This window comes from Coffea eugenioides, chromosome 1 (assembly GCF_003713205.1).
Source record: "Coffea eugenioides isolate CCC68of chromosome 1, Ceug_1.0, whole genome shotgun sequence".
Taxonomy (NCBI): Eukaryota; Viridiplantae; Streptophyta; class Magnoliopsida; order Gentianales; family Rubiaceae; genus Coffea; species Coffea eugenioides.
Genome location: NC_040035.1, coordinates 33,780,326 through 33,848,915, shown reverse-complemented (window position 1 = coordinate 33,848,915; position 68,590 = coordinate 33,780,326). Strand labels below are relative to the sequence as shown.

Sequence of the window (68,590 nt, the reverse complement as noted above, 5' to 3'; positions counted from 1 at the left end):
ACTGCTATTTTTCATATGCTCTTTGGTTGGCTACCACCGTCGCTAACCCTTTTATTGTGTCTGCATATGGCAGCACCCAAAAACAACCGATCGATGAGAAAGGATAGAAGGAAAGTGTGAACTAAAGATGAAAATATTGAAGTGAGAAAATTTATTCAATTGTAACCAAGAGAAAGTGTGGACCAAAGTGGAAACCTTTGCCTGGGAATTCAATCGTATCATTGGAACTGAGAACTAAGTTAGAAGAAGGCAGATGACTTTAAAGAGATGATACCCGAAAGTGTTTCAGGAACCCAAAACCGTTTTCAGAAACTGGTAACTTTTTTACTTAAATATGAACATTTTTTACATTTAGTATTAGTAAGTTTAATTTAAACATAAGTAAATTTTGTCAAATAATAAGTAAATTAAATTACTCAAAGTGTAAATTTCTATTTCTGACTAAAACTTATCTTTTAGGCATATACTTACTAGTTTTAATTAAAAACTTACTAAAGTTAATATTAATTACTTTAATATAATATTTAAAAAGGTCGCTAAAAAATTTGATCTGTCATTAAAGGTAATAGAAACCTATAATAGCAGGTTTCCCTAATATCGTTACCATAACTATAGGCACTGTAGCATTGTCAAGATCAAATGCTAAACTTCACAAAATGATGAATGGAAACTGATTTATTAGGATTAAATGACAAAATTAGCTAAAATATTAATCAAATGAAAATCAAAACTATAAATTATTCAAAATTATTAAACCTTCCCTATTTCATCCTAAAATTCACGAAAAATCTGTCCAAAAAACATATTAAAGCATGCCAACAACAATTCAGATTTTGAAGGGACAAAATTGATTGTATTTTCCTAATTGTTATGGGCCTTAGTAACATTAAGCCAAAATTCGAGGGTTAAACATGCAATTTCTGAAATTTGTTGCATGCATGTTACGAAGCTTTCTTATGCTTCTGCAATTTCTTATCCGCAAGGTTCTGCAACTTTCCATACCGCAACTTTCTTTCCATTTCAGCATGCAGACATGTTCACCAACTACCAGGATCTTAACTCTCAATTATCAACTAAATCAAAAGCTACATTTTGCTGCAGGATTAAAGCAAAAATCTGAGCTGACTGTCAAGGACAAAGGGAACGAATCAGCAAAAGAAAAAAAATGCAGCAGGAACTTTCTCTGCAAAATCACATTTACAAGCTTTCCGTAGCTCTCGGCTATTCATCACCTAAATCTATCGCACAACAATGAAAGAAAAGGGAACTACAACATGCCATTTTGATAAGAAAAACAATTCCATCCCTCTAGCATCAAGAACATGAACTAAACTACCCAACCTGATAAACAAAGTTTCTGAAACAAGAACATGCAGGAGCAAAGAATCTGGCTTGACTGAGATAGAAAGAGGGAGGCCTCAACAACTCGAGCGGATAAAACACAAAAGAAAGACCAAGGCAACATCAAAACCTTAGGTTTCCTTTTAAAATTCTGGTTTAAGACTTTTTGCGAGAAAATTATTTCAATCAGTACCAACCTACCCCATTACCGATCACTGGATTGAGAGCAAGAGGAAAGGAAAGAGGATATACAAACGGATACTTATGCATATTTTAATAGAAAATAAGTACAGAATTCATTCATCAAAAATGTTAACGGATACTTATGCATATTTTAATAGAAAATAATTGCGGTAATTTTTATACATATCGAAAATTAATAGAAATAAGAAACAATCAAAGTCTGCTTTATGACTTCTAATTTTTAAAATTTAAGCACCAGCCAACCAGAGACAATATGATGACTAACAATTAATGTGTTTCATTTTTCAAGTGGGAATAAAAAATGAAAGATAAAAAAATATCCAGAGAAAAAGGACAAAACCGTTTTCCAGGAAATGGGTAGTCATTGTGTGCAAGTCATGTCTACTGATTTTCATTTCTTAGTATTGAATTGCACCGGCCAAACCCACCCTTGAGGGGGCCTTAACTTCCACGTTTTGCAAAACAGCCACAACAATAAAGGACAAAAAAAATAAAAACAAAGAAAACATCAAGGACCTCTGTTTTGTCGGTTGGAGGAAGAATCAGGACGCAGCAAAATCACAACCTTAGATTCAAGAACTTAAAGCTTTAAAAATATATATATATATTGGAACACCAGAAATTAAAAAGGCCAAAAAGGCAGAATCAAGCAAAAAAGAAAGATAGGAAAACATTCCTTTATGCAAAATTGAAGGAGGTATATTAATATCTTATCCTTTTCTGCAAAATTTCAAGTTATATTATAAGAAACTGATGAAGCTGCTCTCATCCCATCACCACAAACAAGACTGGAAAGAGAGTATTAGTGCTTCTCATCTAAATATGTACATCTGATTAACCCCAACAACAAAAAAAAAAAAAAGAAAAGCTAGAAAAGCCCATAAGACAAAAGGGGGGGGGAAACAGAAGAAGAAGAAGAGGAAGAAAGCAGGTACAAGGAAGATGAAATCACTGTCTCTAATATGATTATTTAGTTTCCAACAGAAATAGGTCTATTTTCAGCCAATCCCAAGGGTGATCTTGAGTGCTGTTGTCGACTGACGAGGGTGATTTCTTTAAGAGCCGGTCTCATCTCTGGCTGCTGAAGAGCACAGAGTAGCAATCATAACACACAGATTTCTCTTTGACATTTCACCAAACATCTTATATGCATTCACAAATTAATCACATTTAACTTAAACGCCTAGTCTCAAGTCCTTTCCCAGATGTTTCATATGGCTATTAAGCATATTTTACCCGCAGATAATCAAAACTACAACCATTTCCTAGATGTTTCAGTGGACATTTTCAGCCCCAAAATTGCAATAAAATCTTCAAATTCTCAGCCTTGGTTTCGCAAGAAAATCTTGACAAACAAAACAAATGAACTATAAATAAATTACAGCAATATAATCAAACGATTTCAAGAGAACATGGTGGTCTAACCTCGTCACTGCTATTTTTCATACGCTCTTTGGTTGGCTACCACCGTCGCTAACCCTTTTATTGTGTCTGCTTATGGCAGCACCCAAAAACAACCGATCGATGAGAAAGGATAGAGGGAAAGTGGGAACTGAAGATGAAAATTTGAAGTGAGAAAATTTATTCAATTGTAACCAAGAGAAAGTGTGGACCAAAGTGGAAACCTTTGCCTGGGAATTCAATCGTATGTTGGAACTGAGAACTAAGTAATAAGAAGGCAGATGACTTTAAAGAGATGATATCCGAAAGTGTTTCAGGAACCCAAAACTGTTTTCAGAAACGAGTAACTTTTTTACTTAAATATGAACATTTTTTACTTGTAGTATTAGTAAGTTTAATTCAAAAAAAAGTAATTTTCGTCAAATAATAAGTAAATTAAATTACTCAAAGTGTAAATTTTTATTTCTGACTAAAACTTATCTTTCAGGCATAAACTTACTAGTTTTAATTAAAAACTTACTAAATTTAATATTAATTATTTTAATATAATATTTAAAAAGTCGCTAAAAAATTGGATCTGTCACTAAAGGTAATAGAAATCTATAATAGCAGGTTTCCCTAATATCGTTACCATAACTATAGGCACTGTAGCATTGTCCTCTTCGTATGCATGCTTTGCATGAAGAAATAACTTCCAAAAATTGCACTCCAACCCCTTGGCTTCTATCTAATGCTTCCATGGCCCAATTAATTGGAAAACTTAATTAATTTTGTCCTCCTAACATGCCATTTTCTCTTTAATACATCTTGATTTGTTTTGGGTAGATACTTAAGGAGTTGTAGAATGAATTTGAAGGGTCTAATCACTTTTTTTTCCTAGATTTGTAGTCAATTTGATTTTTCTTGGATTCTTTGGCATTTTGTTGCTTAGATACTAGCAAATTGTTCCTCATTTACCTTTTGTGAATTTTCTCGTTTGATTTGGTATGTTTCACCTTCGAATCTTAATTTTATTTTATGTTTTTTTAGACCCTTAGTGTTTATAATAATAATAAATTGGCCCTTTAAACCTCTTTAATTTTTTCAATTGGGTCTTTGCTTGTCTTAATTGGTTAAGTACGAGTAGTTTACTTTCCTTGGAATGCTTCGAGTGATTCAATTTGGCGTTTATTCCTATTTTCTCTGATTTATTTGATAATTTAAGTGGTACCTTGACCTTTTTATTATTTTGGAGGGTAAATTAGTAATTTCACTACGTTAGGGCGTCGATTCAAGGGAGGTACACTCTATCCCTTATATTTGCACTTCATTTGACCCTACGTGCTCCTACGTGTTATGTGAATATGCATGTCTATTTCGCTTTCCTTGCCTTTCCTTAATTCCTTGCATTTATTTTATTTACTTTTACTTTTATTTAAGTTATTCATTATGGGGTATGTGTACACCTCTTGGCTTGTAATAGATAGGGCTTGGCGAGCAATTTGGTCCATTTTCCCCTTCCCCTTTTGTTTTAGTTAGCAAATGTAATAGATTCATTAGCTTGGTTGCATGCCTATGTGTTATGTGTTAAGTGCTTTATTAGGCTCTTGTATCTAGTTGAGCATGCTAAGTGTTACGTGTTACGTGTTTATGAGTGTTTGGCATGTCTATTTGCTTTTCATAGCCATGGACGAATATGATGGATGAATGCATGTCACCACACTAGTCCAACGCTAGTAGTGGCCCCTTTTCCCGTCACCACACTAGTCCAACGCTAGTTGTGGTTCTTTGTTCCGTTTCCACTAGTCCAATGCTAGTAGGAATTCATAGAAAGGGCTAGTCCAACGCTAGACCCAATAGGCCGTCCCTTTTCGTTCGTGCATACTTGCATGTTCACTACATTTCATGCATTTTTCTTAGTTTTTATCATTTGGCATGCCCCTCTAATCCCTTCCCTCTCACTTTAGGTTTTTGCATTTCACGCTAGTTATAGGGTACATTTGCTTGAAGGGTCCCCTTAAATATGAGATATAGACGAGTGTGGCTTTTTCTAAGCCTTAGCAAGCTTGTATTCCCTCTATCAAAGGAAAAATTGAGTCACGATTTAGGTCTCCCCGTGCCCAATATACATGCATTCCCTAGGATCATGCACTTTAAATCCATCCTATCATTTTATATCCTCATTACACTTTCATTTTTTCCTCCCATTTGCACACGTGCACCTTTATATCCCTTCACTTGCACACGAACACTTTTATCTTCATTTGCACACCGACACTTTCACATTTTTCTCTAATTGCATATATCCATTTTGCCCACTTGCACTTGGAGTATATTTTTACGTTCAAAGACATTTTTTGCACACCCCTCATATTTTCTCTCCTTGTTTGAGCATTCCACTTGCATTATTCGTGACTTCTTCGAAGAGTTTTATTGGGTGTCACATTTAATGTGATTAGTACCAAATAAGCTCCGAAGATACATTTCAACCCCCCAATACCCCTAGGTCTAGGGTTTGCATTCATGTAGTACATCCTAAATGTAATAAATTCTTTGGTTAAAACAAGAAAAATTTTTGATTAAATCACGCAACTAGCCTTGACTAGGTCGAAGGAGTGCCTCGGATTTTTATCCTTGCCTTCCCTTTCGTCAAATGTGACTCCCGAACCTTTTTCTTTGATTTACGTAGACTAGGAGTCGTTTAAAAAGGGTTTTCTACCTTTTCCTTTGAAAAATTCATTTTTTTAGGTGACTTGGTACACCTTAACTCTATACCAAGTGGCGACTCCGATTTTGTTTTAAAAACCCTTTTTAAACTATTATTTTGGGTCAAATCGTCGCATTTCAAGTTCCATTTAGACCCGTGCTCTTTATTCATTTTTCGAATCAAAAATTCACTTTTTAAACCAATTTATTTTTCTTGTAAAAAATGGGGCGCGACAACAGTAGCAGAACTGATGTGTAAAATTGCATGAACATATTGTGAACTTTCTAGCTATTGTTTGTTAGTTAACTCATATTTGTATAATCACAGGATAAAGAGAAGAAGAAGTCGATTGTTTGGAACTTGATAGGTAGGGCAGCAGACGACAAGTTGAACAAGGTACGAAAAATGATTTACATTGTTTGGAACTTGATAGGTAGGGCAGCAGACGACAAGTTGAACAAGGTACGAAAAATGATTTACATTGTGTTCAGTTTGACATACTGTGTGTGGAAAAAGGGTTACAAGTTTTGCTCTGCTAGTGTGATTGGACATGAAGTTGGATAAGTGTAACACGCAGTGACTTAGCAATTACAATATAATAACTGCTCTGTAAAATGCTATATTACATAATTGTTCAATTGGTACCTCACAATTGATACATAACTCATATGTGTACAGTAGGACAAGAAATAGAAGAAGAAGTCAATTGCGTAAAAAATGATAAATGAGTGAGAGTAGATTGTAAGTGGAAGATGCCCGGCAAAATAATTAACTCACTGTTAATTTTGGCAAACATAGTGTGGAACAAAAGTTACAAGTTTTTGAAAGTATTGTTACTGAGATTTGAAAGTGATGTATTATAGATGTTATTACTTTGTAATGCATTCAGAATAACTTGGGAAAGCATAATAGAACTGAAGTGCAGTTGTATAACTCTTAGTTCAGATGGCAGGAAAAAGATCGAGAACTTCAAGTGGCCAAGGTGGTAGAGATGAACCAGCAGGAAAGTTTGGTGGCAAAGAACCCGAGGTTTCATCTAAATCACTTAATATGTAAGTGGCTAGCGTTTGTGTCTCGCAATTTGTATAGCACTCACAAAGTGAGGTTGGTGATAATTATGCGGCATATTACAGTGGGAAGAAGGCAGGGAAAAGAAGGAACAAAATGACCGCAAACACAGTTGAAGATAAGCAAATGGAGGCAGTAGGAACAAATGAGGTTGCGAAACCACTTCCACCGTTGAATCCATGGATGAAGTTCAGGTCAGATTGTAGGTAATAGAAAATAGCAATAATTGTTTAACAGCACTATTAAATTTGTTTCACTGGACTTTGTGGGCAGGAAAGAGTATCAATGTACGGTTTCAACGAAAAGAGTGAAGGTGACAGAGGTATGCATATCCATCATAATAAAGAAAGCAATCAATCTACTATTTAGAAAGAAGTACATGAAATATAAGTGAGGACACAAGAAGTAGATGAGTTTAACGTGGCTGATATTACAATGCAGTATAATAATATTGCCCGAGCAGCATACAATGAGTTGAGTAAGGAAGACATGACGAAGCGAAAAGAGGAGTACCTAAAAGAGAAAGAAACATATGAGAAAGAAATGGCACGTCTTGGAAAGTTGACAGTGCAAAAAACACGGGCTACGGCTAAGGTAAACAGAATTTGTAAACTGTGAAGCACTTGATAAAAAGCACCACCTGGCTAATGCATATATGTACAACTTGCTTATAGAATCAGAAGTACACCATACGCTGCTCGCCAAATCAAATGGTCACATTTGTTTCAAGGATCGATGAAACAAAGATCAGCAGATTAGAGAGATCGGGTTCGGAGGGCTACTAGACATACAGTGCCATTGCATTCCAAGTGGTATAGCAACTTGGCTAGTGGATAACTTTAATCCGACACTAAGCAGCTTGCATCTACATGGAGACGGTGTGCTACCTTTAACAGGAAGAGATATAGATTTAGTGTTAGGCATTCCAAATGAAGGGCCAGTACCAATTGAAGATGCTGATGCTAGCGAGGTGGGGGGATCTGGACCAAGACATAGGACGTACAAATGGAAAGAGCTACCAAATGAGTTGGTGTCCATGAGTCCTGGGGAAGAGTTCAAACGGCTGTTTGTTGCATTTGCTTGTGGATGCCTCTTTGCTACAAGCACTAGGGCTGAGCACAAAATAAAACTTTGAAATTGCACGCAAGAAGTTGATAAGCTAGCCACTTTGAATTGGGCAGAGTATGTTACGAACGTACTATGCAATAAGGTGTTGGAGGTGCAGAAGAAAAGTAAAAAGCAGCACCAATACGTTGGGGGATGCATTTTTGTGCTATTGGTAAGAATATTTATCCTTTGCAAGCTGCATTGAAAACGACTGTAATGAATATGGCATGTATGAATACCACACACCACTTTGTGAGGGCAGTGTGTGCATAATAATTATATGACATATGAATACGATAATTGGGGTATCGTGTGTCAAAATGAAACAATTAACAATAAGGCAGACAATAATTTAGTCGACCAAAATGACATTAAAATTTTTCGATGTATATATATTGCAGATTCATTATCTTGATCGAATGTCAATACTAAAACATAAAGTGTCGAGAACTATTCCAATAGCAAAGGCATGGACAGATGGTCTAATCTCGAAGAGAGATGCATTGGAGATTGACAATCTTGGCAGCTATGGAAAAAGAAAGTTGGTGAGACTGGTATTATTAACAATATGTTTCAAATAAACTTGTAATAATTTGTATTCCAATTCATATACATTTTGAGGGTTGCTAATATATTTTGTAGTAGGTTGGACCATATGAATTGGTGGAGATTGAAGTTGGCTCATCGATGACTGAACTTCTCCCTGATCTGGTATGCGTAATTGACCTCAATATTTGGTAATGATAAATGTATGCAAACGTATTGTATACCAGTAGAGATCTAATTTGACAAAGCATGCATACATCCTATAAATATGGAATATACATGCATCCATACCATTAATATGATATGGAAAGCAGAATGCATGTTGGTTGTGAAATGTTACTCGTGTCATAACTCGTTGTAACATGCTGGATTGTGTAAAAGAGGTCTGTAGAATTCGTTTTTGAAATGTTGCAGGCTGAGCTCTCAGAACTGTATAAAATTGTTGTTACGAGCCAACGGAGGATACTGAAGTTTGCAAAAATCATTTCTTCGCATCAGCGGGGAAAAGCAGCATGCGATCTGGTCGAATCATTGCACAGGGGGAAAAAATAAGGACCAGGAGGTGGCTGGCAATGCACCGGGATACCGATTGTGAAGAAGGATCTGAATATGAATCTGCAGAAGAAGGACATGATGGTGAAAAGAACGAGGAAGATGATGATGAAGATGCGGGTGCCAAAGATGATGATGAAAACCTTCAGGCTAGCAATGATGAAGGAGCTGGTAGAGCAAGAGATGCTGCTATGAATGTGAGTGGACAGCAAGAGGGAGAGGACCATAGAAATGGCAAAGGTACAGTGACAAATAATAATGGGCAAACGGATGAAGGTCCTTGCCCATCTTCAGGCATTGTTATACCAATGATAACAGTCACAAGTGTTGAAAATAGACGACCAGCTAAAGTAAACAATGATTTCTTGGAGATGAGCAAGGAGCTGCATGCGAACATGGAAGATCAACAACAGCAGGAGCTGCATAATAGTAACAGGCGTGAATGTGGTGTAGATGATTGTCTCGAGGAACAACCGTTACATCTCAGTCAGCATGAAAATCCTGCATTTGATGCACACACTTCGAGAAGGCTGCGTTCATATGGTCGAAATCGACAAGGTTTGTTCAATATGTTTGTCTATATTTTCATGGTTAATAAATGAATGTACAATACAGAATAGTTTTAGAGAGCATTTTGAGAACTTACGTACATTCAGGCTATCTTTGATATATACTCTAATTAAAAGTTACAAAGTGTTCATTGATGATTACAAATACGTTGATCTCAAATTACATGCACAACACCCTTTTTTACAGTCTCCAGTTATAACATAATCTCTGATACCCTTAATCCTTGTCTTCAATTGTCTCAGGGAAGGAGGTTGATCAAAGGCCTACTCGGACAACGAAGAAGAGCACGATGTTAAGGTCGGCCGAGTATATCCTGCCGGCACATGTGACAGTTAACTTGTATGAGAAAGGGGTTATTGCCTACGCATGGGACCCAAACAAGAATCCCAAGTAAGTTTCTCGCCAAGGCTTTAGTCCGATATCAGCATTTTCCATCAATTTTTTAAGCTGTACAGAGTTGCTTATTGTACAAACTAATTATTGTAAGATCTTGTGTAATGCAATGGTAGGGACATACTGGTTCAAATGTTTCAGTTCTCCCTAACACGTGTTGATTTGAAGACACTTGGCAATGGCATGCATGTCTCGAATCGGGTTAGGAAATTTAATGTTCATCGCCATGATTAGCTTACTTTTCCAAGCTGCCTTGTGACTAATGATACAGTACCTCTATATTATTTATTTGCTAACATTTAATTGAAATAAATCGATGAAGCATCAGGTCATGGACATGTTTGCTCGCCTGCTAAATTGGGGAGGAAAAGGTGTCGTAAAGAATAAGGTGAAACGTTACATCGTTGAACCCATAGCAGTTGTGAGTTTTTAAATTACACTTACCATGTATCGGCCAATTTATTTTTTAACCCAAGATTTGTAGTTTGTTAAGACCTGAACATAAATGGATCAGTAATGGAACTGAAATCCCCAAACCTCTGTGTCACGTTGACGCTCGCAGGAAGGCATTATGAAAATGCCAAATTTTGAATCACTTTCAAATATCAGCCTATCTGCCAAATTGACGAAGTTATTCAAGATACGGAGTCGTGAAGCGGGAGCAGATCCAGCCAACTGTCATTTGGTATGTAGTTACTATTTGTAGAGATGCTTTTTACTTAAATTTACAAAATAAGTCCTAAATTAATAATATACTTTTGTATGGCTGGGTAATAAATTGCACTTGTGTTTAAGATACTGGCCCCTGTTTGCAATGGGGAGCATTGATTTGTTTACTCTTTTGATGTCTCGCATGGAGTAGTTCACCTTCTAGACCCCAATACTAATCAACCAAAAAGCAAAGATATGGATGTTCTAAATCATCTGGTACGTTGAATAAAGTTTAATAATTATTGTAAGCCTTTTTTAATCCGATATATGAGTTTGTGCTTTGTTTTATTAACTTGTGTGCTTTGCAGAAGCGTGGTTTGGGGTTGGTTATTGCGACCAAATTTGGCAAGGAAATTGACTTTGCAAGTTTTTCCTTAGAAGTTGTTGATGTGCCGCATCAATTGCGAGATAGAGTGTAAATTAATTTATGTTCTCTTATCAAGCATATTCATCACCTTGTTTCACTTTTTTTACTTCATTTTGCACTGATGACTACCTTGTATCATGTTGTCCTTAGTTACGACAGCGGTATCTTCACAATGGTATTCCTGGGCCATTGGACTGGACAGTTTCCTGTGCGCATCGATAAGGTATTGCTAACTTTCTGGCATGATTGAATTGTATTATGAACAAAATATTGTTAGACTTCACACGTTATCGTCTAACATAATTTTCTGGTTTGACTGTTCTAGACTAATATTGGCAAGTATCGAGTACTATACACGGCTCGATTGTGCACGTCAGAGCAGAATTCAAAATTGGCGGATATCATAGCGACCTCGCAAATTCCAAAAAAAAAGATAGTCGAAGTATTGGCCGGGGTCCTGAAGTTGAGACTATTCTGTAAACAGTTATCAAGAAGTGCAGATATTTTGCTTGGAAACATAGAATTTTTTTTTGTTAAAGCCTAGAACCCTGATGAAGGACATCTTTAATGTCGGATCACTTAAACAACTTTTTTTGGAAGGCTTAATGCAAGCCAAATTGGAATGTGTAAATGCCGGTTATGACATAATTAGTTATTTATGTTGTATATCAATTGTCTCGGTTGTGCTTTATCGTAAATTTTCAATTATCGTCTGCTATGACTTAACCGTTGTGTGACAACCGCTCATCAGGGTTGAATTGCAAGTTTAATTGGTTCATCTAAATGGATTTTGATAACAAACGGCGATTGCATAAAAAATAAATTATGGCTGTTAGAAAAAATTTTAGTTACTTTTTTCGCCAGACTACTCTTTTAATGCGAACGAGTAATTATATTATATTTGTTTCTAAATTGACCTTTTTATCATGACCAGTTTACCCCAAACGTTGGCGACAATTACATAATGTTGACGGATTGTTACATATTGATGGTAACTCCGCTCAAGATTTGCCTTTAAATTTTCATTGCATGCTCTTTTAATAGGGAAAATATAAGTCTTTACATAAAATTTGCGTTAGATATTACTTTTGGTTCCAATTCATACTCTCTTTTTATTGACATTGGACCAAACCTCAAACTCTAATGGATATAAATAATTAGCAGTTTAAATACTAAAGCAGATCAATCACCCAAATTTATTTTAAAAAAGCTACAGTAACCCCAAACCAGTAGGGGTGGTAAAAAATTATTGTTAAGTTCCTTTGATAATAACAGCAGCAATTTTTCGTAACTGGTTAGTAATTCCACGTAACACTGTTCGAATATCTGGTACTACCTCTTTAACGCTTTGTACGTAAACACTGCTACAACTTTCACTCCATGGTTGCTAATTTATATCTGAGAGCAGCCACATATTAACTGCCACCTGTGTGAACCATTCCGATCAATACAACCATTATTTCATCCTCTCACCCCATATTCTCTAATCATATGTCCCAAAGGAGTTTTACATGGTTGCTAAATGTTTTCATCTAGCAATATTGGTGGTGGATCTAGTGAGTTGAGGTACCAATATCGGTACTGTAACTGTGGGAAAAGAGCTAACCTGAAGATCGTGGAGTTTGAGAAACCAACGAAGGGCTTGTTGTACTTCGTCTGTGAGGCAAAAACATGTTCTTTTTTCGCCTGGGCTCATCCAATACGGAGGGATGATGAGCTTGTTCAAACTAACTATTACCCCACCTCACGTAATCGACAAGAAATAAGTAGTGAAAGCTCATTCGACAGTCCCGCAACAGTGCTCCATCAATCAAACACCTTCTCGCAGCCTGTGCAACGCATCCAGAGTGACATTCATCAAATGAAAACCTTTTTGACGATTTCGATTTTAATCGCCCTGCTGCTGCTAATAATAGCCGTTTTTCGCTGACCCCACGTTAGCACGACTGGAAGACATATGAAGCGGACTTCGCTGGTTGAGTGTCGTAGATGTAAGTTCATTCGCACTGTCTGTGACTTTTGAGTGTACTGTTCAATGAAAACACACATATTTTTTTTTATCCAAGTTAAATGGAAACTAGCAAGTGTGAAAACCTTACATCTGAATTTACTTGCGCTACTCAATTATTCTGTGTTAATGACATCAGCAAGCCTGCCACTATTAAGTTTATTGAGCTAAACGAGATTATATGGTTACCTTAATACACGAACTTGATATTTCATAGTGGAACTACAACAACTCATTATATTTTGATCAACACCAAAGTGCATATCTAGTCACAAATCGTGCGTTCTTACTTACAATTTTTGTTCGTTCTTATTTACAACAATGAAAAGTAATTAAGTGTCAGGAACAACCCTTACTGCAAATTAGTTGACAATTATTGGATGAAAAGGACGTTCCTAAGGCCGAACAGAGCATTGAAAGGTTGGATCATAAATTGACCAAGGGAATAGAGTGTAACCAAGGGCAAAATGTTGATGTACGGTCCTTTCAGGATAAAAGCTGCAAAAAACTGTGCTAAAGCCTGTAACTAATTAGCAACAGCACGTAACACGTAGCAAGACTCTCGATACTACAAATTTGACGCTTTGTTCGTAAGGAATCTTATCTGACATGGTTCAAGCACTGCATGTGAGTCTACAGTCTCTTCTCCCGTGATGTACTAGTTGGCCTCATATGCGTTCGGGAAGATCTCACTATTTTAATGAGATGTTCGAGAAGGAATCGCTACGCAATATTTTTGGGGTTCGAAACGATCATCGTAACTATTCTCAAAAGATACTTAATAAAGTGTCTAAGAAATTTAATATATCAGTGGGAGGAATTATCGTTTCTGCCAAGGGCAATAGCACAAACAAGAGAAGAGGTAAGGTTCGTCAAATATTAACTAGTTGTATTATCACTAGTTGTAACATCGGGGAATATCTAGTTGAAATATTATTCAATTTTAAATAGAGCAGACGAAAAGCTACTGACTGCAAATTCATTAGTTATAATGAATTGTAACATACACCTAACTGGTTGTAACGCAATCCGTACATAGTGAAACGTACAGGTCACTGATGTGTAACTCTTTATTCACGTGACCCTTAATATTGGTGTACAGGTCATTTCATGATAAAAACTGCATAATTTGTTTTATTATCTGAACAGATTTGATACAGTTCAATGGCATGCATCGAACTCTATAGCCTCCACTGCCATGACAAAATTGTTTGGCCTGGAATGCGTTGTCCAGTGATATTTTAGCACATTGTGCGGGTCCTGCGGACTATAAAAGGATGCGGTTGCAGTAGTATATCCCTCAACAACAAAAATTTTTTCGTCCACCTTTCATTACTACACAAACATTTTTTATTTTAAATAACTTCACACTTCTCATTTCATTCTACTAATGGGTGGCAATGAACCCGTGCCTGAAATTTATTATTAGTATTCTTCAACCCTCCTCTAACTTCACACTTGTTGTATTTTAAATATTAGTTACCTTACTTTCAAATTATTTATCCCAACGAAGTATCATGTTTTTCTGCGAAACTGTTACTTATTTTGTGGTCATGTGGAACCAGACCGAGCCGCCAATTGTAACTTCATTTCTGTACTGAAGGAGTAATACCTATTGAAGTGCCTGTAATACTATCTGTAATACTCATCGTTAATACAATTGTAAATAAATTATCGAAGTTTTAACATACAGGCAAATGACAAGCTGCCTGTACAAGCACATCAATAAGCGGTAACAGCTTATTAACTTCTTGTAATATACATATGTTGGTTGTAACTTCTTGTTATACTTGAAAAATAAGGTGACTAACGTATAACTGGGTATTCACCTGACCCAATTGTTGTTGGAGCACAGGTCATGACCCAATCGAATTGAACCATTATTTCATCCACACATTATCCATTTGACCAAACGTTCAGTCTATTCTCTCGTTAATAGGTGGTTGCCATGCCTTCATCTACTCACCCAGGAGTACTATCCCGTGGAGAACAGTATGAAATGACACAGCAAGCAGTTGGTCAAATTGCCAGAAGAAATCATTTACTATGCATGGTTTGAAATAGGTGCTCCGTTAAAATTTTCTACATCTTTTTTTCTCCCACCCAATTCTTTATCAATAGATCCTTCCTTTCATCCAACCAAAAAGCTGTAGGTATTTGCATAGTCATGCAATCCACAAACGAAGGATCTCATATAAGCTCACCATCAAATGTTCGGCAAAAAAGACGGAAAGTATCGTTGGGTCCAACAAATGCCATAAGCAAGTACGAAATACCAGACGGGAGGATTTTATATGATACCAAACGCGAGTTCAGGAACGCTCCACTTAACACCAACAACTCTTTGAGAATAGCTAGTCACATTTTTAAAAATACCGTTAACGATCATCTACCGTCTGACTATTTCGTTATGGACCATGAACCCATATGGGAGCTTGTTCGTAAGCGAAGAATGGAATTCGAGATATTTTGTCGCTGGCATGGCCTCCGCGTCCCGAGAACAAGGTCAGCGGATCTTGTTATAGGACCACAAGCTAATGATGCAAGCGTATTACATAGACTACAGCGAGAAGTTATGCAGATGGAGCGTAGGTTTCACAGGTTCCACGAGATCCAGGCCGCAAAAAAAATGGCATTGGAAAATAATTTGATGTTCAACACATTTTAGCAGATCCCATGCTTATATCCGACCCGGACCTATCTGACTTTATTGAATCAAGCGACGATGACTTTCAAAGGTACATATCCCATTGTCTAATGCATGACGGCATTTCCAGGTGTTGTAAGGGATACAATTGATAACAAGGAATATAGTCCAATGTTCATCAGGGTAGCAATAAAACTATACTCATTATAATCTCTACTCAAACAAATTGCTTACCATATTTGGATATTAATCATGCCTGTTAAACAGTCGTAACTAATTGTAACGCAACAGTAACATATCCCTAACTGGTTGTAACCCATTGTGTACTGCTCGTTCTTCCTTTTTGTTGCATTGTAAAACTTCATTTTATAAATTAGTTCTCCAAGGAATCATTTTCTTATGCGCACCTATTACCAACATGTGGTCGTGATCTAGTTTGACCATAATTCAATTAACCTAAAAACTTGTAATACCAATTGATGTGCCTGTGATACATCATGTCAATGGTGTGCTAAATTCGTCAAGCGATGCAAAACAAATGGTCTAAATGATAATGTTTTTATAAAAATAGCCCAATGATAATTCGAATTTAGCATCGTAACAAAATCAAGACAATTTATACTTTAGATTGTGTTATCTTATATAACGTACCTTTGGCGGTGCGATCTATGCCAATAAATATATTATTAAGGTGTGCAATTGAATGTAGTAGAATAGTATACATATCACGACAGTCATTCAACTGTTATGGTCGATTTAGTGAAAAATATCCGATCACAAGAAACACGTTCAATTCTATTATAAAATTATTATTTCAATTTTCTACCAACTTTATAATTTCCTAACAATTTTGTACAACCCAATACAAACTATTGATGACTACTAACACTAGATGCGATTACAATTGTAATCCACTTGTCTAAATTTGAAAAGAGCGAACATCAATGATGCCTGTACAACCTCGTCAATAAGTTGTCATAGGTTATTAACTGCTTGTAACGTACATATGCAGCATTCCCAGGTTTGGACAACCACTTAATGTCTCATTCAAAAAATATAGTTACACATCATTCATTAACTTCATTCTCAAAGGAGGCGACGTCAACGCGTAGTTGCAATCCTTGGATGTTATTTCTTCGCTGAAATGCATAAAGATGGCAAATCAGCAAATATTATTAGTGAAACATACGATTAATGATATACAATGTCCAAGTCTCCAATTAACAACATTACATAAATATGTGCTGTAACGATAAAAGTTTGTCACCCGGGGTGATGGTGCAAATACATGATATGCATCAACATCACAGTGTGTTGAAATTGCCGCACGCTCCTCCTATATTACATAGTATAAGTAATCGACTGTCAACAAATCATTACCAGTGCCTATATTACTCACTTATAAAGTTAAATTGGACTAGACATTATAACAAAAATGATATATCAGACCATTAAGACATCTCTGACGGAGTTATGTTTGAAAAAAATAGAAATCTGATATGCATCTATTCTGTAGGGACACTTGCAGGAGGCCCCTGATTAGCCAAATGATGGACGTTCGAATAATAAAAAATAATATGTTATTAAAGCGAGCATACGTTAACTACATAATTTGCATGATTTGACAGCGTTCGGGTGCCCACCATTACAATTAAAGAAAAAAAGATAACTCTACTACACAAACAAGAAAGTCTTTATTTTAACTACTAAATGTATGCATACCGTTTCACGTTCATCGATATCGGGAGCAACAGCGTTTGGAGGGGCATTCACTGTCTGACTCATTGCGTCTATGAGTTTCGTATGGGTCAAATCATTGTATAAGACAAACAAAATAGGTATATCATGAGAGATGACGGCCGTAACAACATTATCACACAATGTAACATCAATGTAACTATTTATGCTGTTAGAAATATCCAAATAAAAGCAAGAGTCGTTTCCATTTTATACTAATCGAAACAGAGTCAGTAGATGAACGGCATCCCATAAACATGTATTCCTCAAATGAAACCGATGTCAGATCCAATTCTAAGACCTACAGTATTGACACGACAATAATATTATTTCATAATAAATGGTACTTAAACTTTAGTTAATAGTATAACAATAACTTAGTTTTAGTATAGATGTTCCCCAAGTACAAAAATTTGATCCATACCGTAGTCTGTGTAGTTCTTGATAATCTAGATTTTCTTTTTACTCTGTCAAATTTATCGACCCAACTTCGCATCACTCTACTTTTCTTCTCACCGCCTCGTTTTTTAATGCCTCTTGCGACTACTGCCTCCCCCATTTCATTTACAATTTCAATTTTATTCCGTTCCTCCATATTCAGATTTTTTTTATTTTGCAAAGGTTGCTCTTCGCTTTCTGAGAGGAGGAACTCAACTCTTTTTGCCAAATCGGATATGACAGTGATTGCTACTTTGTTGGTGTCCTCCGACATTACTGCTCGAGTTGCGACCTTAATCATGGCTGGAGCGAGTTCCTGATAACGAGTTGAAATCATTACTTTAGGATCAGCCACAACTTTCCGTCCTCGTCGATCAAAACAGTTTCCAGTCCGAGCTCTTTTTGCCCATCGCCTATTAACGTATTCAGGAGGAATTATTTTTATGCCCGCGTGCCCACATAAAATGTCTTCATTCTCGTATTTTTTGCAACTATAATGTACACTTAGATCATTCCGGTTGAATACCACTATTCTTTCAGGTCCTCCATCATACCTCATGACCACAAACTCCACAATCATCGCTGTATCTTGTTGTCTCAATATAACCATAGCTGTTGACTCGCCATATTCATTTTGGAATGCAACAAATATTGTTGGTGAATACGTCTCTAATGCATGTACAAGTATAGGTGTTTGTCTTAACCCTATCATGGGGAGTTTTTGCCTCATTTTATATTATGCGATCAGTTCATTATGTCTCTTTTCATCAACCACCCGATTGAAATGTCTAAAGAACTGCACAAGGTCATGATCCAGTTTCAAATGATTTTTAATTGCTGCATTCAAGCTTTCGCTAAGTTGGGTGCTTCGCATTCTCGCGGTCCATCTTTCTTTCATCATGCACCCTGCCCATTTATCACGAATTTTATACAACCCGGAGAGCTATTCATTATTTTCAAGATTGTATTTCTTCACCATCGCCTCCCATACCCTATTGAATTGTTCCACTTCTTCAAACTCATACATGCAGGCACCAAACATGTATGGAAGATCACTATTTTCCTTGTAGTGATTGCCAAGATGTTTCATAAAATTACGCCTTATGTGAAAGTACATAAACCGTGAAATGTTTCAGGCATGACAACTGAAAGAGCGGCTGCCATGACGTGATCTTGATCGGTTAGTATGGTACTTAGACGTTTTCTGCACATTACTTCTAGAAATGTACCAAACACCCATTTGAAAGAATCTATAGTCTTATCATACATAAGGGCAGCACCGAATATCACAATTTGCCTATATTGGTTAAAATCCACAAACACTCCAAGTGGCCGGTATTCTTTATTTGTTTTGTAAGTTGTGTCAAATGTGACTACGTCTCCAAAAAAGTTGTAGTCAATTAACATTTCTGCATCAGCCCAAAAGATATTCGTTATCTGTTCTTCATAGTCCAGCTGTACGGCATGAAAAAACGATGGATTCTCGAGTGTTTGCTCTTGAAAATAATTCAGCATGCTACCTATTTCTCCATATTTCAAACTCCTTTCCTGTCGAGTACGAAGATATCATTTTAGGTCTTCCCGAGTATATCCCACATTTCCCATCCCACCTGCCTCCTTTCCCATAAGTTCATGGCTCTGTTTCAATGAAAATGCAGTGTCCTCGCTTATTTCAGTTTGGAATCCTTGAGCCTCACTCACTTTTCTTTGTGATGACATCATGTGCGAACATTGAGCAATGTGCAACTCATGGTTATGCTCTAAGACAAAGTCATGCACACGGTACTTCATTATCCCTCTAAACAACACGATAACCATTTTAGCACTACACCATGTTTTCGTGGGCACTTGTGTCGATTTTGGCATCACATCACCTTCATACTTGCGCTTTACTCCTTCCTTGCAGCAACTATATCTCCTAGACATGGTCACGCTATCTTTGTCTTTATTTAGATAGTTTTTACGTACACTAAAACTCATTTTAAAGGCATACTTGTTGTAAAACTTGTACGCATCCTCTTCACTGTTGAACTCCATTCCTAACTCAGGGGTTTGATCTTCTGCCAATTTGCTGTAATCCATTATTTCTACTCCTGCCAATTATGCATCAAACACCCTAATTTGCAATACTTCATGAATAGTATGTATATATACGACAATATAAATGTATATTACCATTCATAATGTGTTATGAATCACACATTACTCGTATATCAAATTCTATTATGACGTTTATCAATATGATTAATGATTCACATCACCTTACTTTTACTCTAAGACAACGACATTATCTATGTACAAATACAACTCCATGTACACTAAGTTATACGGACTGTAATGTATTGGTCACATGATGTAAGTCTATTTTAACTATATGTACATCCACGCTGGTGATTATATTTTGATTCTAGATTCTTTAACTCACTGGACCTTATGTTATTCGTTAATGACAACTGCATAAACTAATTCTGCATTTTCTACTATTTCTACATTTTGAGGGCCAAACAAGCACTTTCTACTCATTGTAATATATTTCTTACATCATGTAATTTACTTACAACACAAGATTCACCCATTTATTTTTCACATATATGTCTTTTCCTCTACTTCACCTCATTCAACTCCACGCCTCTATTTTATACACACTGCATGGTCAGGAGAGGGGCAAACTAATATTGCTGCATGAGCATGGACCAACTACTACATGCACAATGATTCATATCAATTGTAATACGGTGACTATAACATGTAACTAATTTATAACAGGATGTACATTAATTCACTTGTTAAATGTGACTTTGTTTCTCTCATCTTTCCTTAATTCCGTTCGACAGTTTACTTGAATACATACCCCTAGGTCTTCCAATAACTACTATCCCATTATAGTCCATCACTGAAAAGTTGAATGCTCGCACACACACAGATATGGTACACACACACAAATACAGTACAACTTCACTATTCTTCTATCATCTTCATATTATGTCTTCAGTGACTCTAATTTCATCCTTCATATAACACATGTGTATTTGAGTAACAAATTATTGCCCAAAATTACTGACATGGTTCACTCACGTTACCTTGGTCTGCTAATACATTTTACGTTTCACCGAAGTCGGAGAACGTAGCTGCTTCTGCTATTAAGTTGAAGGACAAAATTTGGCTTCGTGAGATGCTCAATTTTCTCTGTTTGCTTCTACCTTACCGCCTGCCTTGGTTGCATTCAAACTGGATACAACACTCTCATACCCAGTCGAAGACCACAGCTGCTTCTGCTATTCAGTTTTACAGACAAACTCTGGTTTCGTCTCTGTTTGCTTCTACCTTGCCGCCTGTCTCTCCACCAATTTTCTGTCAATTGCTACCTTCATCAGAGTAGACTACACCCACTTCACCTAGAAACACCCAATAGGTCGAATCCCACCCAAACTTCAGCTTTCTACCTTCAGTGAGCGGTCAGTCAGAATAGACTACCTTCAGAAGCACGCCAAGACTCTTCCCTCAGTTTTGTTTTCTGTGGCTAATTCAAATTTCAACTTGAATTTCAAAATCTACTTCTCTTCCATTTACTCCATGTGCTCCCGTTTGGAAGTCAATATTTTTTTTATTTGGAACGGCGTCGTTCTTTACCCTGCTTCAGCCTTGCTGACTTGGCTCATTTGTCTCCTCACGTTTTTTATTGTGAGGAGACTGTTCAGGAGCGGTCGGCCTGCCCCGTATCCCTGGCGATAATAGGCATAGTATATGGTTGGCCTTTTCGGCCAACCAATGGGAGGAATGGTCGCCAGAAAGTCTGGTGACCATGGTCAAACAAATGGTTGGCCTTTTTGGCCAACCATGGGTCCAATCCGAGAAGGGAAAAAAAGGGACAAATTAAATGTAGATCAAAATATAATATAAAATGTAGTAAATGGTTAATAAATAAATTTTAAATATAATTTATAATGTATCATGAGTATTAAAATTCAGGACCCAATCTAAAGTGGTTGTTAGAATTGAAGGGTTAGTTATTTAAAATTATACTTAATTGATTACGTTTAAGATACTTAAATGGGAATCTAAAATATCTTAATCTAGTCTTATTAAGTCAATTTAGACCATATAAGGTAAGTTCTAAATTGTTAAACTAGATGCTTAAAATCATGATAATAACAATACTAATAATAACAATAATAATAATAATAATAATAATAATAATAATAATAGTAAATAATAACTAATAAAACAATGGTAGTAGGAATAATAACAATATAGACATGGAGGAAATAAATTAAGGATATCAATGTAAATATAAATATAAATACGAGCGGAATAAACTAAGACAATAACTATAATGAGTCAATATATATGTACATGTATACATAAATAATAATAATAATACTTACACACGCTTAAAACTAGAAATAAAGTGAAAGGTAATAGTAACTAATTAACAAATAGATATATAAGTGGTAATAAAATAAAGTAACGACGACGAGAACGATAATAATAATAATAATGAATGATTATAAATTATAAATATGTATAGTAAGACAATACTCAAGATAATAAACGGAATTATGAATAATTATTCTCTTTTAAATTAGGAAACTTTGCAACTTGAGAACCGTCCAAATTAAGAAACTTTCCAAAAGTGAAAACTTTCTAAAAATAGAAACCTTCCAAATTAGGAAACTTTTCGAAAATAAAAATCATCTAATTTAGGGAGAATACTGTTAGGGTTCATATAATGGTCTAGACATGAATCTTTGACCTACTCAGAATTTGTATATCTATGCATTTATGGGAAATAACGACTAATTAGGAAACCTATGCATTTGATAGGTACAACACAAGTTTAAAAGACCTAAGATAGCCCTACTCGAGCAGCCAAACAGAGGTAGGTGGTACTTACCCTTCTGAGATTTTTAGATGTGCAAAAATAAAGTTTTTGTTTTCAATCCTATTTGGTTGTATTAACTCGAAGTGTATTTGATTAAATGCTTTATTTGGATAATTATGAAAGCTACATTTTTACTGTACCAAAATGGACCATGTGACCTATTTGAAACGTTTTGATATGTTATTATAAAATGTATTTGATTAAATGCTTTACTTGGATATTTATAAAAGTTATATTTTTACCATACCAAAATGGACCATGTGACTTATTTGAAATGTTTTGATGTGTTATTCTATACCAATGAGCTGAGTCTTTTATGAAAGCAAAGGTTTATGTATATGACATATGAAATGAATTTTTGACAAGTAAAACTTAAAACAGTCATGGAATAGACGGTAGGGGTTATAGTCCTGTCTAACCGACATAGGAGCCTGGTATAAAGTCCGGTCGATTGGCGAGACCATGGTAGCCTGGTATAAAGTCCGGCCGATTGGCAAGATCATGGTAGTCTGATATAAAGTCCGACCGATTGACCGATTGATAAAGTCATGGTAGTCTGGTATAAAGTCTGGTCGATTGACAAGGTTATGGTAGCCTGGTATAAAATCCGGCCGATTGACCCATGAATGAAACGAGACCAATCGATAGTCGCGAAATCTATTGGTTGCCCGCCTAGAAGGGATTTAATCTCTAGGCTGATCTGAAATGAGGCTTATGAACTGATATGAAATGATTTATGAATGGATATGAAGAGACTTGTGAATTGAGACGAAAGGATCTACGGCTTTATGATTTTCCATGTTCATTTATCAACAAGATGCTTTTAAATTACTTGCCACTTGTTACTATTGATTGTTTTATAAATGTCGTTACTTTCAAAATTATAGAGGTGATTTATGTGCAAATGATTTGATATGTATTTATAAAGTTACGAGTACATGGTCCAACAGAAGGGTAGATATTACCTACTAGGCGACTTGTCGCTCAACCCACTATTTATCATTTTGCAGATTCTGAAGAGTATGAGTTGATTTACATAGAAGACCCTGAGAATGACTTTTATTAGTTTTAAGTGAGTAGAAGTTAGTAAGTTAGCTACTTCCAGTTGTTAGTTTTATTTACTTTTGTTTCCGCTGTTTCAACCAGAGAATAAATGTACGAATTTTCTAGATATTCGTAGGCTATCCTTCATATGAGATTTGTACCGCACTTTGTCTAGTTATATTATTTACTACTTTTAATGTTTAGTACAGTATGATGTTGCCTTGTATTCTTGAGCGGAACTTGAGAATACGATGGATGTCACGTGGCTGGCGTGTGCGGGCTCGGGGCGTGACATATACATATATATTTGTGTGTGTATATGAATTAGCTAACTTTGATTTAATTTTTTCTTCAAAAAAAGTTATTTATTTTTTATTGTGCTAATTATTTAACATTCAAAAATTAAACATATAATTTAATAATCCATAGTAAATTGACCCAATTTGATATATTATAATAAAAGACTCAATTCATAATTATCAATGGGCTAAAACAAAAATAACTACTTTATTAGTCCATATACAAATATACAACTTAGCCTAATTGATAAAAAATTTAAAATTAGTGATCTATACTCTTGTTGACCCATATACAAATGTACAAATAATTACTTGAAGGCTTTGTGAAGACAAGAAATTGAATGATCTATCCTGTTTTTGATATATTGATTACATTTGTTTTCACTCTTCCTATGTCAACTGCAACTATAGAATGGATATTTTCAATTATGAATATAATCAAAACAAAGATCCAAAATAAGACAAAAGAGAATTTCTTGAATGATTATCTAACAATGTACATAAAAAAAGGAAGTTATTCAAACATTTAGTATTGATTCAATTATAGATGAATTTAGTTCTATGAAAGAACGTAAAACTCAGTTTACTTTTCAAAAAAGAGGTTGAAATTCAATGTATGCTAACATAACTTTTATCTTTTATTAATTGAAAATAGTTATATTTATATTGCATAGTTATATTTTTATTTTTGCACAAGTGACATATTGAAGCATTTTTTCTGGGTAGTTTGTGATCTTATAAGATATTTAACCAAAGATTATTTCTTATCCTAATTTTGTTATGACTATTCTGCATATTTATGAAATAGACATACCTTTATAATTAAAATTAATATTTGATATTTTAAGATGTCATATATTTAAATAGATGAAAATTATTTTGAATATAACATATTAAGATAATGTTGTTCAGAAAAATTTGCCCCCCCCCCCCCCAAGGAAAATATTCTGGCTCCGTTCTATAGTCAAAACAAAACTTCAAAACAAGATAAATGATAATTTATTGAATGATTGTATAACAATGTACATAAAAAAGAAAGTTGTTTGAAAATTTATCATTGATTCAATTATACATGAATTTAGTTCTGTAAAAGAACATAAATCTCAAATTATTTTTAATAAAAGAGGATGAAATTTCAAGGTATGCTACTATAACTTTTATCTTTTTTAATTGAAAATAGTTATATTTATATTGCATAGTTATATATTTGTTATTGTACAAGTGACATATTGGAGCATCTTCTCATAATGTGCAACTTAGGTGGTTTATGATATTATAAGATATTTAATCGTTTTTTTTTGGAGAGGGGGGAGGGAGTATAAGCAAGAGGTCTCGGGTTCGAGTCCTCCCGATTATACTAAAAAAAAAAAGATATTTAATCAAAAGTTATTTCTTGTCTTAATTTTAGTTATGACTATATTACATATTTATGAAATAGACATATATTTATAATTAAAGTTAATATTTGGTATTTTAAGATGTTATATATTTAAATAAATAAAAATTATTTTGAACATAACATATTAAGGTCATTTTGTTCGAAAAAATTTTGGCCCCTTAAGGAAAAAGTCCTGGCTCCGTCACTGCTGGCAACTAACCTAGGAGAATATTGGATTCGTGATGCTGCGCAAAGCTGTTATCTTCAATCTCGTTTTTCTTGAATTCTTGCTAGTTCACTTTTCTCCGATACTTTGATTTGAATATGTTCAGATATATTTCTCAACATTTCTTCCCGTTTGTTTTCTGGCCTTGAAAGCAAAAAGTTATGCATGGACTGTAGAGCTGGCAATTTGTCCCAAGTCCCAATGGGCTACTCATGCCCAAAGGAACTTTGGGCGGGATGGGTATTATAATTTGGTATTGGGTTTAAGTTGGAACACATCCCAACTATACCCATTAATGAATGGGAAAGGATGGGAAATACTTGGGTACCCATTGGGCTCAAATGGCAAGGGCTCCGTTTGGATTAGCTGTTTTTGGTAGGTGTTTTTGAAATATTTTATTGTAGCAGTGTATATGAAAAATTTTTACTATAAAATTTTTTTGAAATATTTGATATATTAATATGGATGGGATGTTTCTTGAGTTATTGTATATTACTGTAACATTGTATTTGAAAAACTTATTTTTTGAAAAAAAAGTCAATCCAAACGGAATCTTAGATTCAAAAATTATCTTTAACAATTTTTATAGTCATACCAGCGAATATAATCTAGTAGTCTTCCTAGTCATTATCCACAAGAATTTCCACCATTTCAGTTAGTTTAGACCTGTCATCCTTGGACAATGATAAGGATAAATATTCAACATCCTAGGGACCTTCGCCATCTTGATATATGTTGGAATATGGTTGTATATCTATCTTTTCCTTTATTTGTTAATCCAATTTTTGGTGGGAATCTTGAGTATAAAGCACTTGCATGTTTATTTAATAAAACTAAAAGAATTTAATAAATCAAAAATATTAAAATTATATAAAATTAAAAAATGAATTAAAGGAAAAAAATATGTAGAAAATGAATTTGGGTATTGGGCGGGATCAATCTAAACCCATCCCAAAATGATCCCGCCCAAGTTAGTCCCAAAACACATATGGGTAAGGTTGGGCCCAAACCCATATGACTCGGTTCCATCTCAAACCCAAGCAAATCCCGCCCATCCCGCCCATTTTGCCACCTCTAATGGACTGGCATTGCTCCTTGTGCAAAATGATGCAGATACCCTTGTGCTTTTTCATAAATAGGGAGATCATTTGTACGTTCGTTTGGGAATGAAAACATATCCCACAGAGATAAATGAACTCTTTTTGTTGCTAAAACTTCAGAAAGAAGTTGTATGAAAAAGTACTTGGTGCAAGATGAAATGTTAATAGCCTTGATATACTTCTCAAGTACCCCCATTATTGAGAAGTGTTTGCAGCAAAAGAAATACAAAAAGCAAAACAATGAATAAATAATAAATGCAAAACAAGTCTGATTCACCAAATTATTCGCATATTTTCAATAACCTACACTGAATTTCGAACTTAAAATGGATGGATTAAGGTAAAAGGTCCAACTCAAATGACAACATTGTTCCCTTATCTAAACGCATTATAGCATATTAGCAACTAATCATTTGAAACAGGTCGAATATGTAATAACAAACGATCTAAGCAAGACCCCAAAAATCCTAGTCTAGTCTCTCAAGAACAAAAGGTAATAAGGTAGTCTGGTCCACCGGTGCAAGTAAAAGTGCTGGTTAGATCGTCATATGCATAACTATATGCCTGAGGACACTGGTTCTTGAAGTATGATGAAAAAATTGTGGGTGGACAAGTTAGTGGGGATCCAAACTCTCCTGTGCAGCAAAACTGTGGTTGATTAAAAGCCAAACATGCACTTTTGCAGCCAATAATAGCTCCCCCAGAGTCATCTCTTATTGCCAATTCTTGAGGGCAGATTGCATTCAAATCAACAGGACAAGAAGTGCTTCTACAGTTGCTTCCAGAGCCAGATTGTGGGGTGATCGAAAGCGGCAAATTGAAGCCATCAACAAGACTAACATCATAAAAATCCATCCCATTGTTTGCTGCCAATGTGAATTCTGCCAGACTTGCCGGTGGAATTGCACCTGCACCATTGCATGAAACTTCACCTGATCCACAGTCTGCTGTTTTGCAGAAAAATTTCCCCGAGCTGTCGTTAGAGCAAAACGATCTTGCCCAAATACGCCCTGACCATTGTGCTGGTACTTCTATGGAGACTGATGACTTGGAGGGTAATTCGAATCCAGTTGTGGGCAGTTGTGCTACCCCTCCACCAGATACGGTTGCTGGCCATATTGTGTAGGGGCAGTTGTTTGTGAAGGTAAATTGAGCTGACTGAACACCTGCAGTATAATGTTAGGGAATATTAGGTTGTGAGAAAGAAAGCATGAAACACTTAACATATCCAGCTTATCTGTTCTAACACATCTGGTGTAAAATAAGTTTCCAATACATGTATTCACCTTCCATCTCAACTAACACTTTAATTCTTTTTTTAAGAGAATAAAAGTGTAGTGAATATGCAACATATATATAACCCCCCCCCCCCCCCCCCCCCCCCAAAACCAAAAAAATATACAGTAAAGTGTACCTTTTTTACTAAGTGATTACTCAAAATACCAGCAAATCTTTAATTCAGCGTATATTTAGACTTATAAAGTTTTAACATAATTTTAAACATAATAAAGATTTAATATGTCGAAATTTCAAAAAATTATAGTGATTAAAGTACTAAGCTTGCATATGACATGTCGGGGCAACTGTATTTAAAATCCAGCAAGAGAGATATTATTGAACGAATTTTACATCTATAGATATAAGTAAGCATTCTTCTCCCACTCCTTGTCCTACCTCCTCGCTTCTTATATTCCATCTCTCCCTTGATTCAAAAAAGTAAAAAAAAAAAAAAAGAAGCATTCTTCTCCCACAAGTATGATCTCTAAAGAAATAAAGAAATTTATGGTTAACGCAGAAGCTTCTCCCCTAATCGTAATAACAAAAAGTGCAATTTTTCTACACAAACTAATGCTACATCATTACCAATGCATGCGTATATTGATAAGGGCAATAGTTTATATGTTTGAATTTAGTTCTCTTGATATATTTTTAAACAATAATGCTACAAAAATCTTTGTATTTTTTTTTTTTTTGGGTTTTTCCTTGGGACGTTTTTACATTCTTGCATTCACAAAAATCCGTTGTACCCACAAATCATGCATACATAAAAGTACTCGTGTAATATGGTGCAGATACTTACCACAGATGAAGAGGGCAGCAAAGCTTAGGAAGACAAGTTGCATGACAGAATCCATGGCTTAATTTCTTCTGAATTCTTTGGGATATACTCTTAAACACGGTATGTATATATGTATATATATAGGAGTTGGAAGAACATGAAAATAAGGAAAGGTTTGACAGAAAGGAAATAACCATGAACCAGCCATTTCTTTTATGGAAAGTAACTACTAGGTTAATTATGAATGGCAACTTCCTTCTTCCACATTGTTTCCAATTTCCTTTGATGAAATAAAATAGTTGTACCTATATAACTAATATATGTCCGTAGATATAATAAATATTTATTTAAGATTTTGGTTTTGCTAATAACAAGAACAAGTAATTTCTATATGTAACCAACTTGCCTGGAGAAACAATCACTCACAACTATTGCAAAATCAATTCCCAATTGATACTAAAAATTAAAAGAAAATTAGAAAAAGAAATTAGTAATGCCCTAAGCAGCTAGCTTTTTCAGATGCGGAAGAGTTGAATGAATGTAACAATAATGATACCCTTGAGAAATGGCGCACGATTGCTCTTTGATTTGCTGTTGATGTAATTAGTAGGCAAAGTACTAAATCTTTTGACTAACACAAATTTAAAGTTATCAAAGAAAGTGAAGTTGAAGACGGTGATCTTGAAGTGTATTTGACACTATTCTTAACATGTTATTTGCCTCCACTACAACAAAATATTTGCTAATGGGTTAAGGCAAATTACCTCTATGATATAATAAGATTTAAAGAAAGTGAAATAACAAATATTCTGAATTTCTCACAAGAATGATCTACGGGAGTTTATTTATGAAGAGTTTTGTTTATTTTATAGAAAGAATATTTCTCTGATGGACACTTAGCGATCAGGCACACTCTTATAGGTTTTGGGATTCAAATGATGGCAATGAAGCATCTTCAAGCATGAAAAGGTGCCAAACCACTCTTTAGAAAAAGAATTTTTTTAAATAGATATCTCAATAAGTAAGGCATGAATCAGCTCAAGGTCAATTCTTCATTATTCCCTAGACAAAATTAACTACGGAAAACAAATTGAATACCCTTTTCTTGGAGCTAAAAGCTCAACCCAATGGATATCCAATTTGGCTCAACCTTAAGGGTTAAAAATGCATTAAATTCCAATTCATATTTGACTTTCGCATAATTCATTGATTTTGATTGTGATCACAACACATGATTCAATTCAGATGGACAGATTGAAGCCATGGTCAATAGAGCACCCAGACTAAATCCAGTATTTATGAGAAATGCCAAATGATCTATACATACTAACTACTTTTTTCACATTTTAAGTTTAAAGAAATAACTGCAGTTAGCTTGGGGACAACTTTCCAGAATTTCAGTATTGCTTTGCCCAGACTTCCAGAATTGCATTTGTGCTTTGTCCAGAATTTTGCAGATGATTTTCCAGATTTATGGCCAGGCTAATCAAATTGATAAAAGAGAGCCAACCAAGAAAATTTTGCTTCGGCCAAGCAATAAAATTCCAGTAACCTTCCTGGCCCGCCTCTTAGACCTTAGTACAAAGATAAGTGATCTTAAAACAAAGAGAAGCAGAGATAAGTTCATACATGTCCAGGCAAAGGATAGAGGTAAACAAATTGTAGAGATTATTAACAACCAAATTCAATTGAAGCAGTAAAAGATATGAAAAACAGAGAACCTGATCCTTAATTCATGCATTTCTATGAAGAAAATGTATGCAGCAGAGGGTTTTGATACTTCACTTTGCAAGTAAATCTCTGGATGATTCGAACGTATTTTATTTCCAGGCCGATGAATTATTAGCATGGCCGAGCTATCGTGGCCATTCATTGGATATAGCCGAAGTATAATTTTGTCCAAGTCTATAGATAAAGACTTATCCTGTTATTAATGGATAAGTGAATAAACTCCCCAACAACTTGGTAACATTACTTGTTATTACTTGTTGGGGGAATCAATGTCCCACATCGGAAAGAGATAAGTAGAATGAGGAACATATAAGTGGGAATGATCCATAGATCCAATGCTTTAAGGTTTTGGGTTGGATGTGGTGTCAAACCCATGGTTGTGGTTCCCATTCTAACTCATGATTAAATTCTCCCCGAATTTGGCTCTCTCAGAGCCCAACATTACTAAATGATTATCCCAACACATGAGATAATCAATAAAGGATTATCCTCATCAGGAACTCATGATATCCTCGTCAGAGTGACCTCGGAGATTAGACCCCGATCCTTTGACAACTCCTTTGTATGAAGGTCATATTCAAGAGTCTTTAGGGGGTAAATGTAGAATAAGGCGGAATATATAAAATTTCAAAGGATGATCTATATTGAGAAATGAATTTTCTTAAATTTAATGAGGCAGGACAACTAAAAAAGAGAGTTTAATGAAATTTAGAGAGTACAAATATGGTGCAAACTTAAAATCTCGAAAATTTTCAAGACCATTATATAATTTTATTATATTTGAGGGGGGCAGTTGCCCATCCTCAATAGTACGTGGCTCTCCCACTACTCATCTACAGTTACTTTCTGAAATATTACTTGGGGTATGGTCGAGTGCTTTAGTGGCAAAATCTGAATGAAATGAAGAACAAAAATGCCTGCTAGATGAGCATTGGAGAAGGAGAGATGAAAACTTAGAGAATTTATAGTGCAAAGTATTTAAAATTGAGAGTTTATGGCATAAAGTGTTCAAAATTGAAATTTAGGGTACAAGTAAATAAGTGGTACAAGTTGGAAAGTACAAAGTGATTAGCCCTAACAATTTTATTGCCACAACAATATTTCACCTAATGGCCAAACGTTTCAGTGGCAGTCAACAGTTTTTCTAAATTATGAAAGACATTACAGTCATTTTAGTTCAACATGCCGTGGCAATATACCTTTAGCTGATGCAAAACTTTGCATTGAAAATGTAGAGCCTTCCAGAATTATATTAAAGAGGTAAAAAATAAAATTAAAAAAACTTGAGGATGAGAAAGGCATAGTAAGCTTTGGCTCCTGATTGCCAATAAAGACGTTGATATATAGGCTCTGATGAGGCACCTTTTGGAATCCTTTTAGCATTTTTTAGCTCATTATTATGGTTTACTCATTCTTTGTTCCAATATTTCAAGTCTCAAACTTTAGTGAAATAATTCTGTCCGCTAGAGCTCTATAAGACTGGGTCTTTCTAATAGGCACCGGTTGACATACTTTATTCACACCCAACCTATATGTAAATACACATATTAATAATTATCACCCTCTTTTGCTTTTACATAGTTTTCCTAATTAAGTTTACCTTTTTCAAAATTTAACACTTAAACTTTTTTTTTTTTATGAAAATGACAGACAAATTTTATTAATGATGTTGATAGAAATCGTACAACATGAGTTGCCTGACAAAATTTGGAGGGGAATTCCAAAAAGATTTTAAAAGGTTAGCACTCTTAGCATGATGGGTTAAAATATGCGTTGGCATATTTGCTTCTCTTGAAATCCATTTAACATCAATATAATACTGATCTAATAAAACTAATTGCACATCCTCAATAATTGGACCTAAATCAAACATGATGTCTTCTTTATCATGAATAACTCTAATAATTGAGGCTGCATCTCCCTCCAAAATAAAACTTGGGATCATTACATTTCTTGCAAGGTAGACCGCTTCCCTAGCAGCATACTTCAGCAGCACTTAAACTATATTTTAACGAGTGACTAATAAGCACTTGTTAGATGGTCCCTAAAACATAAACCAATTGTTAAGAATTTGGCTCTACACAACCTAACCCCTCTTAACTCTAATTACCACCAAAGACGCAAAACATATTAATTTACTTGGGATAGGAACAGAACTAATTATTGATCAAGGAGTCGAGAGGTCACGCTTAAATATGTGAAAAATCAATGGTTAAAAAATATATGTGCACATCTTTGTGATTGATTATGTTCTTCATATGTTAACTAGGAGGGAATGCCCGCGCATCGTGCAAGTGTTTGGCACATGTGGTTAAAGAGGATTTTTTAGGTGCTTGTGGTGAGCAAGTAAATAAAATAAACATAAGATAGCAGTGCATATTAAGTAATACTAAGGAAATATAACTTCTGCTGAAAACCATTATGAAATGCTAAGTGTAAAGGCTAAACAAATAACGCATTTCTGGAAGTCGAAAGGGGAAAATCGAAGAATGAGAAGGAGGGAGAATTGAAAGAGCCATAATTGACGCTCAGACAATAACTCAGCATCATATCCACATTTATTGGTCGTTTAATTGGGATGTAAATAGTGCTTTATTGCTGGTAGAAAACCTGTTTCAAATGGCTGAACTTCAAACATAGGAAAGCAGGTGTTGATATAATTATGAGTGTTTCAGACAATTGAAATGGAGTTATACTCCCATTACTAAGGTTATCAGCAGCGTGGCTCTATTTTAATTATATAATATCCCCATTTCAGTAATTGCACAAAAACACACGCTTATATGAAGTGGACCAAATGCACAAATGATCGCCAAATAAACCCACATTCCACAAATACCCAAATGTGTCTATAAATACAAGCTTTAAATGTACAAACATGGGGGTTTTAATGTAAAAACATCCAAACACATGCTGCAATCAGTTGTACCAAAAGCTTGAAAAAAGCAACACATTTTCCAAATTTTCAAAATGCCCCCGCCCCGGCTGAAATTCAACTCCCTCTTTGACCAAAACTCAATGCCCATCTTTGTGACTGATTATGTTCTTCATATGTTAACTAGGAGGGTTGGCACGTGTGGTTAAAGAGGATTTTTTAGGTGCTTGTGGTGAGCAAGTAAATGAAGATAAACATAAGATAACATCGCATATTAAGTAATACTAAGGAATACAACTTCTGCTAAAGACCATTCTGAAATGCTGAGTGTAAAGGCTAAAAAAATAACGCATTTCTGGAAGCCAAAAGGGGGAAAACCGAAGAATGTAAAGGAGGAAGAATTGAAAGAGCCATAACTGATGCTTAGACAATAACTCAGCAGCATATCCACATTTATTGATGTTTAATTGGGATGTAAATAGTGTTTTATTACTGGTAGAAAAGCTGTTTCAAACGGCTGAACTTCAAACATAGGAAAGTAGGTGTTGAAATAATTATAAGTGTTTCAGGCAATTAAAATGGAGTTATACTGCAATTACTGAGGTTATCAGTAACGTGGCTCTATTTTAATTACATAACAACTCCATTCACTAATTGCACAAAAACACACGCTTATATGAATTGGACCAAATGCACAAATGATCACCAAATAAGCCCACATTCCACAAATACCCAAATGTGTCTACAAATACAAGCTTTAATGTACAACCATGGGGGCTTTAATGTAAAAACATCCAAACACATGCTGCAATCAGTTGTACCAAAAGTTTGAAAAAAACAACACATTTTCTAAATTTTCAAAATGCCCCCACCCATGCGGTTGAAATTCAACTTCCTCTTTGACCAAAACTCAATCTTATATAATATAAGGATACAGACATGAATCGTAATATTTAGTCCATGTACAACAATATTTAGTCACGCACTAAATCCATGGAAAATTCAATCTAACAGCCACATTTTTTTCCTTTCCGTCCCATCCTCCACTACTTTCGGGTGAGGTGAAGGTCCAATTTGCTATAAATACCACCCCAATTCTCAATGTTCTACATCTTCCATCCTTCATCTTAAGTCCTTCATATTGGAAGGGAGATAAGCCACAATTTCTTTCTTTTCACCAAATACTGCTGATGGCAAAGCTTTCAATCTCATCTTTGTGTTTTATCATGCTTGTTCTTCTAGGTTTGTTATATATCAGTCCTAATTATGGTGCTTTTGTTTCATGCAATGATGTATATCATTTTATGAACCAACTATATTTTATCTTGTATTTTAATAACACAACCCATAAAAGTACATATTTCATATCTGTACCCAGTGATATAAGTTCCCTTTTTTAAAATCAGGGTTCTTTGATTTCTCTTTCGTTTTAATTTCAATATCATTATTTTGTTGCAATTGCCTCAACAACTCCTCAAGTGTTGGGTCTAAGTAGATGCAGAGTTATTTTGGACCCTAAAGGATGTGATCTAGCAACTTGCAAGCAACAATGCTTCAAATCTCACAACGGAAATGGGGTATGCACTTCACGAGGAGAATTGGGCAAATACATTTGCTCATGTTTCTACACTTGTCCACCAAAATGAAATTCTTTGTACTCTTGGAACCAAATAAGACATGCATGACTGAAATATGTAGCAAACTAGTTTTGTACTCGTTCGTTGAACGGGAATCGTCGAAAAATAATAAATTATTTAGTCAATTTTACAAAAATGTCGATATAAAATACAAATTTAATGTATAATCTATTATAACTTGTCTTAAGTATATTACTATGTGCGCATTGTAATATAGAGTATTCTTATAATATAAATTTGAACATCTAATTCAGTGAATAATAATTCAAAAATGGAAAAAATAACATTCAACAATACCATAACATTCAAAAACTTGAAAATAAATAAAAAGTGTAGTAAATAGTATCAAATAATATTCTACTCTTCAGAAGCCAATGTTTTTGTTTTTCTTCTATTTGAACATTCTCCTTGATTTGTCCGTGCAAATCAGCATTCATTGATTTTCCATTATCACTGCATGACAGCAAAACAGGATAACTAAGTATAAAAAAATAAATGATTTATTGCATTCAAGATTGTGTATAACAATACGTAAAGATTATAATTTTAAAAAGTAAAATAGTATATTAAATCTACCTTCTCATGTAAATCTTTTTATGAAGATTCCCTTCCTCTATGGTTTTTGTTGAACTCTCTGATGAATGATTCATATGAAGTGTATTGAAATGTTGTTGATTAGAATCATCTGTTATACTAATTGGGATCTGGGAAGAAAATGCTTCAGGTTGGTATTGGTTGGTTCCACCAATCTGATAATGATTTATCAAAATTAAAGGCAAAAATATTATGTGAGATATAATATGTGAAATATAAGACAAATTTATTGCACATTACCTATGAAAGTATGAAATGTCTTTCCCTCCCGAAATCATAGTGAAACCATCTAGTCACTGTAAATCTATTACTACCCTGTTTCATATTGTAATTGTTCAACTTGATTTGGAACACGAAAGGTTTCCACATGATCTTATTTATAATTGATGACACGATTTCATTGCTAAATCCTTCCTGAAAATGGAATGCATAATAGATTTTTTTTGTTAGAATATTCAACGACTGAGATAAGTGTCGGATTGTCTACTATTATTAAAAATATTTTTAAAAATTAGATATAAGTTTCCTTTGTTAAATTCTTCAAGAACAAAATAAAGTTTGTGTTTTATTATTCTTTCAACCTCTTGATCAAATATAACAAACCAAGCACTACCGGTTGCATCACTTGCCAAGATTTTTAACATATAACTGTATAAATACACATATTCTAAAAGTTATGTTTATGTAGATATTGTAGCAATTAAAATGATAAAAAGGTTAACACCTACGACATACCTCAATTTAGGATACTACACATTTTGATTGCAAGCATTACACACAAAATTAGATCCTTCTAATGTCACTTTTCTCTGACAACATTTGAGAAAATACTCCTTGGATGTCAACTACTGACAGCATTGATAGTGGTAGCTAGTATTCTGAATGTAGATAGAATTTGCTTCTAAATTGGAAACAAATGTTAAATTTCATTTAATTATCTTCATATTTATCAAAGTACCACATTCACGTACATACATGTATTCTCGATAAGAAAACTCCAAATTCATGTATTAACAATTACGTACATATATACTTAATTCCTAAGTATATAAATCCTAGGTACATGAATCTTCAGGTACATGAATGATAGATAATTATCCTTGGATTCTATCAAATCGTTCTCACTCTTGATAGAATCCAAGGATAATTATCTATCATTCATGTACCTGAAGATTCATGTACCTAGGATTCATGTACTTAGGAATTAAGTATTTATGTACGTAATTGTTAATACATAAATTTGGAGTTTTCTTATCAAGAATACATGTATGTACGTGAATGTGGTACTTTGATAAATGTGAAGATAATTAAATGGAATTTAACATTTGTTTCCAATTTCTACAATTACCCTTGGCCAGCATCTATAAATAACTCTCTTTTTATTTTGTTTTAAAAACAGAGCTCTCTCTCCAATTTTTTTTTATTCTTTTGCATCTTCATCTTTTATAGTGTTCCATATTGCTCTAGTTCGAGTTCGCTGTGGTGAAGAAGTTTGGTGCTAACATATTCACCTTTAATCCGTTGTATCCTGGGACACAGACGCAGACTTAACCGCGAGCACTCTACCTGTGGGGGGCGAATCTGTTTTAAGGAAATTGTGCTCACAAGCCTCGGATTGTTATTTTCTATCTCCGCCCATTTTCAGTTTATGTTTATCCTTGGATTGTACCACAACAATCCCCCACATTTGTTTTAAGACTGTTAGTAAAATTAGGCTGGTACAATATAGGAAAGAATAAATATAAATTGAAAAAAGTTGGAGATAGAAAATAACAATTCGAGACTTGTGAGTACAATTTCCTTAAAACAGATTCGCCCCCTACAGGTAGAGTGCTCGAGGTTAAGTAGGCGTCTGTCTCCCAGGATACAACGGATTAAAGGTGAATATGTTAGCACCAAACTTCTTCACCACAGCGAACTCGAACTAGAGCAATATGGAACACTATAAAAGATGAAAATGCACAAGAATAACAAAAAATTGGAGAGAGAGCTCTGTTTTTAAAACAAAATAAAAAGAGAGTTATTTATAGATGCTGGCCAAAGGTGATTGTAGAAATTGGAAACAAATGTTAAATTTCATTTAATTATCTTCACATTTATCAAAGTACCACATTCACGTACATACATGTATTCTCGATAAGAAAACTCCAAATTCATGTATTTACAATTACGTACATAAATACTTAATTCCTAAGTACATGAATCTTCAGGTACATGAATGATAGATAATTATCTTTGGATTCTATCAAGAGTACCATTATGAGAACTATTTTCTCATTCACTCTACAATGGATTTTTCCATTTTTCCAACAATCCCCCACATGAATGAAAAAATTGTTTTGAATTTGACTCTACAGTAGTGTTCCACAACTAAAACCTGCATAAGATAGGTTGGTGTTACCCTTTGAACCTTCTCTCGTGAAATACACTTACTTTACTAGCAATCCAGTAGACATGATGTCTTTGAACTGTCCCGTTTTTTAGTGTAAATGAACCATATATTTCACACAGGAATCATGCCCCATTTGTTCAGTTCTCATAGTTATGTTCGTTTTGGCCATGAACATCAACCTGGTTCAGCAATTGTTTTTTATTTAAAAAAAAAAGCTATTGTTGGTTTCTCTTCCTGTATTGTCAGCCATTGAGAATAGAATATGTTTTAAGACTATTATTAAAATTAGGCTAGTACAATATAGGAAAGAATAAACATAAACTGAAAAATGGGTGGAAATTGAAAAATAACAATCCGAGGCTTGTGAGCACAATTTCCTTAAAACAGATTCGCCCCCTACAGGTAGAGTGCTCGAGATTAAGTAGGCGTCTGTCTCCTAGGATACAACGGATTAAAGGTGAATATGTTAGCACCAAAATTCTTCACCACAGTGAACTCGAACTAGAGCAATATGGAACACTATAAAATATGAAGATGCAAAAGGAAAAAAAATGGAGAGAGAGCTCTTTTTTTAAAACAAAATAAAAAGAGAGTTATTTATAGATGCTGGTCAAGGGTGATTGTAGAAATTGGAAACAAATGTTAAATTCCATTTAATTATCTTCACATTTATCAAAGTACCACATTCACGTACATACATGTATTCTTGATAAGAAAACTCCAAATTCATGTATTAACAATTACGTACATAAATACTTAATTCCTAAGTACATGAATCCTAGGTACATGAATCTTCAGGTACATGAATGATAGATAATTATCCTTGGATTCCATCAAGAGTGCCATTATGAAAACGATTTTCTCATTCACTCTACAATGGATTTTTCCATTTTTCCAACAACTTGTACATTTATCTCATACCAATTTGATCCTAACACTTGTCCGCCAATATCATCAGATGGATTCCGGCCTGAAACACTGGTAGATGACGATGATGGATACCTTAGGCTGTCTGCTGAACTTTGACTCAATTATTGCACTAATTTCCTCAGATTAGCAATGTCTACATCTTGTTGCTTCAATTTATCTTCCATTATTGAAAATGCTATCTGCTGCTCAATATTTATATGATGGCACATGCTACGACTTGGGATATCTCTCTACAAGTCAGTTGGATTGACAACTTCACTAAACAGCCGGATGTGGCCAGGTTTGTCTTGTCCAATGACTTGAGCAAATGTCATTTCGGCCAACTGAGTCCTCAGCTTCTGGTGGAAGTTTAGCTTGCTTTTCTTTCATTTTACTCTAAAAGAAAAGCAAATATAGTTATTATCGGTTTCAGCATGACTTAAGTAACATAAAAACACTCTTAGTTCACTTATCAAATTCTCAACCACCACACTACTCGATGGAGTCCCGTCAACATGGCTATAAAATTTGTCAAACCTAATACATGGAAGTAATGTTCAGGTTGATCATTTTACAAAAAAGAAAGGAAAAATAATATCACCCTTAGTTCCACATCAAACCTAAAATGTCTTTTCACTAATAAGTTTCAGATTAATGAGGTAGTAATTAATAATTGGTAATTTTGGGATCTAGATATGAATTATAACATGTAACACTTGGTTCTAAGATAGGAAATTCTGAGCTAAGACTAACTTCTCTTTTTTCGCTTCAGAGCTTAGATAAACTTCTGAGATTCTATCAACAACAGCTATTCCAAGCAATGCAAGCTTTTTATTTTATGAATCCTGATGCCTGCTATGATTCTACATTTTTTCAAGCTTCATTCTGATGGCCTAAAATCTAGTACTTCCCTTCAAGAGATCACCTCATTTAGCTTTTTAGTAATTCACAAAAACAAGTGACAGACTTGATTAAGCCTTTGGCTTCAAGCTATCCATTTGGGCAAAATTTCTTGAATGTTTGTTTCTGCTATCTATTCAGAATAGCTAGTCATACCAGTGGCAATGAAGTGTCTTAATGCCCTTTGTTGATCAAAAGTATTGTGAAGTATCTCGACAACCCAAACACATGATGACAATGTTTTGTGGGAAGAGAGAAAATTAGTGTTTCTAGCTCAATGCTTAGGATTTTCAGCATAACCATTTATAATACCTTTCTTTGACTGCAAACTAGTGCTGCATCAGGTCCATAAATGAATTATAACAGGAAGGACTCAAACTTTTCCACTTAGTGAAGACATAATATAGATCAATGATCATTAAAAGATGATTTTCACGCTGAGCTGTTTAGGGATTTGTGGTGCAGTCTATAAAAAAGAAACCAACATGAGATTCATAGGCAACTATAGAATTCACCTTTGCTGCCTCAATCTCAGAATCTTGCTTCTGCACATCAAAAGAGAGTGGTTGCATTTTGCAAACAAAAAACAAATCTGACTTTTCAAAGAATGCCTTGTGGCTTTCAGAATCTCCAAGAAATAACAAAAGAAGGAAAAAGAAACGAACTCTTTGCGGCCTTTCTGAATTATGCAACTCCTTGGAACAGAATGCTTGGTTTACCATATTCTATCCTAAATATTGGCAAGCAAATCAGACTTACCTGAAGGCAAGGACTTCCAAGAATCTTGTTTCAATCTGAAACAGAAATCAAAATTGTTTCTAAGATCTGTTGGCAAATGTTAAACACGGTACTTATTTTGTTGCATGAACCTCACAGGTCACAATTAACGACTTACTCCTGTCTCCTCTTTTACTTCTCTAATAGCAGCTGCCGAAATATCCTCACCCTGTCAACGCACAGAGAAAAGTATCTATACTTGTGCTTAAACCAACTGTTCTAGAGTCAATCAAATATATAGAAACATACTACACCTCATTTACTACACCAGTTGGCAGATTCCAAACTCCTGTAGGAGAAGCTAAGCTAGCCTGGACCTGAATAAAAAAAAATGAGAATGCCAAATAATTAATTTCTCATTCCCATCATTCAGAAAAATCTGCACGTAGCACAAGCAATACTCATGAAAGAGGTTGCATCACCTGCCATGAATCATAGGCGGCATTAAGAATAAAAAGAGGAGTTTTTACGTTGTCAATCAGGTTCTGAGGGAAGAAGCACTGAAAAAAAAAATGAAAATCAACTGTGAACTTGGAAACATGAAAATTCTCTAGTACAACAGCATTGCGGCAATTGTGGCAGTAAAGATGAAAAAGACTTACTGAAGTTGGATCCCGATATCTAGTACACGTACTTGGCAGGTTCTTGGCAACACCCTGGCAATAAATGGAAGACCGTTAGCTGAGTCAGTTTAACGTGGCTGATAGAAGTTCTCAACGTGGCTGAGGGCAGTGTGAATGGCGGCAGTAGTCTTCTGGGAGCCGAACCAAGCATCGACCTTGAGCTTCCTCTTTCCAGTGGCCTCATCGGTGATGAGCTGGAAGTCGAGGTTGAGATGCTTGAAGTTGCGAGTAAGCTTCCCGCGGGGTCCTTCCACCTAGATCTGCACCTCACCAAAGGTTTGCATTCTACTTGACATTTTATCGAACAAGTTATGGACAACAAATCCATAACAAAATAGTCACACTCTACAAGTATGTATTACCTCCTTTTTGACAGGCTCTTCCTTCTCGGACAAAATCAACTCAATATGGTAGGGGGAAGACATGTAGGCTAGCCAAAAAGATCATACATTGAGGTTAATAGACATAATAGACAAAATAGAAAACTGAAAAAAGTCATCTATCGGACATACGGTTTATTCTTCCATGGGCATGATATGTGCGGCGTCTTTGTTTATGTGCTTGATTCACTTGAATGTGAGAAATGAAAAGTGAATCCACATCCAAGCCTTTCACCTACATAGACAAACCTCTGCATTGCTTTCAGCATTCTTGAGCAAATCCAAAATGAAGCTAGCAGATTTAACAGGCCAGCGACCCTGTCCATTTGAATGCCTATTCTTGGCCTGAGCAGTACGCCCAACACCTCCACAGAGAGAGGGGAGGGGGGCTGGAAATGGTGGAGCTGGAAAATGAAAATTTTGGGTAAGTGTTTTGACTAAGTGTTTTGGCCGGTAGAATGAAAATTTTGAGTGTTTTAGAGCAAATGAATCTTCCGCCAAAATCAAACAATGCCGTTTTGTGTCTTTCTTTTTTTTTGGTACATCTCACATTTTCTCAAGTGTCATGTTAGGTAGTCTAAAGGCACATTATTATTTTATATCTGATAAAAAAAAATAGAGTATATATTATTGAATTGCTAATAAGTGTCATGATAGGAGTGCTATAATGATACAAACCAGCAAGTGTCCTTATAGGCATGTCAGAAAAGGCCATTTTTGTTGTAGTGAGCATAGACTATAAGTGTATATAGCCAATAGTTGCCGGAAGTTCATGTTGTTTAAGTGATCAGGTTCCTGACCTCTCTTCAATTTAAACTATGTTGGTAAGACATAAGGCTAGATACTTTTTAAAAAAACCTTGTGAAACCATTCTCTAGTGGATGAATATTCTCAAGTGGATTAATTAATTAAACGGCCAGAGTCTTTTAATTAACTAATGAATTTGCAGATATATCTAATAGAGATATTTATGTCTTTTGTATTTATATCGCATTACTTTCCAATGCCTTTTGTTTTTGGTTGTTTTTCCTAAAGGCAAATTAACCAACATCTTAGCATATGATTACAAAAATCAATTAATAAACATGTTAGCAAAAATCCTACAAAAATAATGATGAAAGTACTTGTTTAAATCCTATGTCTTCAATGAAAACAAACAGAAAATAAAAAAAAAATTCAAAATATGTTACTAAACTCTTACAATTGAAAATCAACATGCCTTTTTTAAAAAAAAAAATATGTATTGAAAGAAGATGTATTTGATAATCAAGAGGAGTGGAAACCCAAAATCGATACTTTAATGTGCCAACCACTTGCACTGGAAATACCTAACCATGAATTTGATGCTTGAAATCAATATATTAGAGGCTATATGTAGTGTAGGCATAAGAAATAAGAATTGATAAGGATATAAAGAGATATTGATAAGAACATTAAAAGTAGCTTTATCTTGATTTAAGTTGCTTAAAGTACGTAACTTTGGGTAGGAAATAAGAATCATATAATATTAAGAATTCTTATAGGAAATAAGAATTGATATACATCCAAACAAAAAAGGAGCAAGCCACGTAGGAAACTACTTGCTGTCTCGTTAAGCCTAGTAGGAAAGAGAAAACATGAAGGGATAAGAATGAGAATACGACTTTATTATATATATATATGATAATACCCAAGAGGCTTTAACCTACTTGGAACTTCTACCACCTTTTGGTGGAAAAATAATAAAATTTGAAGAAAATTATTCTTCTATTTTGTTTTACAAAGGATATTCAGTGTTCTTGTCTTATATCACTCCGAAGTTATCCTCACTAAAAACCTAATATCACCCTATGTCATGATACTTAAATGTCAATATGGTGAGATTATTTTCATAACTCAGTTTATTTATTAGGTGTCTATAGAGTACTCATTAAGATATATTTCAGGTATTATTTTTTTGAAATATAAGATTAGGGAAGGTAAATAAATACAAGGGAGGGTAGGCAAGATTAAATAGGAAAATACGGATTGATTCTTATTATTGAAAATAAAATACTTAAATTGTCAGCAAAATTAAAACACTTAAAGGCTATCCAAATTGATAAATTATGGAAATTAAGGGAAAAATGGGCGGAAAAAATATTGTCCCACATTTTTTTCAACAAAAGCTAACAATATGGAAATTTAGGATAAAATATAGATGGAAAAGAGATGGGATTTATTCTTGTTAACAAAACTAAAATACTCAAAAGTTGGTAGCATGAAATCAAGAAATAGTAGGTGATTAATACTTATTAACTAAAGTAAAACACTCAAAATCTGAGAACTAAAAATTAAGAGAAAAATTAGGTGAAGAAAAGATGGGTTAATAAAAATAAAACACTCAAAAACTTCCAATACAGAAACCAAGAGAAAAAAGTAGGTGATTGGTTCTTATTAACAAAAATAGCATGCTCAAAAGCTCACAATGCAAAAGTGACGGAGAAAATTTGGGTAGAAAAAGATGGATTAACAAAAATAAAATAGTCAAAAACTGACCAAAATAAATTATAGAATGTATACAAGTGGCAAAGAGTTGGGGTGTCCATTTGGTATCATATAAGAATATCCAAGTCAGAAACCTTCAAAAATCGAAACTGAACATCATTTCATGATATATACTAAAGGTATCTTGGTTGTGCAAGGCATAGCCTGGGACCCTATGTAGGTTAGTTGAACATATAGTAACATATATTTTTAGCCCATAATAAACAAAAATACAGGAGCAAAATTAAGAATCAAAATAATTAAAATTTGCAATAAAGAAAAATTCCATTTATGAAGTTAGCCAACGCCCCACCCCACCTTCTCCTGATTTTATAAGGAATGAAATTAGCCCCCTAATTATTGTAATTAGACAAAGAATTTTGTACCAGTATTACATGACACGATGATATAAAAAATGTAGAGAGTAAATATACTATGAATGTATTGCCAATTCAACAGCAACATAGCTTTAGTTGTAATTAAACCAAAAGTAGTCCAATGAGTTTGCAATTTCTTTCAAACAAAAGTGAAGAACCATATTATGATTAAGGGAAATAGGTAAAAAAGATCTATCGAATCCATCACTAATCTTGAGATTGATGAAGAAAGGCAATAAAGCAAATGCACGGTTGAGTACAATGTGAAGGAAGAAAACTGATTTTCCTATGCAACTCTGAGAAACAATTTATAGAGGAATAGGAAAAGAGACTTTAATCGATCGTACAAATAAAATGTAATATATTAATTGTATAACAAATATTAAAATTAAACATATTAAAAATGGTTAACTTATAACAACTAAATAATTAATTGAATCTTATTCCGTAATTCAATTACATTTACTATAATTAATGGCATCAAATCAACATATGAGTGAAGGAGATATATTAGGAAATAACTATAATTAAATATTTGATTCTTTCATGACTAAAAAGAATTTTAAAAGCAAACTAATAGATGATAAACTTATTATTTGTTCAAATTATTAAAAAGTAAGAAAAGTAATTTGGGAGAAACTTTTACAACCTTGTGCTTTTATGAAGGATTAACTTTTTATACATTGACATTATAGTGATTTTTTTACACTAGTAGTTTTGAATGTATGTCACATGTGCATGATTTGAATTTTAAATTTAGGTTCATGTTATGTGACATGATCTAAACCTGCTAGTGTAAAAAAAATTATGCATTGATAATGTATACAAAAGTTATCCTTATATGAATACTACTTTGGCCTAAATTAAATTTAAATAGAGAGAGTATAAAAATTAATAAAATATTTTAGAAAGAATGACTCATTATACAATTTAAATGAACATTTTCTTTAATTTCAATGGACTTATATGAGTAATATGCCAAAATTGTGTAATATTGATTCATTAAGAAATAAGAATTTTCAAAACTTTAAATTGTAAATAAATAATAATAGACAATAATATGGATAGAGTGAACATAATCGAAGAAAAATTGTGCATTGATTCATAAAAAATCAAGAAAGATATATTCAATGTAAAGATATATAAAGTAGGGAATTAAGAGATTGAAATTTACTACAAAAATAAAGAAGTATAGAATGATAAAAAATAAAATAAAATTTTACACATATTTTAGTAATAGTAATAAATCATCGATTTAATCATATACAAAGTAGGACATAAATATATCAAAATTTACTATAAATAAGGAAGTATATAAGAATGGGAAAAAATTAAATTTTTTTCAAATTTTAGTAATGATAATAAATTATTAATCCAATAATGGGATAGAGAATGTGATTGTAGAGAATTAAAGGAAAACTACTGAATAAAAAATAAATTAAGCCATAAAATATAAATATGTATATAAAATAGGTAATTAATAGACTTTTGAAATTTACTATAAATAAAGGAGTATAAAAGAACTCTAATTTATTGAAAATGGATAAAGAACAAAATTCACAAAGAAAAAAAAGCAAATTTTTTTTCTCATGGCAAAAGTTAATATTTTCATTTGACAAAATACCACTAACTCAACAACTTATCAGAGCGGGAATATATGTGTGTGTGTGTGTGTGTACGCATGTATGTATGTATATGTATATATGTATACGTCCATCAATCTTCTAAGAATGAACATGTAAGGGAAGACTATCTATGTAAGTATAAACGTCGCATACTTTATCCAAATTTTAATAGTAGATGATTAGAAAAGGAAATATATGAGTTGATTAACAAAAAATAAAGAAGGTACAGTTAATACAAATTTATATAAGATAAGTTATTAACGCATTTGTTGAAATTAACTACAAATAAGAAACCATGCTATAAATAAGTGTTGGAAGAAATACTTGGGAGAGAAAAGTTTATTGAATCCATAATTTCTACAATGATATAGTACCTATATATATAGGCATATAGAATGAATCTAAACTAATATTATACAAGGTAAGTCCCTAATTGTGATACTAATTGATGCTAATTAATACAAGATGATATCCTAATTTGTGATCCTAATTGATGCTAATATTATTTACATTAACATCCCCTCTCAAACTCAAGGTGGTTGCAAGGAAACCAACTTGAATTTGCACACAAGATCATGAGAGCGACCAGAAGAAAGTGCTTTTGTGTAGAGATAAGCAATTTGGTCTGATGAACGAACTGAGGATAGACTCAAAATACCACGAACAATGTATTGTCGCAGAAAATGACAATCAATTTCAATATGTTTGGTGCGCTCCTGAAAAACATCATTATGTGCGATCTGGATAGCACTTTGGTTATCACAATAAATAGTAATAGGAGAAGAATGAGTAACACCCATGTCTTTAAGTAACCAATGAAACCAAATTAACTCCTAAGAAGTATTAGCTAAAGCATGATATTCAGCTTCAGAACTAGAGCGGGCAGTGACTGATTGTTTCTTGCTATGCCAAGAAATTAAAGAATCACCCAAAAAGAAACAAAATCCAGTAGTGGTATGACGATCAGTAGGATCGCCAACCCAATCAACATCAGAGGAGGCACGGAGTTCAAGAGACGAATGGGCTGAAAAATGAAGTCCATGAAAAAGGGTGCATTTGACATAGCGAAAAATTCTAAGAATTGCAACATAGTGAGCAAAACAATGAGCGCTCATGAATTGACTGACGATATGAACGGTATAAGCAATATTAGGTCGGGTAACAGTTAGATAGATGAGACTACCAACTAGGTAATAATATCGCATAAGATCATCCAATAATGTACCATCCATAGGAGTAAGATCAGTATTTGCCTCAATATGAGTAAAGGCAACTTTGCTATCTGTTAAACCGGCAGAGGCCAAGAGATCAGGAGCATATTTTGCTTGGGGTATGTAGTAGCCATTGGTATTCGAAGACACCTCAAGACCCATAAAATAATTAAGAAATCCAACATCTTTCATTTCAAATTGTTGACTCAGAGATTGTTTGAGTTGTTGAATCCCTTCCAAATCATCACCAATGAGAACCATATCATCAACATAGAGAAGTAACAAGATAGTACTAGTTGTTGTGTGGCGCAGAAAAAGGGCAGAATCATGAGGACTAGATGCAAAGACCAGTTGAATGAGTGTTGAACTAAACTTGGTAGACCAGGCTCGAGAAGCTTGCTTAAGTCCATACAAGACCCGATGAAGACGGCAAACTTTGTGAGAGGGATGTGGGAAACCAGGAGGTGGTTTCATATAAACTTCATCAGTAAGATCACCATTAAGAAATGCATTCTTCATATCCATTTGACAGAGAGACAACACCGAATAGTAGCAACAGCAATAAGAGTATAAACAGTTGTGAGATGAGCATCTGGAGCAAAATTTCCTCATAATCAATACCATACTCCTGACTGTAGCTTTTAGCAACAAAACGAGCTTTGTAACATTCAATAGATCCATCAGAGTGAGTTTTAATTTTGTACACCCACTTATAACCAATAGCAGTTTTGCCAGGAAGCAAATCAACCAAGTCCCAAGTATGAGTTTTGAGCAAAGCATCTAACTCTTCTTGCATACCTTTCTACCACAATGCATTAGAAGAAGTTTCGCTAAAGGAAGTAGGCTCATGTAAAGCAGCTAAAATGAGGAAAAACAGTGGTAATCACGAAGATAGGCTGGTTGAGTTCTTACCCGAGAGGGATACCATGGAGGAGGAGTAGCTAATGGATCCACTAAAGAAGGCAACTCATCAGGAGACGTAGAGGACTGTTCTGGGAATGGCAAAGTAGATTCATTGGAGGCACACTCAGGATTTGAGAGACACTCAGGAAATAGGTCAATAGAAGGATTACTAAAGTATAGTGGTAGGAAAGAGAAAGATAAAGTAGTTTGAGGGATAGCAGAGAAGAATTTATGTTCCCAAAAAATTACATTGCGAGAAATACACAACCTACGCGAAATGGGATCATAACATCTATAACCTTTATGAGCAATGCCATACTCAAGAAAACAACAAAGACGTGCATGAGGTTGTAATTTGGATCGTTCATGAGCGTGAATAAGTACAAAACATGCACATCCAAAGACTCTAAAATGAGAGTAATCAGGAATAGTACCAAACAATACCTCATATGGAGATTTATTATGAAGGATAAGAGATAGAACTTGATTGATAGTGTAGACAGTAGTAAGAGCAGCCTCTCTCCAAAATGGTTTTGGTAAAGATGATAAATGAGTAAAGACCAAATTGTACCTAAAATGTGGCAATGTTTGCGTTCGACTCTACCAGTTTTTTGGGAAGTGCTCGGACAAGATAAACGAGGTAAGGTGCCTTGAGAAGTTAGACAGATTCAAAATCACTAGAGGTATATTCATGAGCATTATCAGATCTAAAAAGCTTTATAGTTTTAGAGAATTGAGTTTGCACCATTGCATTAAATTCACGAAAAATGGAAAGGAGTTTAGAACGGGATTTTAAGAGATCGATCCACGTATATTGAAAAAAACAATCAATGAAAATAACAAAATAACAAGAACCCCCAATAGTGGGAACTGGAGCTGGACCCCAGACATCAGAATGGACCAAATCAAAAGGCGCTAAAGCATGAGAATCACTCTTATTAAAAGATAAAGCAAATTATTTTGCCAATTGACAGGGCATACACTCAAAAGAGTCAGACTTGACAATTCCTAATCTACCATCAGAGATTAAAGATTGTAATCTAACAGGAGAGGGATGACCTAATTTGGAATGCCATATGGACATAGTGGGAATAGCAAGGGCACGAGAAGGTGGAAGACGAAGAGATATCAATTCGAACAGTTGCCCAATCTTACGCCTGGTCCTAACTGTTGTTTTCGTCAGTGGATCCTGAATAAGACAACCATCATAGGAAAAGAAGAGGTGAAAATCAAGGTCACATAATTGGCCAACAGAAAAAAGGTTGAGAGACAATTGAGGAACAAAATAGACATCAGATAAAGAAATGTCATTAGATGAGATGGTACCAGTATGTGTAACAGATATAATAGAACCATCAACTGTGGAAATGGAAGTAGGTTGTAAAGATAAGGATTTTGAGCAAACAATGTCAGAGTTATAGGTCATATAATTATAACATCCATAATCAATGAGCCATGAAGAAGTACCTAGTGTGGCAGAAAAAGCACTTGTAGAAAGTTGAGCAGTGCGAGCAAGAACTTGAGAAACAATGGCCTCCAAATCAGCAGCAGAAAGAGTAGAATGAGCAGTAGGAGATACAGGTCCAGAAGGTGTGGCAAGAGGGTGGGTGATATCAGTAGTAGCCGCAGTGTGAGGAGAAGAGTTCCAAGTATGCTGTGCTTGACCTCCCTTTCTACGTTGAAGTTTGTGGCACTCAGAAATAGAATGACCTAAATTGTGACAATACCTACACTCAATAGTTAACTTTGAAGCGGAAGATATAGGTGATTAAGATGTTGAATTAGTTTGGTGAGGAGTGACAAGGACCATATTAGCAGAGCGAGGAGAGGTTGTATACCTTCGAGTCTCTTCAGATATCAAGTCCTTAAGAGCAGAATCAAAGGAAGGCAATGGCTTTCTATTGAGAATAGTAGTCCGAGTGGAGTCAAAGTCATCAAGTAAGGCTATGAGAAACAGAATAAAGCGATGAGAATCACGGTAAGCATAGAATTTTTCTACTTCACTGGGGTAGTTCCGCCAGGGTTCTAATTCAGCAATCTCATCCCAAAGACAGACCATGTCGGAGTAGAAATTCTGAACAAATTGACCAGGCTGTTGTTTCATGGCATGCAATCAAAAGGAAAGTTGGTACTGTCGAGAGAGATCAGTAGTAGTATAACAATCAGTTAAGAAGTCCGAAACTCTCTTTGCAGTATCAAATTGCTTAAAAAGGAGATTAATGGCAGGCACAGAGGTATTGGTAATCCAAGTGACCATTTTATAATTATCACTGTCCTATTCTTCGAAATGAATGTTAAATTTTTCAAAAGATTCTCCTTCAACGGCAACAGGGATAGTGACACCACTAGTGATATATTTTCAAAGTTTACGACTACGGAGAAAATTTTGGAATGTTTGGGTCCAATGAGAATAGTTGGTGCCATCAAGAATAATATGAATAGGTTGATAAACATCACCTTGAGCCATTGGAGATGATAAATAACTAAAAATATTCGCAAAGGAATGGACAAATAATAGTATAGTACTGATGAACTGGATGACGTGAACCAGATCTGGCCAAATGACGATAACATCAACAGATGCAGTTTGCAAGTTAGTCTCAAATCTTGGAATAGCAGCCGTGAATTGTGTTTGGAGCAGAGCACAAGGTGTGGGCCTAACCAATACACGAACTAGAGCAAAAAAGTATTGGTGTACAAGAACTAGAGATGCAATTAAATAGCCGAGGACTAAATTGGGTAGTGGACTAGATTCTCACAAGCACTATATTGATTGGAGAACTAAATTGACTTCAAAAGCAAAACACGGACATGCTTGTCATATGATAGAGACTGATGGACTGTGCATGCAATATTGAGAAACCGACTGGAAATTGACTGATTGAAACACAGTAGAAATTTTGAGCGAATGAGAAACGAAGAATTATGAAGAGTTTAAGCAAAAGGCTCTTGATACTAGGGGTGGCAATTCGGGTCCAAATCAGGTTGGCGGTTCGGGTTCGGGTCAACCCGTCAGAAAATCTGTTGACCCGAACCCGACCCGCCAACCCGTGACGGGTCAGGTATGCTGACCCGAACCCGAAAATTTCAGGTTGACGGGTTGGCGGGTCGACCCGAAATGACCCGAAACTTAATTTTAATTTATTAATTTATCACTGTAATTTCTAATAAAATCAATTTCTCACAAAACTAATTACATAATCAAGTAATAAAAATTTAAATAAATAATTCCAAACCAAATCTAAAATAAATTAAACACCGTAAAAGTGTTTTATCTCAAACAAAATATAAAATAAATTAAAACAATATAAAAGTAAAAAATAATATAATATATTATTTGTCCAAATATAATAATTTCAACTTCACACAAATTAAATAAATTCATTTAGGATTAAGTAATTAATGCCTTTGAAAAAAAGAATAACTTAGTTTAGTTAGATAAAATTATTTTTATGTTTATTAAATTATTTTTAATTCGTAAACGGGTCATATCGGGTCATATCAGGTCACCACGGGTTGACCCGAAATCGACCTTTTTTCTTTTCGGGTTCATCGGGTCCAACCCGATTCTGACCCGAATTCCCGAAACCTCAACCCAAACCCATTAATTTCGTGTTAGGTTCGTGTCGTGTTTTCAGGTCGTGTCGAAAATTGCCACCCCTACTTGATACCATGTTGAAAGAAATATTTGGGGAGAAAAGTTTATTGAATCCATAATTTCTACAACAATATAGTGCCTATATATACAAGCTTACCGAATGAATCTAAACTAATATTATACAAGGTAAGTCCCTAATTGTAATTCTAATTAATGATCCTAATTAATGCTAATTAATACAAGATAATATCCTAATTTATGATCCTAATTGATGCTAATATTATTTACATTAACAATAAGGAATTATAGAAGGAAAGAAATTAATTGTTACCAAAAATAGAAAAATAATAAATAAATAAAACATGAACATTAAAGACACCCATGTGACAAAAAAGTAGATAATCCACTTGACAAAATGTTAAAATAACCAACTCAGTAACCTACCAAAACAGAAACTGAATATTGTTTTATTTTATACATGCATATATATATATATAATAATAATATTTTAATTTAGATGTGAATTATTCAGAATTTCCTTTTGCAATTCCTTATTGAAAAATCTAATTGTCATACTATGCTTTAATTCAAACTTGAATGCTTTTATCCTTACTTTCTTATAGAATCGAACGTATTATGGAGTACAGCAAATTGCAAGTGGCATTTCCAAACTTTATTGGGATGATTTATGCAGCACAAAAATTTCACGATGTATTTCACTAATTTCCTTCTATTAACAAAGAAATTTTTTATGAAATAAAGTGATTATGAAGCTTATCTAATAACAAAAAAACACAAGGAAAATTGCTTCATATAATTTTTAGAATTTGATTGAATAAGAATAGAGAAGAAATTTTTCTAAGAAATTGATATTGTACATTGATGTAGCTAAGTTAGTTGGTTAATCAAAGATGAAACAGAAAAAGATCATGGAACAACTCCGACAAATCCCAAGTCATTTAACATGGACCAGTTTAATATAAAGTAAAGTAATATAAAGTATCCATGCTTGATTAATGATAATTGTATATCTCTGAGACAATATAGAAATAGGCAGAGTTCTATAAATATACCAAGAGCATGAAATAAATTCTCTTGTGATGGCTTTCAGGAATTAAAGAAAAGCAGAAGAGTCTATAGGTTTGCAATTATTTTTTGTTCTTTCCACCTAAGAATTGTTTAAGCTTATTTACTTAATAGGAAAACGTCCAAATGTGTGGCAACTCTACTTGTATCTGATAATGATCAAAGTTTAAATATTTTTTTGTTTCTTCCGATTGCAGAATCTTTTTTTTTTTTTTCCTTTTGTGTAAAGATCTAATTCTCTTGTTTGTTGAGCAATTCCCATAAATACTTATAACTGAACAACCAGTTAATGGAATATATCCCAAGATCAAGCAAGTTTTTGGTAAGAGTCACCTTATTGAACAAAGTGAGTCTTTTAGAGATATCTAGCTCTAACTGCGAGTTAATGAAAGCTGGATGCTATTACCACAGCATCAGTCTGATTTTAAGAATCACACAACTTTAGTTGTATATATGAAAATACAATTAGAGGCTAATGATAGTCTACAATTTTCAAGATCATAGTGGAAACTTATAGTATGTATTATGGATGTTGTAAAATTACATGCTTCACTAATCTTTAATCAAGGATACAACCGCTTTGACTTTTAAGTGATTGTACCCTATTTTATTGAGCAATCTAATCCTTCTAAAAGTTTCATGTTAAAAAAAAAATTCAAGCACATACAAGTAGCTAGCTTCATTCTTATACTTTTTCTTTCTAGCCATCATCAATGTACTAGGTTAGAAGCTAGCTTTAGTACTTTTTTTTCCCCAAAAATATGAGGTATATTATAGTATTAAATTAGCTTCAGTAGCGCAGATGACATCCTTGGGAAGTTTACTAACCAAATTTAGACATGACATGGGCAGAAACATTGTTTTGCCTTCTCACCTGAACAACTCCGACAAATCCATGGACCAGGTTACCAATCATAGACAAGCCTGAAGTTTAACTATTAATTCTCTGCACAATGCTCAGCGCATCACCTTCCAGGATGAAATGGGAGATGCCAAAGTCGCGGGTGAATTGTAAAGCTTTGAAGAAAGCTAAGCATTGCACATGTTCAGCACTAAAAGCACCAAAAAGCCTCTCAGCCATGACTGCTTCTATTTGTCGCAGATGTTTCCGCACCACTAGGCCAATTCCGGCTCCATTTTCAGCAAAAGCTCTATCAACATTTATTTTTAAAAGGTTCTCATCAGGTGCTGTCCATTTGACATGATCATCTGTTCTTTTAACCACAACACTCTTGTGAACATTAATCCAGTAGTCCTTAATAAAAGCCAATGCATACTCTGCAACTTGAGGCGCTTCACTATCTTTTCCTTCAAAAATTTTCTCATTACGCCATCTCCAAATGAACCAAGAAGTTACCGCAGCAATCTCTGCTGCTTGTTTCCCCCTTGATTCTAACAGCCATGCAAACCATTCTTTGAAACAGGAAGCAAATGAATTTCTGAGCAACTGATGAGTTTCTAGTGCTCTCCACAGTCCACACCTCTTGGGCAAAATCAGAGTAAAAAAATACGTGCTTATAATTCTCAGCTTCACAACATCTGCTGCACCCTCTAACTTCGCCCTTTAATCTAGCAAATAAGTTATGTCCAGTCGGCAAGATTCCAGAGCATGCTCTCCATATGAGAACTTTAACCTTCGGTGGTGTATTAAGATGCCATAATTCATTCCATTCAAGAAACTCTTCTCTTTGCTAACTGATGAAGACCCTTCTCTACCTTTCAGCAAATTTCTTACTGTCCTCACTAGGTGGTATGCTGATTTTATATCAAATACCCCATTCTTTGTGTGATACGGTACCAACTCATCTTTTGGTCACGATGGTGATAAAGGGATTCTCAATATTTGTTCCATCTCATGATTAAGAAATACTGCATTGAGAAAATGAATTTTCCAGCCTCCTGAATCATAATCAATGAGGTCACAAACTCTTGCCTCCGGCCATAACGAGATTGCATGTTGAGCCACTTTAAACGTTGATTGCACCAGTATCCAGGGATCATCCCAAATATTTACAGGTTTACCGTCACCTATTGTCCAATTAAACCCCCTTTTAAGCAGCTTTCTTCCCTGTAATATGTTTCTCCATGAGAACGATGGATTAGGCCTAGGCTTAGCTTATAGAAACTCTATTTTTGCAAAATATTTACTCTTCAAGACCCTTGATGCAAGTGAAGTCAGGTTCTTCATCATTCTCCTCCCTTGTTTAGCTAGGACCTAGGAGTGCTAAGTTCAAAGACATCATATCTCTAAAGCCCATACCACCCTCAGATTTTGGATTACACGGTATTTCCCACTTTAACCAGCACACTTTTATTCATCCCCTTTCTGAACCCTGCAGAATCTCCTTATCAGTGCTTTGGTCTCTTCACATAACCCTTTCATAAGCTGGAAACAAGACATTATGTGAGGATTGCTTTGGCAACAGATTCGATAAGAACCTCTCTTCCGGTTTGAAGAGTCTTTTCCTTCCACCCTTTCAATTTACGCCATATCCTATCCTTCAGAGAAGCAAAAATTACATTCTTTGATCTGCCAATCATGTATGACAATATCATCCACTTGCACCCATATGTAGGAATTTCCAGCATTCCAATATCAGATATTTGTATCAGATATTTGAATACAAGTGTGATATAAATGCATACTGTTCTCCGAAAATAGTTTGAGAGATTGAGAGATGCGTGACAACCTTGATCAACACGTTGTGGTTCGCGTACTTGACATAGGTGGCTCCTTCTCCCTCTCCAAGTTCTGTATAGTGGCTATCAGTGGGACAAACCACCCTAGCAATAGGATGTTAGTGTTAGATAGGAGAGGGAGACCTAACCTTTCACAACTATGGTGGACCTTCCTTTAAGATAACCCTAATTTGAATAGCAGGCCCTACACCTTGCATCTCACACCAAATAAATAATTGAGATATACTTAGGCCCCAATTGTAGTGGATCATATTGTAGTAGACTTTACCGGTCTTCATTTAACCTATTTTTAACAAAACAAAAATAATCACTAGAAATCCAACTTAAAAAATAATTCTAACACCCTAAAGTTTCACAAGTTCCATTCAATAATGTTTGTCAAATTCGGGTCCACATCTCTTAGTTCAGCTAGGATCCGACCCCTTTACAACAGCTTTTACAACACCATGTCGCCTATATTATACTAATTCACCAAGAAATAAATGAGAAAAAAAAGGAGAACATAAGAGGGGGGGGGGGTTACATAGAGCTACAAATAAGCCGAGTCAAACTGAGCACCTCCTATTTGAAATCTGTTCGTTAAACTACTTGAACAAAGCTTGTGTTCGTTCAATAATATTCTAACTCCAAATCTATATCCGTGTTCAGTTCGTTAAGCAAAATCTTAGATCGAATTCAAATTCGAGTTTGACTCATTTAACATAAACGAGCTATTTGCGAATAATTAGGCCTATATTTGCGAACAATTAAGCCTAGAATAGGAATTAGGTCCATAAATTTAATCATAAAATATTAATCATAAATTTTGTAAAATGACAATTAGGTCCATATTTGCGACCGATTGTTTAAATTTGCAAACGAGTTCATGTTCTCTCAATTACTTATCAAGTCAAAATATTCATTCGAACTCGACTCGTATAAAATTTCGAATGAGCCATTATCGAACACAAATGAGTCTGAACGAGTCGAGCTAACAAACAGCTCGGTTCGTTTAACAACTCTAGGTTCAAAGGGCTGGTTGTGTATTTGTTGCTCTATTTCTGGCTTAATTGCTGAAGACTGACAAATTTGGGGAGTCTCACATGCAATTAGGCAAAATTATTTCGCTTTTACCTTCACACGCTTTCCTCATACAATGCTCACAAGCGTGATAGTCAGATCACGTTTTATTATCCTTTTCTGCTACACCGTAAAACACGATTCCAACTCCTCTATTTCGATAATTTAGATTTTGCCTGGAACTATGAGAGAAACAAAATTGATTTTCTAAAATTTAGACTTTATAATCAGGTAAAATAATCATACAAGAACAGCCCCATATTATGTTCACATTTGAAGGTTACATCTCCCAGAACATAGTACTAAAGCGAGCTTCCAGAGTGCATTTGTAATCTTATTACTGATAACGTGATGGTGGCTTTTGAGTTGTTTCACTAGCTGGAGCACAGAAGAGAGGACCGAGACAAGTATATAGCCTTGAAGGTGGATAAGACCAAAGCATATGATCGAGTGGAATGGAATTTTCTCGAATATATGCTGCAAGCTATAGTTATTCCCCGGAGATGGAGTAATATAATCATGGAATGTTTGAAGTCAGTTTCTTTCTCAATCATGATTAATGGGAGCCGTACAAATCACTTCAAGTGTTGCCTTAACTGTTCATCTTATGCGCAGAAAGAAAATCATTACTTATCAGAAAGATGGAAAGGCAAGGATTATGGAATGGAATCAGAATCGGAAGTGAAGGATCTTCAATTTCCCACCTTTTTGCAGATGATAGCTTGTTCTTTACTAAAGCAGTGGGGCAAGCTATAAAGGTGGTAATGGAGGTTCTCAGGACTTGTGAAAAAGCTTCTGGGCAGAAAATTAACATTCGGAATTCCCGCATGTATGGAAATTTGCAACTCCGATCAAAACCAGATACTTGACGGGTTTATATCCGGATCCAGATCCGTTGAACCTTATCAAATCTGAATTTAGGTCCAGGTCTTAGTCAGTTTCAAGTTCATAACTTGGAGAATTTACATGAGATTTTAATTTTAGATAACTTTATTTCTTGTTCCAATTGTGGAATAAATTCAATCCAAAGGTATTGTTTATGCAAATATTCATTATGACTTAGGTACCTGTTGCTCCCTTATAATTAGGTATTAATAGCAAACCTTGAAACCAATAAATTACCCCTACAATAAATCTTTTATGCACAATTATTGTATACACTTGTAAGACTAGATGAATACCACATATACAAAGATTCGAGTTTAAATTGAAATGATGTAACATGCATCTAGATTTGTCATTGTATATACTAACAAAAATTAATCCATAATAATAGTCTAATATATTTGGATAGTAAAAAGATAATTGTGCCCTCATTGCTAGAATATTGTCAAATGTTCTTCTTTTTCTTCTTGTTGTGTTCCTTATTATTGTTTAAATTTCTTTTTCCTCTTTCTCAATTTCTGCTGTGAACTACAGGTTTAGATAACAATGTGCTAAAGAGTTTCTTATAAAAAATTTAATTATTATAAGAAATTAAAATGTATACATTTATTCTATGTATTTTCTATTTTATTAATAGATTCCTGTTATGCATTAATTATTATAAAAAATAAAAACTAAATATTTAATATAAATATTTTACTTATGTTTTCTCTTTTCCTTCATATTCTTTTATTCTTTATACTTATTAATAATTTATTTGACACTTAATCATATATAGTTATTTTCTGTCAAGTATAACTACCGTAAATTGTTATAAGCAACTAAAAAGTGTATATTTAGTAATATTATTCTTTGTAATTTCTATTTTTATTAACAATTAGTGCATCACAAACATCTTATTAACAATTAATGCATACTAGTGCGTCATCAACATATTATCAACAATTATCCCCCTTTCCCCTCCCCTCTTTTTAAATCTCGCCCCTCCTCTACTAGAAAAAAGAAATTTTTTTAAAAAATATTATCAACAATTAATGCACAACAAGAAACTGTTTTAAAAAAATATTTAAATTTTTTTGGGCAAAAATTAAAATTTAGTAAAAAAAAAATAGCAATAAGTATCCACAAGGCAGTGAATTCCTGTTCTATATGATAAACTCCTATCTCTATCCCTTTACATCAGCGATTAACATAACTAATTCAGTAAAAAGATCTCAGGAACAGAATTGCACTTCAAACTTAGCTCCCAATTTGTTTTAGTTCTTGGTGTTTCCCTCCATCCAGCTACTATATTTCTAATCACTTGTGCTATCCTCCGGATCACAATTTCTGCTGCAGTAGCTTTGCCATTAAAAACTCTGTTTCTTTCTTTCCATTTGATATATTTGGATATAATATATTTATATATTTGGATGGATGGAGATATTCTTTACATATGCATCATATTCATATATTAGGCTGGGATGTTGGATGGATGCATCATATATTGGATGAATGCAAAATTTGACGCAAATATGGGTTCACCGTTCACACATGAAACAGTTTATGATTGATTACTCCAGCATTTATGCCTTGCACTACGGCGTGCAAATCCCAATACAAATATGGATGTGAATCTTGATTGGCTGGTTACCACTGTAGTCACTGGGATTGTATGTTGGGGAAGCACCTTTGTCATTACGATTGTGTTCAGCCAATTGAAAACAAAGAAGAATCAAAGTATTCGCTGGGATTGTATGTAGGGGAAGCAGCTTTGTCATCACGATTGTGTTCAGCCAATTCAGCCAAACAAGAATCACAGTAACTGATAAAACACGCTTCTTGACTCTATTCAACAAAGATTCATTTGTAATGTTATTTGCCCACCATTCTATTTCTATCCATAGATGCCTCTGTAAAGCAAAGAAGGCTGCAGTATTCTCCCCCGTATATATATGCTGAATAATTACAAGAAAAAAATAGATGCTCAATAGATTCCTTTGCACAGGCACACAGAGAGCACCGATCTACGGAAATGATCCCCCAACTAAGAAATAATCCCCCGCCTTAATATAGTGATGGCGAGAGAGATAGGCAAATTCATTCCTTTTCTCAGGAAAAAATACCTACGATAGTTAAATATTGGGCAAATTATATTTTACCCCCCTATAGTTTAGCATTTTTTACATAATCCCTTTATAGTTACATAACCCCCTCATGGTTTGGATAAAAGTGTTAAAGTGACGGAAATAGTCATTCATAACGAAACTTCTAAAAATATCGAAATTACCCTTATAAATACATGACACAGTAATCCCGTATGATTTTTATATTTTACCATATAACCCCCTTATGATTTAATATTTTACCATATAACCTCCTTATGGTTTTCAAAATATATACATAACCCCCATTGGTTAATAAATAATTTTCAACTTTACATAAGGATATTTTTGACATTTTAGATAACCCCGTTAAGAATGATCATTCTCGTCACTTTGACACTTTAATCCAAACTATGAGGGGATTATGTATAGCTTTTGAAACTCTAGGGAGGTTATATAAAAAAAGGCTAAACCACAAGGGGGGTAAAGTGGAATTTGCCCTTAAATATTTTACATAACTAAATAAAAATAAATATATTTATGCATTAAAAGAAATTGTTTACAAGAAAACAACCGTATATGTTAGACCACCTAATTAGTCATGCCGTAGTCCAAAATTATTCTCCAACTTCTAATCCTCCTATGACGTGCATGAAACAAAAAGAATAAATCTGATAAATGGAAAAGTTTCGTATAAGAAAACCAAAATCTCTAGAGACAAGCACTATAAGAATCAGTATTTCTTCAACTTTATAAAATTTAAAAAAGAAGAAAATCAATAGAAGGAGTTGGTGGATGGCTCTATATTAAAATGATCTCCAGTCATGTATTTTTTGGGGTCCGGTAACTTCAAATATAGAACTTTTTAATCCAAATGTATATTTTTTAACGTAATGTTATAATATTGGGCAAGTTCATGGCATCGCACTTTTAAAGTTTAAATGTACGATATATGAATGGTTTAAATTGATCAAAACCAAAACTATCAAATCATTTTCTCAGATTATAAAATAATCTACATAAATTACATGATTCTGCAACAAGCATTCAAGAAAGTGACTGAATCCAATTTGCACCCCAAAAATTATATTACTTTTCCACTTTACACTCTAAATTTTAATTTTGGACACTTTACACCATAAACTCTTAATATTGGATACCTCGAACCCTAAACTCTCATGTTTGTCACATTGAAATACAATCAATGACAACATTAGCAAAATTAATATCATATAGAACCCTAAAAATCGATGACAATGTGTAAAAGTGGTCAAAAGGAGCCAACATATCATAGCATAAATAAAATGATAAATTATCATTAATTCGCACCATTCTTTATCTCGTTAATTTTACTCACAATATTAAGAACTTTGACTATATAAATCAATAACAATGTGTGTGGTCAGAAAAGAGCCAATGGATTGTAATTAGAACAAAATGATACATTTTTATAGATTTTCACCATCCTTAACATTGTTAATTTTGCAAAAGTTGTCATTGATTAGACTTAAATTGGACAAAATTAAAAGTTTAGGTTGCAAAGTGTCCAAAATTAAGAATTTAGGTTGTAAAGTGTCAAAAATTAAAACTTAAGGTATAAAGTGAGAAAGTGGTATAAGTTCGAAGTTGTAAAGTGAAGTTAGTCTATTAATACTACCTGAATAACAATTTAATATGGATCCTAAAAACATAAAATTAGGATTCTTGTACACATTAAACAGAAAAGTAATTTAAAAAAGGGTTAATTACATTTACCTCCCTTGAGGTTTAGCCAACTACCAATTAGTCCCTGAGATTCGGCCAATTTCAAAATGAACACTCAAATGCATAAAATCAAAAAACTAGACCCTTTCTGCTGGTGAATTAACGTTGACTGCTACATTCAGTGAGTCAGCAAAAAGTTGCACTGAAAATCCCAAAACAGCCCGCCCATCAACCCTTGACTCTTCTTTCTTCTTTGCATCACCGCCAGAAAAGTTACATAGGTGTAGTTGCAGACTTTGCAGGCTTTGAAACTGTCATCGATCTCTTTTTGGCTAATCATTCAAATTTCAAACGAACAAACCATTTCTTTTGTAAGCAGGTTTTCATTTTAAGAAGAAACAAGAAGCAACCCCACTAGCTACTTCGACATTCATTTAACAATTTCCAATCTCCGTCGGTTCCAATTAATAGCACAACAATTTCCCAAGTTAAGCTTTGATTCAAGAAAAAACATAGCCACAATTTGAACCTCAAGCAAGCAAACATGAACTAACATCTAGCAACTCATACAACAACTCATACAACTCATTCCAAACCTTAAGGTGGCGTTTGGTTCGCACATCGGAATTGGATTCGGATTCGGAATCGGATATCTTGGGTTTGGAATGAGGTCATTCATTCCAATACATTTGTTTGGTTCAAGTACCTGGAATGTGTATCATTACTATAGTTGATGTTTGGTTTGTCGATTCTTTCGGAATGGAATATAATAAATATATTATAAATCACATTGTAAATGATAGTTATTGGCTCTTTGTAAATGAGATATAAGAAATTTTTACTAATTAAATATATTAGTATAAATGTATTAGTAAATTTAGTCTAACTGATTAATAATTTCTATTAGTAAACATGTATAATTATTAGTATAATTGATAATATTAATTATATTACACAAATTAATATACATTATATAATATATATAACTAATATTATTATTATTATAAGTTTGTAACTAATTAAATTAAATATTATATATATAATTAAATATAAATATACAAATGTTATAATATAAATATACAATTATAATTATATAATATATACAAATATTAATTATACAAATATTTTATATAAATGTAATATATATTACATATTAAATATAGTTGTTATTATATATTATTATATTTAAAATAATAATAATTATTATAATTATATAATTTATTAATATTACATACATGTATATATTATAATTATGCGCACATATAATATACATTTATAAATATACATATATATTATAAATATATTATTATATAATATTAATAAATTTATAATATATATTATATAAGTATAATTATATTTAACTAAATAATTATAATATATAATTATATAATATAATAATATCATTATTATAAGTTTGTAACTAATTAAATTAAATATTATATATAATTAATTATAATTATATGAAAGTTATAATATAAATATAAATATATAATTATATAATATATAAATATTAATTGTACTAATATTTTATATAAATATAATGCATATTAATTAGATATAGTTATTATATATTATTATATTTAAAATAATAAATATAATTATAATTATATAATTTATTAATATTATATACATGTATTTATTTTAATTATATGCACATATAATATACATTTATAGATATACATATATATTATAAATATATTATTATATAATATTAATAAATTTATAATATATATTATATAAATATAATTATATTTAACTAAATAATTATAATATATATTTATATAATGTACTAATATTATAATTATAATATATTATATATATGTATATATTATAATATATAATAAATATATAATATATATAATTATATCATTGTATAATTATAATATGTAATTGGATTTGTTTCTTGGAATCAAACTTGGGAATCGGACAAAACCCACCAAAATACTTGGGAATGGAGAAACACCAAATTTTTAGAAATCATTCCAAGATTTCAATTCCCATTCCAGTGAACCAAACACCATTTATGGGGTTCATTCCATTCCCCGAATCCGATACCCTCTTACCAAACGCCCCCTAAATCTCGAATAGAATTCCTTCAAACGTGGGACCTCAAGTTTGTCACAAATCCAGTTTGATACGGTTGTTGGTGCACCTTTATGGTTATGAGCAGTGTTTTAAAAGGCGTTTGCGGGGTGAGTCCCGAGTAGGGTATTCCAATACTGCTCCTAGGCGATTGCACAAGGCGAAGGTGTTCTAGGGTGTACGCCCCAGGCGTTTGGGCACAACTTTGAAACGGGGCGTTAAAAGTATACGCCTCACAATTGTCTTAAAAAAAAAGGAAAAGAAAATTAACTTCATCAATTAAGTTTTTAACTTTTTAATATTCAGCTTTATTACTAATTTACTATCTATTATATTGAGACAGTGAATTTGATATGAATTTATTTGAAATATCATATATGGTTAGGCAAGAAAGGTAAAGGAAAAGAGATTATTACCTATAGGTTGGATGTTGTGATGTGATGAAAAGTCCGAAACCACCATCAACTATTAGAAGAAAATTACCTGGTGTATATATACTAGATGAAGATGATGACATGGATGATATTGATTTTGATGAATAGTATCATTTTATTTGTCAGTTTATTCCTAATTATTGGTGCTATTCCTTGTTATGTATTATAAGCAATATGGGTGCTAATTTGATATTTTATTTTTAATGCTAGTTAAGTGTGTTTATTGAAACAATTAACTTTTGAAATTTGTGTTTACTTGAATTTATGTGTTTGTAATTTTAGTGCTTGATAATATGGAGACTTCTGAGTTGTTACTAATTTGTTTCTAAGATTGAACTTTTTGTAATGTTAATTATTTTGCTCTTTTGTGTAGCTAATATTAATATGTATGTGTCTTAAATTATTAATTAGAGTTATACAATAATAATTCATTATTTGTATAAATTTTATATAATTTTATTATATATATTTATATCTTCAAATGACTTTTTTTTTATAATATATATCATATTTATATATATTTAAAAATAAAAATTCGCGAGGCTTACGCCTTATGCCACTGGACTTTCGTCCCGTTGAAGCGGATACCAAACGCCCCACCCAATACCTTCACCTTTCAGAGGAAGGAAGGAGATGGTGGTAGACTTGGTGGTGTTGGCAAGATGGCACCCGCATGCAAGATACGAAGGTAAGGCGGCCAAGGTTTTTGCGTTTCAGAGTTTCTACCAAGTGCCAAAGTAGCTGCCTTTGCTTGTTGTTTTGATTACTTCCTTTGCTTGTGATTTTGACGAGGGTTATTATCACTTTACACCATTAACATTCGATATCACTATCAATTTCCTCCTTTAGTCATTTTACCCCTATAATTAATGGTCAAATTTAACGGAGTTTGTTAATTAAAGTGAAAAGACTTGATTAGACCTTAAAATTATTATCACTTTATCTCCATAAACTATAGCCTCATCATCAATTTATCTCCTAGAGTTTTTTTAAACCAATTTATCCCACCATTAAACCAACTCAGTAAGTTAAAGAACTTTAGAAGAAAGTACCCTCCTCTTTGGATAATAAAAACAATAAAAAATTTAGAGTAGCTCTTCTTCGTTTTAGTATTAAGAAAAGGGTCAAAGTATTAATCTCTTACTTCTTAACAATCTTATTAATATTGAAAAAAAAAGATGGGGAGGGAGAGGAAGGGAGAGAAAGAGAGATAGAGAGAGAGAGAGAGAGAAAGCTCAATTCTTTTTAAAAAAATACAAATAAGAAAGAATTAAATACTTTTATTATTTTAAAATTATTTCACTTTTCTGTTTACCGTCAAATTTCAATTCTAATCCCAACAATCTTAAAGTTATATGATAATACTAGACTCTTCTTTATTTTCTTTGTTTGTAAAATCTAATTTCTGTCTCCTTCTTTCCTATCTCCTTTTCTTTTCCTGGTATTAATAAGTGTGAAAAAAGAAATTTGAGAAAACCCTTTTATTTTTATATTTTTAGATCTCTTAAAGTGAAAAAAAAAATTCCAACATTTGTTATTTTTAATTATATATAAAAAGGGCAAATATATTTAAAATTTTTGACAATACTAGTTAGATTAATGATGAGATAAAATGCCTAGAAAATAATTTTCAAGGGATAATGTGATAATACTATAAAATAAAGGGGTATTTTTGTCCAAAATTTATTAACATGTTGAGTTGAATTACTTGGGGGTAAAATGACTAAAAGATAATGTTAGGTGATAAACTAATAGTGGTGATATAGTTTAAAGGAGTAAAGTGATAATAACCCTTTTGATTATCCATCTGCTGATTAATCACTCACTTCGTACCTCCAAATTTATCCAGAAGAAAACTACTCAATTAATTGAACCAAATTCATTCCAAATCCAGTCATTTGACATTCAATCAAAATTTCCGAACTCCATAGCAGTTACTCAAGAATGTTCCCTCAGCAATGAATCACAAAGCTAAAAGATTGATCTTTCAACAAACACTTGAATAGATAAATCGATAAATTTTCGTACCCAAAGGTTGACTTTCCTTTTTTTTTTTTGGTGCTAAATTTGTACTTTTGGGTGAAATGCAGAAAGGAAGATGAGTCATTTGTAGATGCTAATGTGTCGTTTATGAAGAATTGGTGGTAGTGGTGGTGGCGGCAACGAATGAGAAAGGGATAGAACTCTACTTTTTTTTTTTTTTTTCTGAGGAACTCTGCAAATTTTGTTAAGGGGAATTTCTGTGCAAGTATATGGCTGAACCTTGTTCTTTGATTCCCTAAACGACGTGTCTAAGATTTTTCTTTCTTTTTTTTCGGATTTCTATTAAGGCTTCTTACTTATTTAGGCCCTATTTGATAAGTCAATTTAACACTTAAATTTAATACGTTCAGATCTTAATATGTTTAAACGCGTTTGATAATAAAAAATAAAATATCTAGTTTAATTAAGTGACATTGAATTTTTTAGATAAAACTTACTCCAAAAATAAGTTTAATATTTTCAACAATGTTATTGTGAGGGTAGGTGATTGTGATTTGGCCAAAATTTAAGGACTGATTGGTAGCTTGGTCAAACATTAGGGGAAGTAAATGTAATTAACCCAAAAAAAGACCTCCTAAAAAAACATTCAAAAGAGCGTAAGCTTTAGTTTCTGTAACTTCTAACAGCGAAATACGAGCTACTGATCGTGTGCCACGACGTCCCAGGGTTCCTAATTTCACCGACTTTATTTTACTAAATTATAGAATTAATTACTTGTCCTCAACTGATTATTCAAGTTTTGTTACAGACTAATTATATATCTAGTTCACCTGACATAAGTTTTTTTTTTTCTCTAACATAAGTGGAAGGGTTGGAACACAAGACTTCTTACTTATATTTTTTCCCCCAAATTATCCAACCGTCTCCAAGTTCACGAAATGTAAGTTATTAAATCACATGTTAAGTGGATTATACAAATCTTATCTTGAAATAAGAAATTGAGCGTATACCAATCTTTTAGTGGCTGAGATGTACCAACTTTATGATAGTAGATAGAAACACCTTTGGGATGAAAAGATAATGATGTAGTTGAAAGCAAAAATCTTTTCAAGGACCCCTTTTTTATTGGATTAATCTTTCCTATACTGGAGTATATATACTATCAGTTTTGGGTGAATAATAATTATATAATTTAAATTTAAAATTTAACTTTTACACATGTATCATGAATCTAACAATACTGTCAGTGTATATAAAATTTACCCTTTTTTATTTGTCTAATTTAGTTAGAAGTTAAAAAAGGGAAAAGAAAATTGATTAGGGGTCCGTTTGTTTCGGGTGAAAATGTTTTCCAGGAAAATATTTTCCTAATTTCCCGTGTTTGGTTGCACAAAAATTACTGAAAATATTTTCCTATGTAAAATATTTTCATTCATCTTATGGAAAACAACTTCCCTTCCAAACTTACTGAAGTTGTTTTCCGAAATGCATGCATCCCGCCTGTAGTATGTTCCAAACTTACTGAAAACATCTTGTAGTATGTTTTTTTTTTTTTTAGTGTAAACAGGAGGATTCGAACCCAAGACCTCTTCCTTACACTTCCTCCCCCGTACCACCCAACCCAACCCAATCCCCCCCTAGTATATTCAAAAAAAAAAAAAAAACCTCATCCTATGCTAGTAATTAATTATGTATAATAGGGACATTCTTTTCTAGAGAAACTTTCAGCAGTGAGAGTGCAAGTTACATGTCACAATAAGCATTGCATGTGATTAATATTTGACACTAAATGGCCAGCAATTTGTTTATTGCTTAAGGAGATATTTTTTATTCATATATACATTTCTCCAAGATTTTTTAAAGTTAAACAATGAGATAAATTTTCTTATTTTGCATGGGAAGAAATATGTAGTTATAATATGTAGAAAGTAAAGATAGAGATAAAAGTGAAAATATTTCAAAAGTTAAACAAACACCAGAAAAATAAAGTAAGAAAATATTTTCAATAAGCTAACCAAACACCTGAAAATGATGAAAGGGAAATGATTTTCATGGAAAATTACTTCCACGGAAAATATTTTCCCAAGGAAAACATTTTACTTCCAACCAAACAGACCCTAGATGTTTAACTCTTCAGTTGACAAAGTACAGGCTTAAGTTCACCATGAAACTTCAATGAAGTGATGTGAAACTTTATAGTTTACTCTCCATTATAGTTTACTTTAGCCTATGATTTCTGTTATCTTTTCCAAATCAGTGATCACATGTCATTGGTCACAAATGAAGAAGGTCACGAGTTTAATGTCCACTCTTCTCCAGTCACGAGTCAAGATTTCACATGACTGATCCATGGAAATAGATAACAACATCTTTCTCCACATAGAGGGAAGGAAAAATGATTACTTTCTTTAAGATTGCCATAATTAAAACATACCTACCTCAACTTCCTAAAACTAAATTTACCTTCCTTGTTAATGCGTCTAAGTTATATTTTCTCATTTTGCTCCTATTTCGATGAGTTCACCTCTCTTAACATTAGTAAGATAATATTGGAATTACATGATTTTAACTTCTTTGTTTAATTCTTTTGCTGGGGATCGACATTGCTTAAGAAGGCTAAATCTAGAATTTAAGAAATTAGAGAAAACCATATGTTGTTTGGATTAATCTTTACTACACTCTCGGTGTATACAGTGACGATTGGACCAATATCACATCATCTAAACCTGATAGTGTATACAATATCAGTGTATCAAAGATTTACCTTATTTG

The 68,590-nt window shown here is 33.7% G+C and overlaps 2 protein-coding genes and 1 long non-coding RNA gene across 3 annotated transcripts; all 3 read right to left on the bottom strand.

Moving 5' to 3' along the window:
• Positions 1-27,185: 27,185 nt before the first annotated feature.
• On the bottom strand, positions 27,186-30,637 carry LOC113770872 (thaumatin-like protein 1). The gene is made up of 2 exons (XM_027315490.1): positions 30,510-30,637; positions 27,186-27,876 (listed from the first exon to the last, which is right to left on the bottom strand). Exons 1-2 carry the CDS (start codon positions 30,635-30,637, stop codon positions 27,186-27,188), a joined length of 819 nt encoding a protein of 272 aa, XP_027171291.1.
• Positions 30,638-40,538: 9,901 nt separating this feature from the next.
• LOC113768143 lies at positions 40,539-40,855 on the bottom strand. Its single transcript, XR_003468058.1, has 3 exons — positions 40,834-40,855; positions 40,698-40,748; positions 40,539-40,596 (listed from the first exon to the last, which is right to left on the bottom strand). It is a non-coding gene; the product is annotated as an uncharacterized LOC113768143 (long non-coding RNA).
• A 415-nt stretch (positions 40,856-41,270) lies between these two features.
• On the bottom strand, positions 41,271-42,297 carry LOC113770864 (60S ribosomal protein L9-like). Its single transcript, XM_027315478.1, has 3 exons — positions 42,261-42,297; positions 41,832-41,986; positions 41,271-41,456 (listed from the first exon to the last, which is right to left on the bottom strand). The coding sequence occupies exons 1-3, from the start codon at positions 42,295-42,297 to the stop codon at positions 41,271-41,273; spliced, it is 378 nt and encodes a 125-aa protein (XP_027171279.1).
• Positions 42,298-68,590: the final 26,293 nt, after the last annotated feature.

What these genes read in the sequence shown, in the direction of transcription:
- LOC113770872 (XM_027315490.1), bottom strand. Translation starts at nt 30,637, where the DNA reads ATGAATGGCCACGATAGCTCGGCCATGCTAATAATTCATCGGCCTGGA. An exon ending in GCTGCATACATTTTCTTCAT is followed by an intron (nt 27,877 to 30,509) that starts AGAAATGCATGA and finishes CTAACATTATAC; the next exon opens with TGCAGGTGTTCAGTCAGCTC.
- LOC113770864 (XM_027315478.1), bottom strand. Translation starts at nt 42,297, where the DNA reads ATGGCCTTTTCTGACATGCCTATAAGGACACTTGCTG. An exon ending in GCCTATAAGGACACTTGCTG is followed by an intron (nt 41,987 to 42,260) that starts GTTTGTATCATT and finishes TTCATTTTCCAG; the next exon opens with CTCCACCATTTCCAGCCCCC. An exon ending in ATGCTGAAAGCAATGCAGAG is followed by an intron (nt 41,457 to 41,831) that starts GTTTGTCTATGT and finishes GTGCAGATCTAG; the next exon opens with GTGGAAGGACCCCGCGGGAA.